We start from the raw sequence: 62555 nt of genomic DNA on the forward strand, positions 1-62555 counted from the left end.
CGCCCACCTCTAGTGTCTTTATTGTATAATCATTTGAAGATAATGAGCTTCCCAGTTTCACAAGCTTTTGGTGTTTCAATGAATTTAAAAGCAATTGTAATTTCCAGATGTTGCTGCATCATCAACAATGTGGTAATTAGTGTAAAGAATTCACATTCAAGCTCAAAGCCATTATATATTTTTTTATGAATCCTTACATGACATTATTCTTCTGTTGTAGTCCTCAGGGTTGCTAGTTTCTTTTTCCATCCTCATTGTGTTTTTATCAGCCAGCACGGTTCATTCCTCCATATATCTATCTATCTTGTTATGATTCTGCTTTAGTCCCGCTGAAGGCCGATGGTCCTGTGAGTCAGAGCAGATGTTACAAGAAACTCGCCATCTTTCAGTGCAAACAGTTTTGCAGTCACCTCTCTGATCTTATCCCTGCTGGTCATGTTCAAGACCCCCATCACCTCTCATCTCAGCATACCAATGCTATCCCTTCCGTTGTCTTCCTTGAAGTCTTTGTGTTTGAACCGTTCTTACAATTTGGTTTCAGACTGTGGAGTCCGGCCATACAAGCACAACCGTATTGTGGGTGGGCAGAACGCAGATGTGGGTGAATGGCCATGGCAGGTCAGTCTACATTTTAAGACCAGCGGAAACGTTTGCGGCGCCTCAATCATCTCCAACAAATGGCTGCTGTCCGCTGCCCACTGCTTCATCCAGCCTGATTCAGAGTGAGTCCGTTTATTGCATCTCTGTACGGCTGTTAGTGTTAGTGCTGTATTTTATTTTTCTCTGCTTAATTTAGCTGTAGTTAATGGTAATTTATCACAGACATAAATTAGACATTTACTAAGTATCTTTCTCCATTCGCTTTGTGCTCAAACACCATCCAACATCTGCGCTCTGTGTTGTATCAAAGCCTGGGCTTGTGTTTATTTTCATTGGCCAGCAGGTGGAGCACAAGACATGCAATACTTGGCCTTGATGAATTATTCTAACATGTTTCTGAGACTGAAATGCTAAAGCTGAATTGAAAAATAATCTGCTCTCCTGTGCTATGGTTTCAGCATGAAATCAAAATTGACCCCATTTGCTTTCTTAATAAACATTTCTGGTATCATTGTGATATGAGTGATACATCAGTGCACACATGTTTTGTGTTTTTAATCTTTGTAATTCGTCTGAAATCGCCAAGCCCTCTTATTTTTCAGTCCCTCTTCATATAGATGTCCTATACACACAGCGTTTTACAATCCTGCCCATACTTTTTATCATTGAATCTTCTGATTTCTTGTCAAATTACAGCGTTCAAAACAACTAAACTCCAAAACAGCTTCCATTGTCTCTTCCAACAGCTTCAAATTATGCATTATATAAGCAAATGCAATCATCAGATTATTGGTATAACCTTTTCGTCACAACGGCATTTGAAGATAATAAGTTTCCCGGTGTGTTTTTACAAGCTTTTTGGTGTTTTCGGTTAACAATTGTAACATCCAGACGTTGCTGCATCATCGGCAGTGTGTTGATTAGTGTAAAAGTTTGCATTTCCTCAAATTTACTGTCAAATTACAGATTTAAAATGTATTTGAATGCCATTTCATATTGACCTTTCAAAACAACATTGTGTAGATTGTCTCTTCCAACATCCTCAAATTAGATATTATATAAGCAAATACAATTATCAGATTATTGGTTTAACATTTTAGTTGTAACATCCACCTAGTGTCTTTATTGTAAAATCATTTGAAGATAATAAGCTTTCCAGTGTGTTTCCACAAGCTTTTGGTGTTTCAGTGAATTTAAAAACAATTGTAAAGTGTGGTTATTCACATTTCCTCAGATTTTCTGTCAAATTACAGATTTATAATGATTTTAAACACCATTTCATGTTGACTTTTCAAAACATCTGATTTAAACAACTAACCTCCACAACACTGTGTCCATTGTCAACAGCTACAAAATAACATCCAACTGGCTGACGTACAGTGGTCTGCGGGAGCAGAACATCCAGGACAGCTCTGTTCAGAAGCGCACTTTGAAAAGCATTATCACCCACCCAAACTACGACTCAATGACCTACGATTATGACATCTCACTGCTGGAACTGAGCAATCCATTGAACTTCACCAACACTGTGCATCCCATCTGCCTTCCGGCGTCGACCCACGTCTTCTCGGCTGGCAGTTCCTGCTTTGTTACAGGCTGGGGCACACTCCGAGAGGGAGGTGAGACAGCTTGTGTGCCTGAGGGCTGCCCTTTGCATTTAGAGTTCCTTTTTCTATGAGAAACCTTTGGAATTTTGCCTCACAAGTTTGACATTTATCAATTCCATGTCTCAATGTCACTTTTAACACAACTTTTGTTCTACGATTTTGTGGAAGTAAGTAGAGATACTCTCATAGAATTAATGTTTTATTTATGTGTTGTAGGAATCGTTGCACAAATCCTGCAGAAAGCAGAAGTAAAGGTGATTAATGATACAGTATGCAACATGGTGACCGAAGGTCAGGTGACCTCTAGAATGCTGTGTAGCGGCTACCTCACCGGAGGTGTGGACGCTTGTCAGGTAAAACTATTCCTATCTTTTTTTTTGTTTTTTTTTAAACGAAAACACACGGAATCTGATATTTTCACTTTGTTCTGGACCACTTGCAATATATGTAGGAATAAATAAGATATGTTTCTAATTTATTTATTTATTTATTTTTTGCGCAGTGACTTGAGTTTGGACTGTCAGGTCAATTCTTAGTATTTTATTAAAATATTGTGAATAATTATAATAATAATCATCAAAATAATAATAAAAGTCATCTCTTTTGCACATACAAAACACTGCACATTGACCAAATTGCATATAAGAATAATATTGTGTGTTTACATTAGTGAAATTCTGGCGAAATTTAAAGGGGTCATATGATGTTGCTAAAAAGAACATTATTTTGTGTATTTGGTTTAAGGTTTAACACATTATTTTTCACATACTGTACATTATTGTTTCTCCTCTATGCCTCGCCTTTCTGAAACACGTCGATTTTTACAAAGCTCATCGTTCTGAAAAGCGCGGTGTGCTCTGATTGGCCAGCTATCCAGTGCATTGTGATTGGCTGAATACCTCATGCATTTGACGGAAATGTTATGCCCCTTACCATACTGTAATGCCGTCTCCCGGCCGGAGCGACGAGACAAAAACATTAAAACACATTATAAACAAAGCATTTGTTGCATCCAGTGGGGACATAATTACGGATTATAATGACTAGGGATGTAACGATTAACCGCGAGCCGGTTGAAAATCGATTAAAATATGTGACGATTCAAATCAGTTGAGATGCTAAACAAATCGCGATTTGAGTTTATATGAATGTATGTCTGAGGGGAACTTACTGTCTTTAGAAAAGTTTAGATAGTATTTTTTTCTTTTCATCTTTCAATGGTATAATGCATATTAAAGTTCATAAATGCAGCGCTCAGTCAGTTCAGTTTTCGTTTAAAATTTTCGAAATTATACAATCTAGTTTAGATTAAAAACTGCTCATGTTGCATCTATGCAGCATCTTTGTTTGGATCATGATTAAAATGCAGTGGTTGCCTCTCATTTTAAATGGAAAGAGCACAGACAAAGCCGTATTTTGTTTGTATGAAGAGATTTATTTTATTTATGTTTATTTTATTTGGGGCTTGTTTTAAAATAAATTTAATTTCGTTTTGTTATTTATATTTACAATGTATTTACATTTTGTTAGAACGAGCCGTTTTAGGTAGGCATGGTTGACTCTTAACTTTTATAAAGAATATCTCTTTGGATTTGAGACTTTAGTCGTTGCAACTTTACAGATCTTCTTTATGCACCAACAGCTTGTAACACTCCAAAGAGAAAGGAAAAATTGAAATCGCATCATATAACCCCTTTAATGTAAAAAAAAAAAAATCGTCAATCGTGTAACAATGTATGAAATTTTTACATGGAATTTTGCAGTGCTCACATAGACATTTTCAAACCAAGTAGCTTTCTGTTTGTTGGTCAACATGGACCAACTTGAACTTGATGCGAAATCTGCGTAGGGAAATCTTTCGCTCTCAGGCGAAATTGTAGATTGTGCAGATTCCTATTAAAATTAGTCTTTCAACCGCATTTCAACAATGAAAATTTGCCAAACAACTGTACATGTTGGGCTGTTATACTACTATTTTTTTTAAATGGGCATTTACATACTCAAAATCATAATGCCTACACCCCAGTTGTAAATTGAAAATCTGAAATCTACAACACATGCAAAATTACACATTTATTGAATGTTAATTAATTCAAGGTGGTTTAATAGCCATTTAGATGCATTGTCAAGCCCAGCAGGGATAAGTATATTTTTTGTCCTGTTCTATTCATTCAGAAACACCTACAGTACAGATATGACATGAGCATAATGCCGTCAAAGTGTTCAGCTAATGTTGTTGTCTTCCAGCAGTGTGTGTGTACAGCCTCGTAGTGGAGAAGATTAATTATTCTACCTTGTTCCCTGATATTTAAATGAGCTGATTTCCATAATTTCTACTTCTATTTCACTTGTTATTCATCTTGCTTTCCTCTTCTGAACGCTCTGTGCGTCTCTCTTATTCTGGGAGTAATCTTCTTCGTGCGCTATTCTCTCGCACAGGTTCCGGTCCTGGTCTTGTGACTCCTTTCTATATTCCTCTCCTGCTGTAGGAGCTCATAGATTTTCTATAAGTCTTTGTACTTTGCTCCATCTTTCTCACCCTCTGTAATATTCTTTCATTCGCTTAGCTGTTTTGTCTTCTTCTCTCTCTCCTCTCACCTCCCAATTCAAATATGCTTTATTGCCACGTCTGTTTACATTGCAATATTGGCAAAGTAATTAAGAGCCGAATTGTATTACACACAAAACAAATCATTCAGGAATAATAGTAATGGAATGAAATGACACAGTAAATAAGCAGCTTAAATTAGAGGTACAAAATAATAAATAAGTGGTTACAATAATAATTAAAACGTTTGCAATTGCTTCACACACACCTTTTTTCCTTTCTATTTTTCACTGAGTTTTTCATATACATAATCATCACTTCATCTCCTCTTTCAATTTTAAGCACTTTATTGGCATGATTGTTTTATATACAATATTGCCAAAGCATCAATACACACAATAAAAAAAACCCGGGAAAAATAAATACAAAATAATTCCACATTAACGCTAAAATAAATAATCACAATATACAATAAAAATCAAATAAACATTCAGTGAGGCATTAAAAAACATTCTCTAGAATAGATCAACAGGCAACTTTTAAATACGGTGATCAAATATGTGTAGTGTCCATGCATTTCATCGAGTTTTGGAAAATGTGGAATGACGTTTAAAAGTTTCTTTCTTTTGGCTTCCACAGGGAGACTCCGGTGGTCCTCTTGTGTGTCGTTCCGATGTAGGCAAATGGTTCCAGGCTGGCATAGTGAGCTGGGGAGAAGGCTGCGCTCAGCGGAACAAGCCTGGCGTCTACACGCGTGTCACCAAACTGCGGGAATGGATCCGTGAAATCACAAACATATAGTGAAGCCTGGACCTGCAATCATACGACAACCAAAGCAGAAGAACACACATGCTGAGTGCCATGAATATTTAGTACAGTATGTGAGCTGCACTCACAAAAGCAAAAGTGATTACAACTTTGGTCGACGTCCTTTGTGAGAAAAAAATTCATTCAGATTGAACTTGCATACGTTTCAGACCTCCTGGTCATTTTCATAATAGCATTTTCATTCAGTATGACTATTTGATTGTTATGGCTTATGAATGATGTTTTTCATAGCTGTATCAATCAAAAGTTGACTTCAGCTTTAGTCAACCAAATAAAATGGTTCATAAAATACATGCAGACATCACTATAATGAGAATATATATAACTTCATAAATGGCACTTGGATATCAAACTGTCCTATAATGAGAGTGCCAACACTTATGACCTGGTGGTAGTCATGTTGTTATCTTTGAATTATATTCGGTTTAAAAGGTATTTTTCTTATGCTCAAAGCGTGCCTTCGTTCCAAAGACGGGACCCTGCCTCTTCTCAGAAACAATGACTCTTTGGCTTTGGAGGTAGCATCAATCCCTACATTTTTAATTTTTTTTCCTTTTAAGCAAAGGTCAAAAGCTTCTTTGCAATCTAGAAATTTCTGTAAGCATCTCACTCAGGCTGACCTTCTTTCCTCACATCTTTGTGATATCAGAACCTCAGTGCCAAAGCTCTGAAATGGAGGATTAGGTAAAACTAGGATATTTCAGTCATCCATTTGCCAATACAACCAAGGCCAACATAGGTCACACACTTCTGCTGCATGTTAAAGTTCCAGCCAATCAATGTCAAAGCAGGATGGTCTCTCCTTTAAAGAGGCCCGAATGTATCAAGGAATCTATACTGCTGCTTCCTTATAGACTTGCCAAGTTTCTTTCCCATGGAAAGTCCACTTGCTTAGTAAGATTTTCAGGCTTTGTGGTGTAGTGACTTAATTTCCCAGGAGGTACAAGAGACGTTCGCTGTATTTTGAGAGATGTCAAGCAATAGATGCTGTATTTATGTACTACAGAAGTTTCATATAGCATCATGATGTGCAATTTGACCTATTGAGGGCTTGTTAGGATTTCATTTTTAAATTGTGTAAATTTCAAACAACTTTAAATTGTTTTTAAAGCTGCAATGCTTATCTGTGGCCTTAAGTTTCTGGGTGACTAAAAGCTTTTCGCTTTGTTCATGTAACTGGTAACTTGTTGGTCTTTTCTGTTTTGTTGTGTTTTATATTTTATCATTATGCAAATGTTTTAATGTATGCAACTTTTCCTGGAGTTGTTACCAATTAATTTTCAGGGGAAGTTGCTAAAGGAAGGTCGATTTGTTGCTGAAAGTTGCTAAATGACGTAATCACGTCGCAAAATTGTCACTACATCAAATCTCCGTGCCAAATATACAAAATACAACAAAATATATTTGTATATGTTAATTTAGATTTGTTCGTAAAATAATATAAATGCATAATATAATGGTAAAATATAAATATTTTTATATACAACATTTAATTATTTTACACTTGCACATGTTTGAACGATTACAAGTTTTTTATTAGCTAGTAAACTAGTAAAACTACACATTCTGAACAATTATAGTTTGATCAACAATCACAGGTACAACAAGGTGTATCATAAATGAACAATTATTAGATTATTATCAAATTGAACAATTGCAAATAGCAATAACTTAATTCATGTGATGTGTGTACTGCTAGGCATCTTTGGTTTCCTCTTTTTGGGAAATTTAGATGGAAAATGTGTGCCTTTTTATTGTTTGAATCACTTAGCAAAAGTTGCTAAAAGTAGCCAAATAAAATAAAAAAATAGCTAAATTTGTTGCTAGGTGCTTTTGGAAGAAAAAGTAGCAAGGGTAGTCTGAAAAGTTGCTAAATTTTGCAACAAAATTGCTAAGTTGGCAACACTGCTCACACGGCACATGGTATGACTCATCAAATATAACTATAACATGTAAACAACAATAAAATGGTAATTGTGCATTAACAGCTGTCAACAATATCAGTACGCAAACGCGCACTCTGAACTAATTTACACAGTGCATTTCTTATTTTAGTCGTGCATGCGGACCACTTATGTGCATCCCTGAATATAGGGACTTTTTCAGTAAGTACTACTAACCTAACTCGTTAAAAAATTTTATTCTTGCAAACCAAGTGATTAGTTCTTTCTGTTATTATATCACCACGGAAGATAAAAACTTGCCATTTTTGTTCACAAGATACTCACTGAGTGTCGCTGTCTTCTCACTGTCTTAAAGGGGTCGTATGATGTTGCTAAAAAGAACATTATTTTATGTATTTGGTGTAATGAAATGTGTTTATGCGGTTTAAGGTTAAAAAAATGCATTATTTTCCACATACTGTACATTATTGTTTCTCCTCTGTGCCCCGCCTTTCTGAAACGCGTCGATTTTTACAAAGCTCATTGGTCTGAAGAGCAAGGTGTGTTGTGATTGGCCGAATACCACAAGCGTGTGAAGGAAATGTTATGCCCCTGCCATATTGTGATGATGCCCTGTCAGGCCGGAGCGATGATTCAAAAACATGAAAACCCATTATAAACGAGGCATTCGTTGCATCCATTGGGGACATAATTATAGATTATAATGACTTATACTGTCTTTTTACGTGTTGCGTTGCATCGCGCCGCGTAAACATAAAACCATGTCTGCATTTGTGATCGGAGAAATTACAAACAACAAGCCCTACGCTACACTGCCCAAAAAACTCGCTTTAAATATAAAAAAGTGAGCAGAGGCGGCGGGCTTGAGAACGGCGCGGCCGGCGGATTCGACGAAGGAGGCTTGCGGCAACCACATGTGACGACCTCGGATTGGACTCCGCTTCGGCGAAAGGCGATCCACAGCGCAAAGTTGTTGTATTTCCTCAGCAACCAGCACGGATCAGCTCCAGGCATGACGAAGCAGATATTGTCCTCTTTTGGAAGGCCAAACAAAGTAGTTCCGCTTTCACAACGAAACACACAGTGCCTTCACGACATGGCGGCGGCAACAACAATACTACAGCGAGAATAAAAGTTACGCCTTCTTTCTTTGCGTGAACATTTGGGTGGCGTTATGCAAATCTTCCCAGATAGTGAGGTAGACATGTGGGGGCGTGTTAGAACGAGCCGTTTTAGGTAGGTGTGGCTGACTCTTAAATAAAGAATAAAAAGAATATCTGTTTGGATTTGAGACTTTAGTCTTTGCAACTTTACAGATCTTCTTTATGCACCAGGAGCTTGTAACACTCCAAAGAGAAAGGAAAAATTTTAATTGCATCATATGACCCCTTTAAAGATAACAGAGTTTGCATTGTATGTTACCAGGTTTGCACATTATATTCATTCTTGTTTGGTTATTTTCGGCAGTGTTCATTGTATGCAAGGGATGATGACAGCTGATGGAAACATGACCCTCAATTTACCAGAGTAGCCGTCAGTTCATTTGTTTAATGCTGAGTACATGTTTATGTCTTCAACACTCCCTGCGGTGAAGCTCGGCGTGACATGATGAAATCTGAGAGTTTGGGTGACACGACAAGATAATGTTGTCACAAGACACCCGCTCCGTCAGCGCAATATTTGGTTGCGTTGAGGGAGACGGCCTGTGGCTGCTATGTTTGATACGCAGACAGCGGGAGGCTTGGGAATCTCATCCGTCTTTATTAAAAACCCTGCTGTCGCTGCGGGAATAAGAGAATCAACATAGGCATCACTGCTAATTTATGTATTCATCAACTCGGCAGCCCCGGTATTGTTTGTCCTCATTTCCTCATGACATTTGAGGAGACCCAGCGATGTGTGTCAAATTCACTTCAGTCAGAGCAGATATTATTTGAAATGGTTTTATTTAAATATAAATATGTGTACAAAGTTACAAGCAACAATAGCTCATTTTTAGCAAATAAAATTAATTGAACATTATTAAAAAAGAAACGGAAGGAAAAAGTCAATTAGTTGTGTAACACCTTTCACCTCTTCAAAACTGATAAGTAACATGGGGTAAAAACCGTTGTGAGCCAAATAAAGTCAACTCAAAGATATAGATATATGCATTTTATAATATAAAGGTATTTTACAATAGAGCAGCTTACACTCTGTACATTAAGGCTTATATAAAATATAAAAATAAAGACAAGCAATGTTCATTTTGACTTTTTTTATCTTTCCAAATGGAGCCGACCATTCAGGCTCAAAGGAAAATGGCAGTATGGAAACTTCCAAATGTAGGTATCCAAGATCGAATTGACGTAGGGTGCAGTAAGCCGTTTCTCACACAAGGAACAAACAGATGAGAAGAAATGCTGAATACGTTCACATACACACATCATCTGCATGCAACAGACAGGAATGAATTTCCCAGCAATTTGTACAGTCATTGAAGTGGCTCTAAGTGGATATGGACGGTACTGCATTTCACTTGCTATATCTTTTTTTTTTTTTTTTCTTCTTCTGTGTAAACATGTTGGTGCTACCTGACAGTGTCAGCCATGTCAGCATGACATAACAGTCACCTTGGCACACTCTGTATTTAATAACATACAGTGGTCACATAAGGAACATTTCAAGATTATTACTGCACGCTGCAAGGCTGTGCTGTAATTTAGGTTTGCCGTATGGCTTGACTTAAGAAACTGTGGTCCCGAAATGGGCTCTACTCTGAACTCTGCAACAAGTCCTTGAGAGTATAGTTTAAAAAGACCGCACCTCTAAATTTGCTTCTTTGGGGATTGGCCAATCTTGTTTCTATCAAACAGACAGAAATATATTTTATGGATTTTTATATATATATATATTTTTTTTTTTTTACCAAAGCATTCGTTTCCTGCACTGGTCCATTGAGGGTTTACATAAATACTCTCTTGCAACCCCAACAGCAGTGCAGACTGCACATAGAGCTTCTGAAGAAATATGCGCTCTGCGTTCTTCTGCTCCCCTGCTTTGTGGATTTAATTTTGAGCCACTTTGTGTAGGCAAGACCTGTTGTCATTGATACACAAATGTGCTTACAATTCCATCATCATGCCAACAAACACTTTATTTTTTTTATTATTTTTTTTTAAGTTCATGTCATTTTGATTGTTTCAGCATAGTGTCATAAGCATGTCCCCATTTGCAAGGGTTAGTTCATGAGGACACTTCCCTTCTCCACAGCACTGCGTTCCTTCTCCAAGATCTAGAAGGATCAGTGCTGGAACCTTTTTTAATAAAAATACAGTGCCATAGAGAAGGATTGATGGACGGTGTTTATTTCCCTTAAAAGTTCAACGTTTGGACAAAGAAAATTAGTAGCTTGATGGTGACTTCCAAGCTTGAGTGGCACGTTGTAGTTCTTTCGAAAGAAGTTTCCCATTGATCCAACATTCACTTCAATACAGCAATAAAGCTTTTCCACCTCTTGAATCTCAGTTTAAAGTTTGCTTTTAAATCCCTCCTGAACTCATTCAGAAGAAAGTCCTTGTTGATCATGACATTGATCATGCCAGACCCTCAGTGGGTCTTCGAGGGAGCCATCACACATGAGTCTGCATGCGTTGCTGAGAGGGCCGTCCATAGTCAGACTGCTGCGACGACACCTGCGAGGATGCGTATGAGAATCGAGAGGAGCTGGACACCTTGCTGGCCTGGTCTAAATGCTCATACCCATCAACCTTCTCACAGGATGTGGGTTTGACGTAGCTTGTGAAGGCGCGGCCATAGGTGGCGGGCAGGTAGGCAGAGCCCACATAGACTGGCTCCTGAGGGTAGATGGTGGGAGTTTGCTGTTGTTGCTGTGGTTGTTGTGACTGCTGTTGCTCATAGGTGGTGCGTGTGGCAGGGGTTGTGGCATAACGCTGGGAGAAGTCATAAATCCGAGGCTGAGTGGAGTGCTGGCCGTATAAGGGGCTCGGCGAGGGAAGCTGAGAGGGAGTGTAGACTGGGCAAGCATTAGGGACATATTCGGAGAAGCCAGTTCTTGTAATGTGGCGGTCCTCGTGAGCCCGCACATTGTAGTAGCCATTGGTGGGGTCCTAGGAAGAACAAAAGAAAACATTGTCAGATAAATAACAAAATCTTGTACAGAATGAAATACATACCAATTATTTTAGTAAGGTGCTAGCTACAAGTTAGAAATTGACCAAGAATTGTAGGCTTTCTTGAACATGATCCAAGCTTGTGGTGTAATACAAATATTATCTCCGCAAGATTGTGTTAAGTACAATAGTTTCCTCAAACCTTTGAAAACAACCTTTTGCTTTTATCAGATTAACCATCCAAGTCATGCTTTGTGAAATGTAATACCTTGATATCTGATCGCTCATCATCCTCCTCTTCCAGCAGGTCGCTGTGCTCTGTGCGAGATGTTCCTGGAGACTCACTGCTGTTGGGAGCCTGAGAAGAGTACAGAGATTTGGGTTACAAACTGCTTGGTGTCTATGGTATGTTAAATGTCATGCAATCATAATTAATATTGTCCCTAACTCCTGGTCTTCTTGTGATATATGTGTTTTTTTTTACCGTCTTTAAGCAAAATATAATAAATTACTTTACTTTTTGGCTAATGTCACTAAGTCCTACATATTTTTGGTCCTGATGGATAAAAGGAAGTATAGGTTTAACATTTTTTCTTATTGAGTATCCCATTTCACTCAGAAATCAGGGAATATATTTTAAAATTAAAATGAGTTGTATTGCTGTTGATGTTTTCATGTTTTTCCTGCAGCATAGCAGGAAAAAAAAATATGGGGGAAAAATGGTATAAAAGATATTTCTATCTATTAGGCCATTCTAAGTATTTCTTTTTTGTTTTGAGAGTGACTTACCATAGGCTCCTTCACATCCTCTTCATCGTCGTTTCCTCTTGCTGCGTTGTGGTCGCTGTGCACGATTTGTACGCGGATGTCGCTCTTAGACAGGCGTGTGCCCTTTTTGCCTGGGTAAGGAAATAGCGCAGTGTATAGAGATTAATGAGGTGAACGGTGGGAAGATTTCCAGAGAGGTGAAAAGGTCAACACTGCTCCAGGCAAAGAGGTGGCCCCATAATTAACCTCTGTCTAGTTAGTTCGTTTGATTTCTACTGTATCATGTTTTTGAGGAGAGAATAAGAACTCTCAGATAACATCTGACCTTTGACCTCACCTTTAGCAGTGTGGCGGCAGCAGATGGAAACCAGGGTAATGACACAAACGATGAAGACACAGCCTCCGCCCACCGATGCGCCAATGATGATTAGCAAGGGGAGGGCCTCTGCAAGGGAAACAGGGAATGTGACTGAGCTGAATTACATCTACATTTTCAGTTGCAGGGTATGCAGATGATCCAAATTCAGGCTTTAATTTCATTACAAGTGGATTTTATGTTTCTATTATAACGTCCATAATGCTTCATTTGTCCTTTTACACTTTGTGACCTGCTATAAACTTATTTAAAGATAATTCTAAAAAACAAGAATGTATGAAGAAAGTAGTCTATTTTTTATTTATTTTTTGGCACATTTGCAAAGAACATTTGTAGATTAAATTTAGTACAACAAATGCTACCATATAATTTCAATTAACATTTACAAGTGAACTGGGTAATTGTGTAATTTTCATAAAAATGTCACAATATATTTTAATGACCCTAAATAGGGTTAATTTTCCTTGTGCAAAATATATTTTTTTTTTCTTTAAAGTTTGGGGCTAAATTATGACCCAGACATGTTCTTGACATTTTCTTTGTGAGATTCTTTAATTTTCATATTATCAAAAGGTATTTTGGATCTCCAGCTGATTGAAGAAAAGCTCTCTGCTTGTCAAACGCGTTCTACAAAGAAGCTTTTTTTCCAAGCCACGTCCAAACTCAAATGCAACATATAGAAATTCATCTAGTGTGATCCACAGTGGCATCACAGGAACAGGCTATTGTCTCTAATCTCTGGTGGAAGAGGGGTAACCAGGCCTGACATGCAGTGAGGCAGCCGACAGTAATCTAATTAGAGATTCCAGGAGATAGCACTGTCTGCCTCTCCAGAGACTTGGCTCTGCTGCCTTGATGCAAATTGCTGGCGAAGACCTTATTTTTGGTGTCTCCCAGTACAAAGGCTCAAGTCATCTACCACGCTCTTAGTCTTATTTAAGCAAATTTAAGCCAGTGCACTGTGCATACAAAATGAAACGGTCAGTGAAGCGTTACATACCCATGCCGTACATTAGGTCTTGATTTAATTCATTCAGGCTCAAAATCTATATATTTGTTATGGAACGAATGTATTCATTAAGTGAAACATCTCCTGATTAAATTATATTGATTTGGTGGTGTATAATTAAGATAAGCACAGGATTGCAGGGTGTTTTGAGACTTGATTCCTGCATAGAACTGACTCAAACTGGATTACAGCTGGTCATGTCTAATCTTAGATAAATGGCACCAACTCTAAGGTGGACAAACCCTACAACTTACTGTCAGTGTTTTCAAATCAACCTTTCTTCAATAATTAAAGGGATGGTGCCAAAAGAGCTTGGCTCATCCACAAATCTAAAACTCGTGCCACGTTTCTCACTTTACTTTCAGTTGCTTGATTCTCATCCCTCCAATTTTTGACTCTCCAGACCCAACATTTCCCCAAACACTCACTGATCTACACTACCAGTCAAAAGTATGGACACACTTGAATGAAATTGTTTCTCAGTCTTGAGAAGCTTTTGATCTAAAGGTTTAAGGTTAACTTTTTTTTTTTTATTGATGAGTGGTGGGAGGGGGACAAGTGCGAAGCATACATGTAAACTCAATACTGATTTTAATTAAATACTGTTTAAAAGCATCTCAAGTCAGAGATGTAATCTAGGGCTATCTACTTCAAAGAACCTAAAATGTAAAATAATTTTTTTATTTAACATGTTTGATCACTACTTAATATTCATACTTCATTTTATGTCATTTCATAACTTAATGACTACCACCATTATAGAAGCTGGAACAATAAGGAATTAGGTGTGTCCAAACATTCGACCAGTACTATATTGCTTTTGAATAAAAGGATGTTTTACACAGGATAATCTGGCATGAGGACCCCATACCTTGCTCTTCAAGAGTGACCAGTGTCGTGCCTGTACCGAAGCGGTTCCAAGCAGTGCAGTTGTATCGAAGCTGGAAATCTTGTGCCAGAGTCTCTGAGAGGATTAGCGAGGAGAGGACCCCTCGGTCACTGTGTACTGTCTGCACGGAAAAACGACCAGAAGAGCCAGATGACAAGATCATGTCCCCAAATGTCCATACCTGAGGAGGAAGAGATGGCAAGGTGTAAGGTGCAGCAACAGTCTTTATACTTACATTTTATTTAAGCTTAAAATGACAATTACATTTTTGTTGATTTTGTCATGAAAAGGCAAGAGGGATTCTTGATGTCAAACGGAAAGTTTGGAATTGCAAAGACAACATGTATATTTATTCATAACATGCACCATTGCATTGTTCACAATGTGACCAGGAACATGTATGAAGTAAATGGGGTCGATTTTGATTCCAGGTTGACTTAAAATCTCATTGAATATTCAAGCCTAGTCCAGCCAACACAACAGAACAACTAAAGTGGCATTTTTAATATAGCAGAATTTAGGACATGCGTGTAAACATTTATCACTCTAGAAGTAAACGTTCAGTGTCATAAACTCTGTCAGAGATTGGAATTTTTCTTGTGCTCTTTTATGCTGTCATTTCGAGCTGGTTTACCAACAGTATTGTGTCTCGGCTTGTGAAAAAGAGCTTAGTGAAAAAACATGCGGAGAAGACAACCAGCTCCTGTCTAGCAGCAGATCAGTCTGAGATCTCAAAGCTACTCAGGGAGAGAGAACAAGCCATGGTTTCTTTCCTTCACCTTTCTGGCAAAGAGGTGAAACAGCATGTCTGAGAATTCCTCCCTTGACTGGCCTCAGGTAAAGAAATAACAGCCATTAACACCCCGAATCCCCACCTGTCACTGTTTCCAGGATCAGGAGGGTTTTTTTTCTTTGTCTCTGATTCCTTCTTTGCATCACTGCTTTCAGTTACCCTTGCTTAACTTCCATCTGTCTCGGTCCATCTCTATGCTTTACCCTTCTTCTTGATGTCTCTCCAACTTAGACCCTAATTATCCACTGAAAGGCCTTCCCACGTACGATGGGGTCGATGGGAGGTCAGTGGTGCTATGCGCTAATTGCTCGCCGTTGGAAAGGAGCCTATGGGGCCTGAGGTCTTCTCTGCAGACCCTGGCATTAGTGCAGTTCGCCTCTGCACACTTGAGGGTGGAAAAGGTGAGATACAGGATCAGCCCTCTCATCGCGCACTCTCTAATAGGGGAATTGGACTGTGCATGTGTGTATTTGTGTGGGTGTCAGATATGGAAAGAGAGAGTCAGGAGCAAGGAAAGAGGAGACTCGCATGAGATCTTGTTGGAGGGAGAGGGGAAGGGAGCTTCAGCATGTGATGTGCACACACCGAAGGCACCTGCTCAAGGGAAAGCCTCACAAGCAAGCTTGTCAGGAATAAGGCTACACTAAGCGTCAGAAACCTAGCAACCACATACATAGAGAAATAGGAGAATGTATACTTACAATCTTGTCAGGGGGAGGGCTGCTGCCCACTAGACACTCCATCTTGCCCTTGGAATGCTTGACGGCCTGTTGCGTGGCCTCAGCCGTGATGATGGGAGGGCCTGAAGTGTTTGTGTGAAAGAGAGAAATGAAGAGAAATTGACTGAATAAGGGTGCTAATGAAAGCAAAGAAAACACAGAGCTGATGTTCCTTGTGTACTCAAGACCAAGTGCATGGGTCATGCACATAGAAGCTCATCAATTAGGGAAGCAATTCACTGATCAGATAATTCACTTAACAGAAAAAAAATACAGCTGTTTGTTCCAAACCCTAGTAAGCTGACCAAAAACTGTGAACTCGTGTGGCTTTGCAACAGAATTTATCACGAACAAAATTGGGAAAGAACGAGGGGAGAATAAAACAAATGAGATAAAAAGACATCATTTAGTTACCATTGACAGTTAGAGTTACATCTCTCTCTGCCACACCAATCCGAGGCACGATGGCTTTGCAGGTGTATGTCCCAGAATCCTCTTGTGTAACTGCCTTCAGCTGAAGCGTGTTACTATTGCTGAGCACCTGCTAAATATAATGAAGAAGAATAATCTGGTCAGATCTGCTGCTATACCAAGACATTTCTCCACAGAAGTGACCACAGATATAGGCATCAGGTAAGAGTTTGCCACAAACCACATGCCAATAATTTATTCCAACAGATTAGCACACACCAAATATAAGTATATACTTTATATCAAATGTCTGTATGACATTGCCTGTCTATAGACGTGTTTGTAATATTGATGGTTTTCACTTCCTGTTAAAGTTGTATCTTTCTAGCCAGTTCTGGAATGAAAATCATTACAACATATCAATATTTCCACAGGATTAAGATGGGAAGATTGTGTAGAGAGGCAGTGAGTTTTTGTTCCAGACAGATCAAGCCGTGGCCCTCAGAGATGGCTATTACCATTAGCACCAGTCATCCATTTCATTGCTCGTGGCTCACACAAGAGAAAGACCAATGTCACCAATACCAAGGGGAAAGCATTGACTCCGCCTGTAATTTTGTCTGCAGCAATCTTAATTACTGTCTAAAGCGCTCCAGCCTGGGTCCTCTGAGTCAACCCACTGCTCTAATTAAACCTATGACAATGGCAGTGTGGAATGTTCCAGAGTGTGAGCAGATACTTGTGCTCCTTCGCCTCTAGTGCACTGGTACACACACCACGGTCACTTGTTAGAAGCCATTGATCATTAGAGCACCCTCTTCCCCTTCTCCTACTTCCCCTTCTTGACGCCACCAAACTGTGATTAATCCGTTTAGCACTCGCCTCGCACTTTTTATTCGCCAGCACTCATCGAATTAGCCAATTAATCCATATCTTGTGGCGATGAAGTAAACACTCTACTTGTGGATCAGATCGGCCCATACTCAGGAAGGGTAGGGTGGGATGTAATCATGGCAAAATGAACTGATTATCTCATCAGAACCTTCTGGCTTTTCAGCCTTAGCCTCCCACTCCCTCTCTCTATTTTTCCTTCCTCTCTCGCTTTTTGTTTGCTTTCTCAGGCTCTTTATGGAATCTGATTAAGCAGCAGCAGAGAAACACTTACAGCAGAATAGGCTGATGCATTTCACACATCTACTGGAGCTAAACTTTCATTTTAGGCTAGCGATCACTTTATCCATTTACCAAACTCCTGTAAATGCGCCGTAAACAGAAAAGTCATCCATTAACCATCCAGCTCTGAGCAGAAAATCATTTTGTCTTTCCTGTACAGACGGGTTAAATTGGGATTTTGGAGATGGGTGATTCTGGTGCCAGAGATGAGATATGACATGGACTTGTTTAATGTAATGAACCTTTTTTAAGTGAATAAACTTAATGGAGATGGAATGTGTGTATTGGATCAAATAAAAACTGGACTGGGGTAACAAAATATTGTCAAAAAAACACAAGTTGTTCTGAATCACTCCAACCTAATCCTTTTATACCCTAATAAAAAAAGTAATATACATCTAGAACTCATAGAATGAATTCAAATAGGATTGCTGTGACAGTTGTAGATGGTGTGCCATTTTTAGAAAAAAGAGAAGAGGTCACCATACCACACTGGAGCCTTGTTTAGTCCAGGCCAGAGTGAGGGGAGGGTTGCCTGTCCATGAGCAAGTGAAAGCAGCATCCATCCCTATGTCCACTGTCTGGGGTTTCGGTTCTGTCATCAACCTGGGACCAACTAAAAATAAAAGACATGAATTCCCATTGTGTTTTAGTACATTTCAATGGAGTATGTTTTTGCAAGCACAAAACAAAAATGAAGCCCATTACAATGTTCTCATCCCCTATTAAGAATACAAGTAGGAAATGACGGTAATTCTAAGGAATGAATGTGAGAGGTACGTATGGCTCTATATTTTTGAAGGAAAAGATGTGACCGTGTATTGTTTACTTCTTACTTGTATATGAAAATTTTTCATGCAGTGCCACGTTTACATTATTTAAGAGACTGATTATACCTAAACACCGCTGTTAGACTACTGAATGAAAATGTATCTTATTTAACAGACACTCCACATCTAAATCTGAATGGAGACCAAAATACATGGCCACAACTAAAAAATGGTGAGTTACAAACTGATGTCATTTATCAAGCACTTTCTATTCAATGTTACTTATAGTACAACAAACATCTCTAAAGGATATCCTCTTGATTTTAAGGACTTTTTTAATTTCCTTCCTTGAAATTTAGGATAAAGGAGAGACATACAGATTGAACATCTCCAATTTTGCTTTAACCAATTTTATATGTTATTACGGAGGTGGATGACAGAAAAGTACTTACATTGTACATCCACCAAGGTGCTGACATTAGTACTTCCTACTGAGTTGGACACCTCACAGGACACTGGGTCTGTGAAGTAAGAGTGGTCTACGGTCACCTCCAGGCTGTCACCATTGGCCTCCGAGATAGGAACCCCACCCTTGGACCATCTGTTTGCAACATGAACATGAAAATGCATTCATTTATTTGATTCACTGGTACATTCTTTGTGATGTTTCACCCTTTACAATAACAACTATTATTAAAACCAAACACTGAAGCAACTGTGCACAAAGCATTTGATCTGTAATTTATATCCAATTTGGGATTTACTCTCAAATCTAAATCTGATGGAGTGGATAATCTGGGATTATGCATTGGGTCTGTTGTGATATTAGATGTGCTTACCTGTAACCTGTGATCTCAGGGTTGGCAGAGGCAGAGCAAATGAACAACACTTTTGCTCCCTCCATCACCGTCTGAGGCTGAACAGAGAGAGTCACAGACGGAGGATCTGGAAGGAAACATGCAGTATTAGATTCACTGCAGCAATAGAGGCTTTACAAATCCTTCTCAATGACTTCACTGCCAAGCTCCAGGTGTGTAAACGTAAGTCCAAATCCTTTTTGAAAATCCATTCCCCTGTCCAATTACACGTCTTTTTTACCATAAAAACCTTGTATATAAATAGACAATTGTACAGTGCCATGCAAATATATTTAAACCAAATCTCACATTTACTGAATTACTAATCTTACACTGAAAAAACGCTCTCTGTGGTATTTTTAATGTGACAAAATGAATGTTTTTTTTTCTTCTAATGAGCCATACTTTTTATTTTAGGAAATCAAATTTTTAATACATTAAAATACAAAGCACTTGTCATTTTCAAGTATTTGGAATACAGAAAAAAAAAGAAATTGGCCTTTACCTGCATAAATGAAATAAGCACCGCAAAATCTGCATCACGGAGAAAAATAAATACATAAAAACTACTCACGCTGAACACTGATGGTAACCGAAGTTTGGTGACCTGCAGGGGCGGCTGGGTTTAGGACCCTGCAGGTGTAGGTACGTCCAGAATCGCTGTCCTCAGGCACCATGGGTAGCATGCTAACCGCTGTTTCTCTCTTTCCATCCGCCATCAAAGTCTGAAAAGACAGTGATACGGTGTGAAACTAGTTAAAAAACTGAGACCGTATCAGTGCTGGTAGAACAAATTGCTGTAGTTCTCTGAAAATAGAATGCCTCAATGAAATGTTCTGAAAATAATGTCAAAGGTGGCTCTTAACAAAACTATCCATAATTGTTACATGTGACACCCTTTGGATTCAAATAAGACGAGACATTTGACAGACAGAATGGCTAGTGAAATGTTATTTCGCCCTAATGGTCTGTGTACTTCAGATACAAGACACACAGCTATTTCTCTCATCTTGTTATCACTGTTAAAATCACACAGACATGATAATCCTAATCTAATTGTCCTATATTTTCTGATGCAAGTCCTAATTTAATAAGGAATTCCCATATGCCCATAATCCCATTTGAGCTCAACTCTGTGCCAGCACCATAGGCTGGGCATTGCAGAGAATTAAAGCCGCCATCAGTTTAGTGAGGCAGGTGAGCATCTGTGTTTTGAGATGCTGCCGGGACCATTCTGCCATTAGCACCTTTTCCCGAAGATCTGTCTATCAGCTCTTCCAGCTGCATGTCATCCTCGAAATCTATTTATTGTGCGTGAGAAATCAATACGCCTATGTGGGGAGAGGTGAATTGCTGCCCGCTGAATCTACAAGACAGCCTTAATGGAGGATCAGGCACAGTTTTAGGTTTGAGACGATTGGAGGGGGGAAAGGCACACAGTGCTGTACTGGGGCAGGAGCATTATGGAAGTTCCCTGGAGAGCCTGGGGGTGAATCAATGGCAGGTCACACGCCTAGCCTCTGACACGGTGAAAGCATTTTTATGCTAGATCGAGTGTTGATGCTGCCTGTCATCAGTCTTCCACTCACTGTCCTTTTCTTATTGCTCATCTGCTCTCTCCCACCAACTTGCCCCCCCTCTCTGTCTACCTTTTTCACATTCCTTCACTTTGTTCTTTGTGTCTTCTTGAGGCTTTCCATCTATTTTTTTTTCTCCATCTCAAATCAAAATGGCTTTGAGTTTTCCACCTCGCTCTTAAACAATCTTCTCCTGTGTCTATTTTTCCCTCATCTGCTTTCCGGGTTCCATCTGTCTTTCTTTCTCTTTCACTTTCCTCGATTCACTGCTGGCTCTTGCTCCCTTAAACGTGTCGTTTAGCGTGGTCAGAGAGCATGACAAATGTGACACTTTCGCAGTTGCAGCCGGTTCACGCTCCACTGCACTTCCCATTGTGTTTCAGCATTGTTGTAGCTGATTTCCCCTCTCCCTTTCTCTCTCTCTTTTTCCTCTCTCACTCCCTCTCTCCCCCCTTTGCTCTTTCTCTCTCAGCGGAAACTGTATCAAATGCTTATGCCTGTCTGAGCTTTGACATGCTCCAGTTATGCTCGAGTATTAGAGCAACAGCCAGAGTGAAAGAAAATAGAGGCACATAAGGAGGCAGCTTGCGGTAGGTTGATGAGGATGAGATGTACAGAGATTGAATTCAAGAGAGTTTTCGCAACTTTGAGTGTGCACTGTGATGGAACTAATGTGAAGGACAGGTAAGGGGCAAGACAGAGATCCTAAGTTGTAATCGGCCATAGTGACTCTCATGCCTGCCATAAAGCCTGATGTGTCTACATTCTTACCTTTGTGTAGATGGCATCGTGCATTATCTCTCCATCTCGGTACCAGGTAATCTCTGCGGCAGGTTTGGCCCCAGATGCCCGGCATGTCAGGTTATGAGGAGTATGAGCTTTCAGGCGGACCACTGGTCCTCCCTCCACTACGGGATCTGAAGGTGGCACTGAAAAAATAAATTGTTTTTTTTTTTTACTAAAAAAAACAAGTGTCCTAATGACCAATAGACTTGAGTATTGTGACAACTTATATGAGAGTATATTTGCCTAGTCCTGGCATAAATTACATGTAACTCATACATAAAGCCATACCCTAACCCCTTCCTGACTGCAGTGTGGAATCATTTAATTCAGCCAGTTTTACCTATACCAAACAAGCTGGTAAATGGACAGAGAGATTGTCTCACTCTAAAAAAGAGGTTACGATAGTACTTATGCCCTTTTCACATGGCTGAGATTTGCCATTATGAGTCTATTTACAGGCACGCCGCCGCAGGCCCGTTTCATCTGAATTACTGATTTGTCCATTTGTTTGCATGCCTGTGTGCAAGCCTTGGGCAAATAGTGTCTACCACTTTTGATGAAGGTGTCCATCTCGCAGTACGCATAGAAACGTGCAAAAAAAAAACTGTGGTACACTCTCTTCCATCTGTCCTGTTCCTTTTCTCCGAACCAATTTCTGTTTTTGTATCAGAATTGTCAGAGGTCTTTTCTCTGGTATTGCCCAGGCGCTAATGGAATCCGTGTGCGAGGTGATTCTAATTTCCATGTGGATTCCCTCGACTGCACTCCTGCCGTTGACTTCTTTGACTCTGTTGGATTGCTTTGGTCTCATCCGGCTGCATTGATTTCCCCACATGCCCCTACGTGCACGTACACACATGAATGCTCACATATACGTGCGCGCACACATCTCATTCCCTTCACACAGGAGCTGGCATATTCGTGATGCTCTAGTCTGGGAATTCGAACAGTGCGCCAGACATCGGCAGTGTGTACAGAGGCTATTGTTGTAGCCCTACTTTTCTTTGAGTCTGTGTGGCTGTGCCAATTTTGTTCAATTAGAAGCAGAATTTTTTTTATTGTGCAGTAACAAACTTGGCCTTTCTCGCTCTCATAGATCGCTCTCTAAATCTTTAACGTCTCATATTTTTAGCCCTTGATATGCTTACTCCGCAGGGGAAATCTATGTTTTTCAGCTGATATAAAGCACGGCTGTGTCCAAGTTGGGCCACCAGGTGTCAGCAATGTAGCACTGAGCTGAAATCCCTACCGATCATTCCCCCCTCCTCGGTTCCCCTACCCCCACCCCCTGTCGCTAAATGGCGGAGAATATGTAGATCAATCACTTTGCGTTAATGTAAAAGCAGCCTTGCGGTTGATGAATTCCGTGAGTCACTGTAGAATGTGCTAACTGTGCAGACTTTGACTTTTAACCATTCACGCAAGTCATTTGTGACTGCTGCAATCACATTTCCTTGGCCCTTCACCGTGTTAAGTGTCAGTAGGCTATAGAGAGGGAGAGGGAAAGAAACAGTGAGGTGGGGGTTGGATATTTTCCTCAGTGTTTCTGTCGACTCGGTTTTGCTCGGTTTGAAAAAATGAGTTCTGTTGGGGCGTGATTTAAAATTGCGAATAAATAATGACGACTTGACTTATGATTGCATGGGGGTGGGATCTCCGAAGTGTTTTATGTGGAGCAGAGAAATTTGCAGTGTTACACATTTGAGGCACTAGTTTAAATACTGTTAATGGAATTGGGGACTATGAGGAATGCTCTATTCCCTCCACTTTTAATCAGTTGCAGGAGAGTTATATCGCAGTGGTTTCTTCTCGCTTTCAATCGCACTCACTCACTTATATCACTCACACACACACACACACATAGTTCTTACCCAGCACCGTCAGTTTGGCTCTGTGTGATCGCAACCCAGCCTGTGTGGCTTGACACTCGTAGACTGCATCATCGCCTAGCTCAGCTGAATCGATCACCAAGCTGTGCTCTCCTGATAGCAGGTCTCCCATCAGTGAGTAACGTACCCAACCTGATCCACACAAAATTCACTGTTAAGAGATATACACATACATATTGCCATCACAGATAGGGCTAGTTTTGAGACCCTATTCTATGCACATTAAAATCTTTGTGTCACTTGGTCAGCGGCAACATGTGAGGTGCCTTGCTCATGCAGCCAGCCAAAAGAGACTATCTTAACTGTCCAGGTTGTTGCCTTCAAAGCTGCTGGGGAAATCATTTTAAATGTCAATGCGTGACATGAGCGGTGATTGATTCTCCACCTCAACCTGGCCAGACGGCTGAGATGATTAGACAAATGAAATGCTAGTTTGCATTAGCTGCGGTGTTTGTTTGTTTGCCTTCCCTTTTCTTCACTCAATAGAGCCGAAGAAGTGAAGCAGTGACATTACTCAAACACACATCCGCTGCAGAGAAGGGATGCTGCCCTTTACCTGCCAATCTATGATTGGTTTTATCTCCCAGCTGTTAATTGGAAAGAAAAAGATGAAGATAAGAGAAGACTAAGCCTTGGTAAATGGACTTCAATAAGCATTGTGTATCTCCTGGGGGAACAGCATCATTTCTGCCTTGCTACTTGCTCTAAATTGGGTTGACATATAGGAAAGTGGGTTTCTAGCTAATTACAAACCAGCGCACCATTTAGAAGCACCTTGAAAATGAATTACGTTGACTTCATTTTTTCCCCTTTCTACTTAATTTTTGAAAATGACTCAATGTTAAAAAGCACTGTTGAATGTAATGACTTGACAATTTTCTCAGATACTTTTCCTTGTTTGTTTGGCTTTTGTACAATTCTTACCTGGTAGGTCTCGTTCACCGCCTAGTGCCAAGCCATCTTTGGTCCACTGCACCATACCCCGGTATCCCACAATCGCACAGGGTAAGGTTACTGATTGGCCAGCAACCACTACTTGGTCCTGGGGCTGCTGAGAAAAGTAGGCTGCTTGAGACACTGTAGGGGGAAAACACACACACACACACAAAAAAAAACATTAATACTTTGGTTGTTGTTTGATATTGTGATGCAAATGTGTAATAAGCACCGTGGATCTATCTAGTGGATCACAGACTGTGCACATACAGACCACACACGCACACACATAGGTCTGTATGTGCATGGTCTGTGTGGACACCACCGATGAAATTTACATCAAACACTGTAAAACTGAAGCATCCTTAAGTTCTTAAGACTTCATAACATTGTTCAAATGCAGTGATGGGCTTCAGTCTACCATGTCCTGCTTTCAAGAAATTGGTTAAAAAAGGCATGCCCATTGCATTTATTCTGTTTGTGTTTGTGTTTATTCCACCTTTCTTTGTATCAGTCTGGCTGTCTGAAATGGACCAGTACCTAGTTGGATCACCATGGTAAACTGCAGCAAGACTCTTCCTCCTAATGCTGAAGCCTATCTGTGATTTTGCTCTAACCAGTCCAGCTTTCGGGTCAGTGATTTTGTACAGGGAGTGAGATGGGAAAGCACAGAACACATTAGTGTGATAGTATATTAGTGCTGAATCAGCAAGAGCCATTCCAGCTCACATTCACCATCTCTCTGCAGCTGGTAATACTCTTCCAGATACACACCGAAGAAGTGAAGCAGTGACATTACTCAAACACACATCCGCTGCAGAGAAGGGATGCTGCCCTTTACCTGCCAATCTATGATTGGTTTTATCTCCCAGCTGTTAATTGGAAAGAAAAAGATGAAGATAAGAGAAGACTAAGCCTTGGTAAATGGACTTCAATAAGCATTGTGTATCTCCTGGGGGAACAGCATCATTTCTGCCTTGCTACTTGCTCTAAATTGGGTTGACATATAGGAAAGTGGGTTTCTAGCTAATTACAAACCAGCGCACCATTTAGAAGCACCTTGAAAATGAATTACGTTGACTTCATTTTTTCCCCTTTCTACTTAATTTTTGAAAATGACTCAATGTTAAAAAGCACTGTTGAATGTAATGACTTGACAATTTTCTCAGATACTTTTCCTTGTTTGTTTGGCTTTTGTACAATTCTTACCTGGTAGGTCTCGTTCACCGCCTAGTGCCAAGCCATCTTTGGTCCACTGCACCATACCCCGGTATCCCACAATCGCACAGGGTAAGGTTACTGATTGGCCAGCAACCACTACTTGGTCCTGGGGCTGCTGAGAAAAGTAGGCTGCTTGAGACACTGTAGGGGGAAAACACACACACACACACAAAAAAAAACATTAATACTTTGGTTGTTGTTTGATATTGTGATGCAAATGTGTAATAAGCACCGTGGATCTATCTAGTGGATCACAGACTGTGCACATACAGACCACACACGCACACACATAGGTCTGTATGTGCATGGTCTGTGTGGACACCACCGATGAAATTTACATCAAACACTGTAAAACTGAAGCATCCTTAAGTTCTTAAGACTTCATAACATTGTTCAAATGCAGTGATGGGCTTCAGTCTACCATGTCCTGCTTTCAAGAAATTGGTTAAAAAAGGCATGCCCATTGCATTTATTCTGTTTGTGTTTGTGTTTATTCCACCTTTCTTTGTATCAGTCTGGCTGTCTGAAATGGACCAGTACCTAGTTGGATCACCATGGTAAACTGCAGCAAGACTCTTCCTCCTAATGCTGAAGCCTATCTGTGATTTTGCTCTAACCAGTCCAGCTTTCAGGTCAGTGATTTTGTACAGGGAGTGAGATGGGAAAGCACAGAACACATTAGTGCGATAGTATATTAGTGCTGAATCAGCAAGAGCCATTCCAGCTCACATTCACCATCTCTCTGCAGCTGGTAATACTCTTCCAGATACACAATGAAACACAATTTTCCTTGCAATACCCATGCACTGGGCTCTAGGAACATATTACCCTTTTACAATGATCTAAAATCACTTTTGCCTACCCAACACACTCTTAAGTGAACTTTCACAACTGGCCACATGTTGTGCTAGGATTTTTTTTTTGTTTGTTTTTTAGCCAAGAACTGCAAGTGTTATTTTGCTAACTGATAGATTCAGAAAAGGCTTGTTGCATCATCTTCTGGTTGGCAGGAAAAAAAGCACAGTCCATAACACGTTTTACAACAGTTTGGTTTTCTGCACTTGGCAAGGGGTCTAGGCGTCAGCTGGTCATGACTTATTTAACTCTTTCCTATGCCCATATGGCAACCTGCATAGAATGACATGGAAAGCAATGTCCCGTTGAGCCAGAGAATCTGTTACCACTTCCCAGGGTGGGGGAAGAGGTATTTTTCAGTGAAATTACATGTTAAACAATCAAAGGAGCTTTCAGCGTCCCATGAGAGCCATCCGTTGCGGGCTGATAAAGGCACCTGCTGCCTTACTGCCTTCCCTCTATTTTGGCTTTGCTGCCATCTTTCTTTCTCCTTTTTAAACACTTTCTGCTCTTTCTTTTCTGTGTTATTTGCATAGAGGCTCTCTGTTTTACTGGAAAATCGCAATAAATGCACCCAGATTAAACAACAAACAGCCTTCTCTCTCACTATCCCAATCACTTTTATGCACACACATTGCCTTCTTACACACATTTCTGTGTTTCTCAAATTGCAAGAGCCTTATGATTGGATCTGGTGCATCATGAGCCCTCTTGAAAGTAGAAAGATGGCAACCATCCAAAAGTAACTAATCCATTCACATGAGATTTCAGAGAAAGTGAGGGGGAAAAGAAAGGTTTTAGAAGGGGAGGACTGTTACTGGTTCTTCAAAAAGAAATGGACCGTCCCCCCATTTTTTTTCTGCCTTTCCTCCTCTTTCTTTGCCCTTTTATTTCTATGTGGTTAAATAGGAGAATAGGGTGCCAGTGGTGGATAAGGAGGGATCTATTCAGCTGGTGCTAAACCCCTCTGAAACTTCTCTCTTTGGGCCAGGGGTGTTTAAACAGACAGGGTAGGGGCCCCTGGAGCAGCAAGACGGTGAAAGGAGGGCAACATACGGTGCCCAGAAACACACTATTGTCCTCTTGTCCCTTGGTTTTAATAGGCCTCTTCATTTCCAATCAATCCTGCTAAATGCAAGTTTAATAGCTTTTCAATAGCGGCTTCCCCCCCCTGAGGGAGCCTAGGATTTTCTTTCTCTTCCATCCTCTCTCACTCTCTGTTGTTCTCACTCTCTCTCTCTCCGTCATTCTCACTGCATTTCTTTGAGCTGAAAAAGGGCTTCCGAGCTTGGCTGACAGAGTTTGGTCGAGACTCAATTATCCACTCCATCAAGGGGTGCAGCAAAGACCATCCACCCCCCTAACCTCCTACACAACCCCACAACGGTGTTCTCTCTCATAAACATAAGCTCTTTCCCTCTGAGGCAAAGGCCAATGAAGATTTCAGGTCTTTTCAGACTTGCTCTTTTCTCACACTTATGCTGACAGTCCTCTTTTCTTCTATAGAGGAAGACACTGCAATAAAATGGAAGTACCAACTTTCTAATGGGCAGGCAACCTGGTATGTTAAAACACAACTGACAAATAGCCATTTTAAAATGTAAATGAAAATAGGAGCAAAACACAAATCATGACTAATTTTGACACCTACTATTTACTATCACCCTCAGATCACCCTGCATGAGAAGGATACCAATGCTCAGAAATAGTTGTCTCTCTTCCAAAGAGTTACCTAGTTTACTTTTTTCCCTACTTCATTATTCAAATGTTACTTTAGTATTAAACATTTTTCTTTGTTTCTTTGTATTATTTTCATGCTATCATATGTATTGTCTGTTATTGTGAAAAAAGAAAAAAGTAGACAAATTCAAAATGATCAGAATCAAAGTAGCAATTACCTGTTTATTTTTGGAAAGACTTATCGAAGCCCTCCATGACTATGTTTTTCCTTTTCAAAAAAGGACATAAGATCAAAAATAGCTAAATATGACTCTTCTGTCAAAAACAAAACTCTTTTTAACAATATTATTAGCGGCGGTATTTCTACGTCAAACCTTTAACTGTATGTTTATATAGAATCATTCTTTTTTTTGTATAGTCCTGCCATCCCTGGAGCTGCACTTTTATGAGATATTGAGTCTCTTTATATATACTGTAATTGGGTTGTGCTTGTGGGATTCTCCATTTTTGCATCAGGTACTGGATGAACATCGATTGCAATTAAAGAATCTTGCCCCAGCATCTAAATGTTTACGAGCTGTGATAATTCATCAGGATGAGCCGATATTTAAGGGCTTTTGTACATTCAATAGTTCCTCTTTAGACCCCTCACTGAGTTGTGCCTCTGTGCATGTCTTTAATCACTCTCTCTCACACACACACACACAAGACATTCACAGTTTGCATTCGGGCCCATTTATAAGTTATGCACCCGTATCAATGCACGCACCAGGCCGTATGAGCAAAACCAAAAGCATCTTTATTAACCTTGCAATGCATGTAGACATTCACAAACACAAGTCCACATATACAGCGAAACGAGTTCACACCACGGGAGTGATTCAACTCTCTCCAAATCTTGCTCCAAGAGAAGCTCAACAAAATATAACGTCTGGTTAATGAGTCATTTCAAATTGGAATAATTCCTCCTTGCTGAATTAGCCAATTCTTTAACGGCATGTTAGCTGCTTAATTACATGAGTTCGTTCCTGACAGAGAAGAGAGGGATGAAAGAAGAAAAAATGAGACGAATTAAAAAGGAGGAGGTGTTGAGACAAAGAGGAGCAATGGTGGAAGAGAATTTGATTAGATTTTTAAGGTAGACCCTTTTGAGGTTTTCTAAGCTTACTTCCTGCTTAGAGTGCCCTCAAGGAAAGAGCAAATACTGATTTAACATTAACACAAGTTAAACGGTAAAATAAAATGAATACAAAATATAAAAAAGGATAATAAATATTGTACTTACATAATGAGCAGGTCAGACAAAAGGCTTGGTATTAACATGGCTGTCTGGCTCATGCAATGTCATTACAAGGTACCACAACAAATAAAGAGGTGCGTGGGATAAGACGGAGAAAGCCGTCTCTAAAACCTACGTCGTGATTTGCTCCACAGTGTGTGGCATCTGCGTGTGCCTGTGTGTTTATGCGTTCCCCCTTCCCCTAGTAACAAGGTCACAACACACTTGGCCTGATACACTTTAATCCGGATTTTTTCAAATGGAATATCATTTCACGGCACTGGATGGAAGCAGAGAGGAGTGTGTGTTCATGTGGTGGCGTAAATAGGGCAGGCGTGCTCTGGGGATTGCGGCTCACATTTAGTTGTTACTTTGACACAGTGACTTTGTCTTTTTTTGTCACACGTTAAGGGCAGCTGCAGCTGGGCCTGACATGAGCATGACATATTAAAGAGCTTTGCTTTTTTCTCTCACTCTCCCCTACTTTCTCCAGACTGTTTTTAGAGCCTAGGATGCATCTGAGGAGAGAGCCATGCACTCTGCCTCACTGGGACAAACAGATGTTAGCAATGATCCCTCTCTGGTCTACCCTCACTAGAGACAGCAGGGAGTCTTGATGGTATTAGTAAATGTGTATGTTTGTGTGTGTGGCACTTGGTTTCGCGCCTGGCACATTTGCAGATAAATAAGAATATTTATCCCATGTCAAGCCATATTTAGCCCTCCTTCAACCTCTTCACTGTTTGTTCTGACAACTCTGATTATAAACAGTGAAGATGTTGCAGGAGGGTAATACAGCTCACATGGGTTCATGATAATGCTAAAATCTATGTAGAGCGATAGATAGACACTGCTTTGCATAGACCAAGTCAACACATTTTGCAGTTTTGTTCATCATTTCATTGTTTGATCGGTTCAGCAAAAGCAGGCGTCTCGCATTTGAATGCAGATAAAGTTATATCTCAATCAAATTCATTCCACCATTGCCTGTCCTGTAAATAATAGAAAAGCCAAAATCACCGAATTGTTCAATTTCACCCTGAGCATTGTGCTCAAGACTCGACTAGAGAAGAGATAGCCATACAAGAAAAAGAGGAGTAAAGGGGTGGATGAGTGCAGTGGAAAAAAAGAGAAAACTAGTGTGAAAAGTAACTTGCTGGAAATAAACAGGGCTGGCTAAAAGCAGAAGCGATCCAAAAGCGATCCATTGTGCCTGCTTCAGATAAGGCCACTAAACCCGAGCTGGAAAGAGCTGAGCTCCATTCTGCGCCATGGAATTATCCTTTTGTTTGGTGTGGGTAGACTCTATTGTTTCATTCTCATTGTGGTGTGTGTGTGTGTGCGTGTGTGTGTGTGTGTGAAATAGTTTAAGCACATGTGAATATGTGTTATACCAAAGTCCTTGTAACATTCTCTAGGTTGCATCTGAAAAGCCTCCCTTGTGAACATAGCCATCTCCTCTACCTATGTCCAAACAAACTGAACTGAGGGCCACTTGTATTTGCTTCTGCAGTTTCAGAACCTGCCACATTTCATTCCTTTCTTCTCTTCCTCGTTCTTGCATTTCCCGTTCGCCTGGTCTCATCTTTTGCACCTTATCGCCTGCCTCACATTCCAGTCGCATCTTTCTCCCCCTTTCTTTCTCACTTTCAGTGTTGTTTTGTGTCTAAATTGCAGCCTAACAGCTTTTTAAGAGCTGTTTGCAGGGGTTTAATCCTCCTAGCCTCTTATTCAGTCTGCAGTCTATTGTAAGCATCCTGGCACCGTGCAAGACCCTTTTCAAAACGACCATACAGCTCATCCATCCATCACACCTTCTCCTGTCCTTCCCTCTCTTCTTCTAGCCCCTCCAAACCCTTTAGTATACCCCCACTTTTTATTTTCCCTCCATACCTCTCTCTTTTCTCCTGTCAACCAAGCCTGATCCCCGGCATCAATGCTGAGCAGGGCCCTTTTCACAGTTACATAAGGTGTGACAAATTGTTGATTTGCCGCCTTCATGCCTGTTTCTTCTCCTCTCTCCGCATTCCAGGCACCCTGTCCCTCTCACGCACCCTCCCTATCCCTGTCCTTTCTCTATTTATCAGCATGAAAATTGCAGGGGTTCAAGTCAGCCTGTCGACAGAAAGAGTGAAATGGGGATGATGGGGGGTCCGCAGCGGTAAGAAAAAACAGAGAATAGGACATAAGAGATTCCAACAGGGGTGGAGAAGGGAAGAACAGGCTTCTGACAGACAGGGCTCAAAAATGCCTATGCTTTTGAGAGGAAATGAAGGAAATCTATAATCAAGCATCTAACCCTGCAGCTATTTATCACTGTCTTATTCTCTTGTTAGTGGTGTTTGCTAAGGCAAGCATTGCTATTATAGTTTCTCATAGTTAGGGTTAGAGGTTTGAATAAACCACTAACATTAAGTATTAAGCTGATGATGGACATAATGATTTCTATTCACATTTGTTCATTTTGCAGATGGTTTTATTCAAAGCAATGTGCAACTCTCAAATCTTGTGCCTTGTTGAAGAGTGTTGTGCTATTGCTTTTCTAAGTGATCACACTTGACAAATGATAAGCCATCTAGATACCTGGGTCAAAATAAGTAATCACCTAGAAGCCATCCAGACCAACCACCCAAAATACCCTAGCAACCACCAAGAACACATTAGCAACCATGTAACTTCCTAGCATTATGGCAGCAAGATTTGCAAAGGAAAGCATTTTTAATCTTGGCCTGACAACAGAGGGTAGCAATGACCACATCATCAGATCGCGTCAACCCCGCCAGGTCAGATAAGAAGGGCGACCGATAAATCCTGAAATGAGAATGGTACTGAAATATGCATCTATGTATGTGTGTGTGACACTTAGGTCCTCTGCTTGCAGCAGAGGCTGTGTCTATCACGCACTCCTCTCTGCTGTGCCGTGTCTCTGGTGAGCGTCAGAACTTTTCCAAGTGTCATTTTTCCAGCGTTCCCATTCTCACTCTCCCACTTCAGAGTCTAAGAACTCCTCTACTCGCAGACGGAAAGCTCTCCGCTAGGAACACAAAGAGGCTGGGTAGAAAAAAAAACTACAGAGGGAAGGAAGAGGGGGAGGAAGAGATTGTCTCTACACCATCAGCCAGCTGTCTTGACAAGATGTTGATTGAGCCAGTCTTGTCATTTCATTCCTGCAGGTCTCCTGGTATTTTCTGGAGATGGTTATTGCTGCTGCTCTCCCTTCTCTCACTCTACTTTATCTACTGTCTGTGCCGCTGTTCTCTAATTCTCTCTTTCCTACAGCATGCACCAATCTGTCTTTATCTCTCTCTTGCTTGCTCTCTGTTGCTTAGTGTACAGTATGATCTAAGATCTAGTATGCTTTTAAATCATTAGCATTGTGCGCTCTTTCCATAAATATGTGGGTTGCTGTATGCACCAACACCTTCACAATTATGGAAACATCTACAATCGGTCCGACTCTGATGGGCCTCATTCACTGAGAGGAAAAATAAATAAAGACAAATTAATAAATAAATAAACAACGCTTTTATATGCACTCTCGTTTCAATCCTTTGGCTGTGAAGTCAGGGTAAACAACACAGAAAAAGCAACACTGTAAATATGGCAAGATTATTAAAAATCCATAGTCAATGAAAAGATCACATTTAAATATCTCCCTGCCCTGCACTCACTATCAAAAAGCAAATGAAATGAAGACAAAGAAAGCTAGCATTTATACTGAGCTATTGAGATACTAGGCTCAATGCCCTGGGGTGTCAATTAATTTAGTCTGGGGATTTGTGGCCTACACTTCCTAATTGAGCCCAGTGGAGGTCCCTGTGGCTCTCTGTGATAGGAGGAAGTGCGTTTCATAATTAATACGGTTTTTATTATACCGTATATATTGTATTTATTATTGTCTTTATTATTTTTTTTTTTAATGAGGAAAATTTAAATGTATGCATCTCATTAGAGCAAAGAGGGCCATGCACTTTATTGGTCTAAATGCAGAGAAGAAAGGGAAAATAGGTGTAGTTAATACCTCAGTTGTTAGTGGCATATTGAAGTCTGTGCGCACATGGTAGTATGTGTGTTGGAAAATAAAGAGAGATGGGTTCCATGAATACCTTTTTAGGATTGTTCAATGTGTGTGCTTTTTTTTACTGCTTGGAGGTTAATGTGGCGCTGGCAATTCTATTGAAGCTTTCTCTAATTTTGTTTTTTTTCCCTTTCTCCTCGAAAGAGAGACTGACCATGGTTGAGTGTTGTTTTTAAAGGCCACCAGTTTGTTTGATGTACAAGAGATTTAATTTCTGTTCTATTACAATTTCCCTTTAGCTTCATTCTGCCTGTTTTGCTTTCTTTCTTTCGACACCTATATGGTGGTGACTTCTATCCGCATCACGTAACGGTATACAATTAAACAAACAGCTCCTTCATCTCTCTAGAGAGGGTGGCATCGGCTGAAACAATGAGCCGCCTCTTTGCTGGTGAAAGGGCTGACCCACGCTCACGGATGGCCTTCAAAACCACCGTGATTAATCGATGTCTGGGGTTTTCTCAGTCACCACAGTTTGCATTTCCTTTCTCTATCAAGTTAAGGTGGTAGGGGGTTGGGTAGTTTAATTAAATACCGAACTTTCTTGTTCATCAGATTAGCCTGGACTCAAAGTATTCTTTTAACATGACTGATGACTAAAACCCTCCAGAACCCAAAAAAACGGGTGTTGAAAGAAGAAAAAAAGGATTTAAAAAAATCTTACCTGCCGACCTCAATATATCTTGGCGTGCTTAGCACAAACGAAAAGAGGGAGGGAGGAAGAGGAGAAAAAAAGTAATTTCCTGAAACTCCATTTATTTGGTGGTGATTAGCAAAGAAGCGTAATTAGGCTGAAATGTGAAGTCAGGATTTTTTATTTTTTTTGTCTTTAAGGATTGAACCACTTCCGCTGGAAAAATCTGGCCCTGATTAATGAATGAATGATTAATGAGAGAACTAATAAATCAATTAATTATTAAGCAAACACTCTGAACAAGAGAAAAGGGAGGAAGAGGAGATACGGATGAGGGAGAGATTGTGAACGAAGTGTTGTTATGGAAGCGACGCACAAATTGTCTGAAAAACCTTTAGCTGAGTATAACTGTGTAATCCAGACAACAAGTGTTAGTTTTAGCCAAAAATGTGACATACATTCATTTTCACTGTTTGGTGCTAACGTGTTACAGCAAGTCGTAACCCTGAAGCGCAGAGGTGGCAAATCTTCCTTCCCCACTTCATCCCTCCTTCCAACTTCCTACACCCTCCCCACTTAACTAGGACAATCTATCAATCTTTGATAATACTTGGCGTGGGCTGTGGCTGCGAGACCAGCAACGGGAGAGTAGAGGCAGCACAGCATGGCGTGATGTATGAAATGTGGGCCGTGCCAGTAACAATGATATACCGTAGCGTTTTCCAGTCAAGTTTGACCTTTTTCCTCCGCTGATATTAATCGCTGCAGCGCCAGAATACATGCCTGATCTATTTCTCCCCCAGGAACCCTGTGCACTTTACAGTGCCGTTCTGGCCTCTCCATGTCTTTGCTAAGCTTTCTTTATCTCTCTCCCTTCTTTCTTTCACTAAGACTACTTCCCCATCGGAGTGCACCTTCACACAGGATGTGCCACCTGACTGTTATTTTATGATTGGATAGGTCTGTTGTGGCCTTTAAAAAAATGCCACGTGCCCCTGTAAACCTTCAACTCCCCAGTGCACAAGACCCAGCTTAAACATAAGAGAACTTGCTTTGTGATAGCCACAGATATAGATCTCTATGCTTTGGCTGTGGCATTATTAGCTGAGCATCTGAGCAAGAGGAATGGACACAGAGCTTTTGAGGAGAGTCTCCTGGGGGCTTTGGAACCGGGCAACCTACAGAAGAAGTCAGGAAAAAAGAGAAGGAGCCTCAAGCCTGTTTGGCAGGATTGTTCCTAGTTAATGTGATAGAAAATGCCAAGTCCCTCTAATGCTCTCTTGTTCTCCCTCTTTCCCTGTCCTCCTCCTTTTCACTATCTTCTTGTTGACTGGTGCTATGCTGCCAGTGTGGAATTGCAGATTTCCCTGGCCTCAATTGAGTGAAAAGGGCTTTGTCCTTCCATTTGGGGAGGATCATTGACTAGAGTTTGGGACATATGGTCCCTGTGTGCTGGTCCCTGCCTAACGCTGCTGAAGAATGTAGTGGGAGGGACAGTTGACCTCCCCGCTCTTCTTTAACACCTAGTGTGCCTAATGCTGAGTTCACACTGCACGATATTAGCCCGATTTTTCACTCGCCGAAATCACAGACAAATTCCCGACATTGGAGGCAAATCGGTGCTCGTTCACGCGAGTGACAATCACGCAGTGTGAATTATCAAAGACGCGATCTGAGAGAATCACCGACAAGTCGCCGTCGCCCACAAAATATTTGGCATGCTAAATATCTGGAGCTGTCGGCGATTCACAATCACACTGTGTGAAATGAGTTCTGACTGAAAAACACATCGGCGATGACCTACAGCCAATGATCGACCAAGATACAGGGCAGAGGGAAGTTCGGGGCGGAGTTATAGACCAGAATATCAGTATTTTAATAGATAAATGAACAATTATATCATACAGAAACAAGCACAAACATTTGCTTGACCAGCCACAACATCAGCATAACAGTTACTGCAAAATTATTTACCTCCAACTCTCTTTGCAGAACAGCCAATCCCTGTTCCCTGCATCTCCCTCCTGCATAATCGTTTTTTCTTTTTCTCCTTGTAGCCAGAAATCAGCTCACAGACAATTTACGGGTTATATATTTTGTTTTTAAATAATTACAGTCTCGCTGGAGAACTTCGGTCTGACGCACGCGGGTTCTTGCGTTATTTCCTTATCATTTCTCGCGTGTGTTTTGTTGTTAAATGTAGTTTGCGGATTAGATAGAGCTGTCGGCGATTCTTCCTATTGTGAAGCCATGCAGTGTGAAACCCCGTCGCGGATCCATCGTGCAATGTGAACACAGCAGCAACTGAATGCTATCCCAGATAGTCACGCAGTGTGAAAACAACGGCGATCCGACGAGTTTGAAAATCGTGCAGTGTAAACTCGGCATTACTCCGCTAGTGGTGTGATGAACTTAAACACTTCGTTGTGTGTCTTCCTTTCGTTAGGGATTTTTTCCCCTCCTGTCATCAGCTCTAAAAGTTAACTGACCATGGGAGGAGTGCTGATAGCGGTGGGTCGGGAGGAATTCACGGAAGGACAGATGTGGATTTTTTCACAAACTCTCCTGCTAATAACAGACCCACATGTGTTGCATCAGCATGGTTGAAGGTAGGTTGACAAAACTACTTCTTCCTAGCCTTAAGCCCTGTTTACACCTGGTATTAAGATATGTCGATAGGCAATCTGATCACAAGTGGTCAGCTGAGACACATTGCTGTTTACACCTGGTAATAACTTGCATCAAAAATTCAAAGAAAGAAATAAAAAAAAATGTGGATAGATCATCAGTCAGTTATATTCTTTAAAAGGCAAACCTCTAAATGTTTCTGGATCCTATGTACACTTGTATTTAGCAATTTCCTGTTTCAAATGAATCTCCAAAAATAGATGTTAATACCAGGTAAACTAGGCCTTACATTTTCTCACCCTTCGGCATTCACTCTCTATCAATCCTAAAACAACTTGCACAATTTCTTATTTTGCATGCAAACTCCTTATTGCTTTATGCTTTAACACATACACACACACACACACTCTCTGTTTGGCTGGACATTTAAGCAGACAAAAGTAATAGATGGACGCTGTCTGGTCATGGCAGTATCTCTGATGCCCAGGCCCATATTGGAATGTCTCGGCGTGTTTTCCTGTGATAAGGCTTTTAATTAAGTGTCTAACAAGGACGTCTGGGGGTGTCCATCGAAGGGACATGGCCACCTGTGTACAAGCCCATTATCCAGAGAGACAGAGGGAGAGAAAGAGAAGAAAAAGTGTGTGAGAGAGAACGAAAGATAGGCAAGAGCAGAGAACGGCAGAAAGAGATGAACAAAGCCACACACACACACACACATGAATACAGACGTTCCACTCTGTAGGAATCTAATTCCCTGTACGGTCACGACCAGGACACCAACAGTTTCAAATCATGATTTAAGCACCAGACGCCACAGCCGTTTTAAAGATTACATAAACAAAGCTTTATTAGCAGGTATGGCTCAGTTTCTGGGCTACTTCAGAGGCTGGTAAGCAAGCAAGGTATGTGCTCTTAATTCATTACTCCTGTTCAACTGACATTGTGTTGACGCCGGAGCCCAACCTGGAACTATTCTGCTAGTCTCTACCATAGGAAAAAATGGTGCTAAAATCATGCATTTTTAATATCGTTGGGCTGTACAGCTACTCTAATCACTTTATTTTGTGGATAAAATGTATAAATTAAAAATATAAATTATATATTTTTTTATTTACAAATATTATGTATTCATTGATTAATATGCTTTTTATTAATTAAGTTAAATTATGTCTAATTGTTACATTCAAATTAATAAAATATAAAATAATAATCTCATTTAATTAATGCTAAATGTTAAATCCATTCTCAATTAATTTCTGAAACATTTCTGAGAGTTTCACAGTTTCCCCAAGCCCTGGCTCCAGCCTCAGCACCATTTCAGTGGAAAAGTGTACATAAGGTGTCGCTATCGATCATTACAACATCTAGATAATCTGGAGATTGCTTGCCTGCAGCTCGGCAATGTTCCAATGACGTCTTTACAGGATATGGGTTTGGATCTTAGGAAGTCCAAATCAATCTTTATAGATTCTGTTTTTTGGAGTGGAAAAAATGGACTGTACCATTAAGTTTTTCCACCCCATCAGATCTCAGGGAGTGAATAAATGGAGAAAGACAGGAGTATCTCCCCAACAGAGATGAAGGCAAATAAATAGGGGGGGAAATCTGATCTGAAAGTGTGATTGAATGCATCCTCCATATAACCTATTATAATTCAAAAGACATAACATTATATTTTCATGAAATATATTTCTCTCTCTGGCTTTCCTGATGAATAACTTCCCTCTGTTTTTTTTTTTCTTTTGCTGGGCAATCTGTTCCACCTCCTTTTGTCCACTCTCATCCCTCCATCCGGAGAAACCACTCAATCTTCTTTCTTGAGGGAGGCTTCCTTTAAATCTTAATTAAAACCAACTCCAAAAGCCCATCTCCTCCCAGGGGCAAGCTTGAAATCAGCTTAGAACAATCAAGCTTACGGATTAGGTTCCAGGGGAAATTAGGAAAAGGAAAGAGAGAGACACATCACAAAGAACAGAAAGATGAGGGAAAAAGAGTTCCCCCACCCTCTCTTGCTCAGGGTGGCGACTAGAGTCCGGTCTTGACCTATCGACCCCACTTTCTTGCAAGATTAAGCCGCTAGCGATGCTCCTAGAGAATATAAACAAAGGTTGGGAGCAATGGCCACCAGGAGAGAACCTTATTGGATTTTAATTAAGTGCCAGGAGAGAGTGTTAAAAAGGACTATGGGACGCAGAGGGGCTCCATTGTTAACAATCCCGTTCAGCACGTTTCTCATGCTTCACATTTTACACTTTTTCTTTTTGTGTGACCTTGCTCTTACTATTCACCTTTTTTTTCAGACAAAAAAAGCTCCTTAGCCAGTTTGCCCACTCGTTCACATTGTGAGAACAACAAACAGTCTTCACTTCCCGCTCCTTAGAGAACTATTCGTCACCCGCCTCGTTTCACCGTTATCGCTCTTGGACTCCCTTTCTCTCTCTTAACAAGGTGAAACAAGAGTCGGTCCCCTGAGGAGGCAGCGCCAGTGATAAGGTTAAAATGGGCCGAAAAAATGGAGGTGATTATTTGATATTGGACAGATTGAATTATCTAGATTGAGAGTACAAGAGAGGAGGGGATACTAGTTTGGCTCCGAAAGCCAAAAAGATATTGTGAGGGATAGAGGGAAAGAAAGGAAGAGGGCTGGACAGAATCATTTTTCTCCAGCATTGCTATTTGTGCCAATGAGGACCAGCCTGATATTAATGACCACTCAACTCCCGGCCAATGGAGGAGTTTTTACCTCTTAAGGGGCAGATTGTGAACAGCACTAAGTTGGCCGTTAATTTGACAGAGAGCAAGTCAGCCAATGGTAGATTTGTGACGACTGAGAGAACTCTATACAAAAACTGAGAGATTACTATACGTTCATTGGACCTTTTGGCTTCCTCTCTATCAGACCAACAAGGTTCTACAACTACTAATTATACTGCTAATGTACATAGAAAGGTTGAGCTTTCTCTCAGTGCCGCTAAAATTTTTTCCAAATACACACAAACACCATGCGCCTGGCCAGAGACAGGCCATCATCACCTCAGCAGGCACCAAAAGAGAGCTGTTAATTGGTGTGAAAACACACACACTGACTTGTGTTATGGTTATTCGATGAAGCTGACAGGATACACTGAATCACAGGGATAGAGGGAGACAAAAGGGAGAGTTGGAGAGGTTTTTCTAAGAAGAGAGTCCCCACCTTCTACTAATATTTGTAAATTCTTTGCTTGGCTCTAAGGAACATGACTAATGAGTTCGTCCCACTTTAAATTCTGGTGTTTTATAAAAATCGGTGATAGCAACAGATTCAGACTCACAGGAAGCTCCCACCGACACATAAGTACACTTCACACCTTCACACTGACATGCCCAATGTACAAACACATGTGTGCAATATAAATTGAATATAAAATGAAAAACCACCCTTTCTTTTTTCCCTACCGAGTTGAATCTGCTTTGCTTTTACACCTAAGTGAGCCCATTAATAACATTAGCAAAACAAAAAAGGTTTTTGCACCAAGCTACCGCGTCACACTGGGACAAAAGGCTCAGCTTTAACAGAGCCTTTTAAGGTTCTGCCTGACAATTTAAGACTCTTTCATGGCGAGTTTGGACCATCGATTTCTCAGATGCCTGGTAAATGAGTGAAAGCTTGCAGCATAAGGACTGTTACAAGGCTAATCACTAGCCCGGATGATCGCTGAACCTCCGTGCGGCTCTGTTGAAAGGGCGTTTGGGTTGGCCTCTCTGCTCTCTTACTGATCAGCGTGCTTAAGTAGCTTGTGATTGAGGGGGTCCATTAAAAGCCTATCCATCACCTCCTCTCAACAAGCTGAGTAAAAAAGTGAAGACATCAGACACACCCCTGCACCAGTTTCTATGCTTACACATGTCCACATTCATCAGAATAGTGTCAAGACTTGTTAACCTTAAAAAAAAAAATGAATAGTTAAAACTCCACAATCACACTGACCCTTCATTAAACTCTGCCCATCTTGGTTACTGCTGCTAACTTGCACAGACTTTATAGAACATACCATAAGAATAAACATTTTGTGGATTTGCAGTAAGATGGGCTCATAAAGTGGTAAAAAATGTACTTAATTGACAGAATTTAGGAACTATGACATTGCAAAATATTTTTCTTTCTGCCATTTTTCTTTAAAGAAGCTTAAATTACAAAAACCCCTGACAATCAGAATTGAGATAAATACTTCTCACAGTCAGCTTAAAAGAAAACCCAAATTTGATCATGATTACAACTGTTAACATCAGTGTAAGTGAACAGCACACATTTACTGCTGTACTGTAAACTCTTAAGTTACTATTGTATCACAGTGACCTGAATCAATGTGTAAAATTGTGTTTAAAGAAAGACTGTAAATTAGCAACATTAATTGACCTCGAAACAAATAGATGTGTTCTTATTGATGATCTGCATGGTTAAATGGTATATAGACATAATCTACAGTACAGCATGTACTTCTCCAGATTCATAAAAAATTGGAAACAGATCCTTCCTTCCTTGTTATCTTGTGTATCTATAAGTGACCAATTAAGAACACTTCATGATTTTCTGTAATATTGCGTTTAAAATTATCCAAAACATGCATATTATATGTAAACTTACATTAGAAAAAAGCAAAAGCTTTTAAGACAAAAAGGTGTATGGCAACTTAGGTAGGATTGGTCGGTATGTTTTCAAGGCTGGACTTAGCGAAGGGTCAATTAGATTAACTACATTGCATGTTCTGTATTAATGCAGCCATAAACAACAGACAGTTAAGGGCTAATGAACCATATTATTTGAAAAAGTAAAAAGTTTATTCTGATTAATGTAGCTACTAAATTTAACTACTTATTGACCCGTGATGTCTTCATCATTTTGCTGTTTCCATTCTTTTTAAAAACAATAAGCACACTTTATTTGGCCATTCTAGTAGTACAAAGCTCAAAGAAACTGAAAAAATGCTCCTCAGAAAAGCTCCCAAAAATTCCTCTGCCTGTGAAATCCCTTCATATCCAAACAAGCTTTCTCAAAGCTGCAGCTCCACCAAAACTCAATAAAACATTGACTTTGGAAGCGAGATATCAGTATCATATGACAACCCTTTCACATGTGTGCCCTGTTTTCTAGGGGGATTCATAAATCATCACTAAATCTCCTTGCAGTGGGACGCAGCTCATAGAGAAAGCTGAACCCGTATCTTCAAGCAGGAGAATATCTTGCTTCGCCTGCTGCTGTAAGTGAGAAGAACCTAGAGAAGTGCAGTTCCAAGCAGGAACACGCTCCTCATTTTCTCACCTGCTCTGAGGTGGCCCTGTTTGGGAATGCTTGAAACCAAGCAGCCTGATGCGTACAAAGCCAGCCTGGAGCCCAGAGCTGGAAGACCTGCTGTGTTCTCCAATACCAATGCATCTTTTTCTCAGGAAACTGGTGAGGCTGTTTTTGTCTCACCCCGGTAACATACACAATCAAGAAAGCAAAAACAAGTGGCTTGAGGTAAAGTACCAAGCAGTTTGCATTAGCGTCAGACCTTTATTCCTGTTTTCTCATTCTATCCTCCACACATGAACCAGCCCACACTTCCTTTCTTCTTGATGGCTTTTCTTATTTATGTATTTGTCCTATTATGCTTTTTCATTTATACAAGTAACACAAAATAAGGATGGCAAGGAAATCTGTTCTTCTCTGAAAAAAAAAATAACACGAGGTACAAATAATGTTCTAGATCACACTGCATAATGGATACCTCGCTAGAAAAGCTGCTTAGCATGATATATTTGAGATAATGTTGGTCTATCAGCACCACTAGCCAAGTGTTGATGGTGAACAGCATGGCTATATATATCACCATCACAGAAACTCATGCTAGCCTAAGCAGATCTTTTCAGCCGAGTAGAGTGAAGTATTGTGGGATTGTAGAGCCTATTCCCTTCTAATCTGCATAATAGGCATATTTATGCATGCAACCGCATAAAAAGTGTCACTTACTGAGGCAGCTTGGTAAAGTTCTAAAAAGCTCAGCTAATGTAAGCATTGGATCACTTTTTTAGACTTCATCTGTCCATACAGACTCATTATTCACTCCAAGAGACATTATGTTTAGCAAGCAACTTCTCGTTCCTTTTGTCTCTCTTTGTTTCTTGTTCTCTTTGTCTTCGATCTCACTCCCTCCCTCTTCTATTTATCTCTGTCCTTATTTGTGACTGACAAGCACCCCACACCAGTGTTTACAGCAAGCCAGAACCAGGGAGAGAATTTCAAAAGTAAACAGACACTATCCTGTGCAGCAACGCTGAGGAAGCTTTTTTTCAGTGTGTATCATGTACCTGTCCCTGTGTGTGTGTGTGTGATGAACTTCCTCCTCAACTCCACAGAGAACTGCAGGCTTTGGACGCCTCGCCCAGACAATAGTCACAGACCATTAGAGGTTTCTCTGTCTTCTCTGTGCAGGGTTTGGCGCTATAATCCATTACAGCCCTCCCACAGCAGTAGAGTGGCTGGAATGCATCAATCAGGAAGGTCCAGGGGCACTGCCTGACATTACCTCATCGTCTGAAAGAGGCTGTGTATCAAATTCAACCCATCAACACTACCCCTTTTGATCCACCCAGCTCTAGCCAACCTGTGCATTCAAAGCTTGTCTGCTTTGTTACGGCTTCATCATTGCCCCCAGGTGTCTCCAAATGCCCTATCCAGTCTCCTGTGTCAGACAGTCACTTTTCATCTGGTATGTCTTTGTTACTCTGTTTCCTACTTTTAAACTGGGAGAACAGATGAAGGGGTTCCTTAACACCAGTACAAAGGTATCCATTACCTTCAGTGCTAAGATACTGGTTAATCTGTTTGACCCCCCTCTTTTCCTCTCTTCTCTTCTGCCTTGGCACACCACTTTGTCAAGCTGAATGTACTCCTAAGCCTTCCGCACCTTGGCTAAAAGGTTCTCTCGCTTTCTTTACCACCATCCTTTCTACCTTCCAAGTCATTTGATGGCCCCTTCTATTTTCCAAAGGCATTGGCTTGTTTCAGATTACTTTGGATCACTCGATAAAATTGCCAAATTGATCTTGTTTGACATGCCTTGACTGACAACCCTTACTTGATAGCAAATTAGCCAGCTTCTCCCTCAACCTCCCACTGTGGCGTTCAAAGCCATGCCGTAATATCCCAGCACTAGTTTGGCTCCGAAAGCCAAAAAGATATTGTGAGGGATAGAGGGAAAGAAAGGAAGAGGGCTGGACAGAATCATTTTTCTCCAGCATTGCTATTTGTGCCAATGAGGACCAGCCTGATATTAATGACCACTCAACTCCCGGCCAATGGAGGAGTTTTTACCTCTTAAGGGGCAGATTGTGAACAGCACTAAGTTGGCCGTTAATTTGACAGAGAGCAAGTCAGCCAATGGTAGATTTGCGAAGACTGAGAGAACACTACACGAAAACTGAGAGACGTTCATTGGACCTGTTGGCTCCCTCTCTATCAGACCGACAAGGTTCTACAACTACTAATTATACTGCTTACTAATGAACATAGAAAAAGCTTTCTCTCAATGCCTCTAAAATAAAAAATCCAAATACACACAAACACCATGCGCCTGGCCAGAGACAGGCCATCATCACCTCAGCAGGCACCAAAAGAGAGCTGTTAATTGGTGTGAAAACACACACACTGACTTGTGTTATGGTTATTCGATGAAGCTGACAGGATACACTGAATCACAGGGATAGAGGGAGACAAAAGGGAGAGTTGGAGAGGTTTTTCTAAGAAGAGAGTCCCCACCTTCTACTAATATTTGTAAATTCTTTGCTTGGCTCTAAGGAACATGACTAATGAGTTCGTCCCACTTTAAATTCTGGTGTTTTATAAAAATCGGTGATAGCAACAGATTCAGACTCACAGGAAGCTCCCACCGACACATAAGTACACTTCACACCTTCACACTGACATGCCCAATGTACAAACACATGTGTGCAATATAAATTGAATATAAAATGAAAAACCACCCTTTCTTTTTTCCCTACCGAGTTGAATCTGCTTTGCTTTTACACCTAAGTGAGCCCATTAATAACATTAGCAAAACAAAAAAGGTTTTTGCACCAAGCTACCGCGTCACACTGGGACAAAAGGCTCAGCTTTAACAGAGCCTTTTAAGGTTCTGCCTGACAATTTAAGACTCTTTCATGGCGAGTTTGGACCATCGATTTCTCAGATGCCTGGTAAATGAGTGAAAGCTTGCAGCATAAGGACTGTTACAAGGCTAATCACTAGCCCGGATGATCGCTGAACCTCCGTGCGGCTCTGTTGAAAGGGCGTTTGGGTTGGCCTCTCTGCTCTCTTACTGATCAGCGTGCTTAAGTAGCTTGTGATTGAGGGGGTCCATTAAAAGCCTATCCATCACCTCCTCTCAACAAGCTGAGTAAAAAAGTGAAGACATCAGACACACCCCTGCACCAGTTTCTATGCTTACACATGTCCACATTCATCAGAATAGTGTCAAGACTTGTTAACCTTAAAAAAAAAAAAAATGAATAGTTAAAACTCCACAATCACACTGACCCTTCATTAAACTCTGCCCATCTTGGTTACTGCTGCTAACTTGCACAGACTTTATAGAACATACCATAAGAATAAACATTTTGTGGATTTGCAGTAAGATGGGCTCATAAAGTGGTAAAAAATTTACTTAATTGACAGAATTTAGGAACTATGACATTGCAAAATATTTTTCTTTCTGCCATTTTTCTTTAAAGAAGCTTAAATTACAAAAACCCCTGACAATCAGAATTGAGATAAATACTTCTCACAGTCAGCTTAAAAGAAAACCCAAATTTGATCATGATTACAACTGTTAACATCAGTGTAAGTGAACAGCACACATTTACTGCTGTACTGTAAACTCTTAAGTTACTATTGTATCACAGTGACCTGAATCAATGTGTAAAATTGTGTTTAAAGAAAGACTGTAAATTAGCAACATTAATTGACCTCGAAACAAATAGATGTGTTCTTATTGATGATCTGCATGGTTAAATGGTATATAGACATAATCTACAGTACAGCATGTACTTCTCCAGATTCATAAAAAATTGGAAACAGATCCTTCCTTCCTTGTTATCTTGTGTATCTATAAGTGACCAATCAAGAACACTTCATGATTTTCTGTAATATTGCGTTTAAAATTATCCAAAACATGCATATTATATGTAAACTTACATTAGAAAAAAGCAAAAGCTTTTAAGACAAAAAGGTGTATGGCAACTTAGGTAGGATTGGTCGGTATGTTTTCAAGGCTGGACTTAGCGAAGGGTCAATTAGATTAACTACATTGCATGTTCTGTATTAATGCAGCCATAAACAACAGACAGTTAAGGGCTAATGAACCATATTATTTGAAAAAGTAAAAAGTTTATTCTGATTAATGTAGCTACTAAATTTAACTACTTATTGACCCGTGATGTCTTCATCATTTTGCTGTTTCCATTCTTTTTAAAAACAATAAGCACACTTTATTTGGCCATTCTAGTAGTACAAAGCTCAAAGAAACTGAAAAAATGCTCCTCAGAAAAGCTCCCAAAAATTCCTCTGCTTGTGAAATCCCTTCATATCCAAACAAGCTTTCTCAAAGCTGCAGCTCCACCAAAACTCAATAAAACATTGACTTTGGAAGCGAGATATCAGTATCATATGACAACCCTTTCACATGTGTGCCCTGTTTTCTAGGGGGATTCATAAATCATCACTAAATCTCCTTGCAGTGGGACGCAGCTCATAGAGAAAGCTGAACCCGTATCTTCAGGCAGGAGAGTATCTCGCTTCGCCTGCTGCTGTAAGTGAGAAGAACCTAGAGAAGTGCAGTTCCAAGCAGGAACACGCTCCTCATTTTCTCACCTGCTCTGAGGTGGCCCTGTTTGGGAATGCTTGAAACCAAGCAGCCTGATGCGTACAAAGCCAGCCTGGAGCCCAGAGCTGGAAGACCTGCTGTGTTCTCCAATACCAATGCATCTTTTTCTCAGGAAACTGGTGAGGCTGTTTTTGTCTCACCCCGGTAACATACACAATCAAGAAAGCAAAAACAAGTGGCTTGAGGTAAAGTACCAAGCAGTTTGCATTAGCGTCAGACCTTTATTCCTGTTTTCTCATTCTATCCTCCACACATGAACCAGCCCACACTTCCTTTCTTCTTGATGGCTTTTCTTATTTATGTATTTGTCCTATTATGCTTTTTCATTTATACAAGTAACACATAAGGATGAAAAAAAGGATGACAACACAGGGTACAGATATTGCTCTAGATCACACTGCATAATGGATAGCTCGCTAGCAAAGCTGCGTAGCATGATATATTTTAGATCATGTTTGTACCACTAGCCAAATGTTGCTGGTGAACAGCATGGCTATATATACCACCATCACAGAAACTCATGCTAGCCTAAGCAGATCTTTTCAGCCGAGTAGAGTGAAGTATTGTGGGATTGTAGAGCCTATTCCCTTCTAATCTGCATAATAGGCATATTTATGCATGCAACCGCATAAAAAGTGTCACTTACTGAGGCAGCTTGGTAAAGTTCTAAAAAGCTCAGCTAATGTAAGCATTGGATCACTTTTTTAGACTTCATCTGTCCATACAGACTCATTATTCACTCCAAGAGACATTATGTTTAGCAAGCAACTTCTCGTTCCTTTTGTCTCTCTTTGTTTCTTGTTCTCTTTGTCTTCGATCTCACTCCCTCCCTCTTCTATTTATCTCTGTCCTTATTTGTGACTGACAAGCACCCCACACCAGTGTTTACAGCAAGCCAGAACCAGGGAGAGAATTTCAAAAGTAAACAGACAATATCCTGTGCAGCAACGCTGAGGAAGCTTTTTTTCAGTGTGTATCATGTACCTGTCCCTGTGTGTGTGTGTGTGTGATGAACTTCCTCCTCAACTCCACAGAGAACTGCAGGCTTTGGACGCCTCGCCCAGACAATAGTCACAGACCATTAGAGGTTTCTCTGTCTTCTCTGTGCAGGGTTTGGCGCTATAATCCATTACAGCCCTCCCACAGCAGTAGAGTGGCTGGAATGCATCAATCAGGAAGGTCCAGGGGCACTGCCTGACATTACCTCATCGTCTGAAAGAGGCTGTGTATCAAATTCAACCCATCAACACTACCCCTTTTGATCCACCCAGCTCTAGCCAACCTGTGCATTCAAAGCTTGTCTGCTTTGTTACGGCTTCATCATTGCCCCCAGGTGTCTCCAAATGCCCTATCCAGTCTCCTGTGTCAGACAGTCACTTTTCATCTGGTATGTCTTTGTTACTCTGTTTCCTACTTTTAAACTGGGAGAACAGATGAAGGGGTTCCTTAACACCAGTACAAAGGTATCCATTACCTTCAGTGCTAAGATACTGGTTAATCTGTTTGACCCCCCTCTTTTCCTCTCTTCTCTTCTGCCTTGGCACACCACTTTGTCAAGCTGAATGTACTCCTAAGCCTTCCGCACCTTGGCTAAAAGGTTCTCTCGCTTTCTTTACCACCATCCTTTCTACCTTCCAAGTCATTTGATGGCCCCTTCTATTTTCCAAAGGCATTGGCTTGTTTCAGATTACTTTGGATCACTCGATAAAATTGCCAAATTGATCTTGTTTGACATGCCTTGACTGACAACCCTTACTTGATAGCAAATTAGCCAGCTTCTCCCTCAACCTCCCACTGTGGCGTTCAAAGCCATGCCGTAATATCCCAGCAATCAAGAAAAAGAAAGACGATGAGGAGAGTGAAGGAAAGACATATATGTTTTTCTCAATTTCTTGCCCAGCTGTCTGAGAACTAAACAGAGATGCCTTTCATTCTGATGTGTTTGGGGGGAGGTTGAGTGAGGTCTTCTCTCCGGTGTGGAGTATTATGGTTAACGGTCGAGCTCACAATCACAATATTTGCGCGCACATTCCACTGGGGTTTCTAGAGAAGAAGAACTGTTTGGTTTAGGGATGTGAGTGTATGTGCGACAGAGAATGAGAAAGAGAGAGACAGACAGACAGAGAGAGAATGAGCTCACAAATAGCTGATAATGAGGGTCTTCCTGTCTGCATGACAGTCTTTATGCCAAAGGCTCAAGTAGGGCTGTGCTGAGCTTAGATCTGTTATTTAACATGATGCTATCTCATAATAGAAGCAGGTATAAGATCCTATGCTGATACAGAATCTAGACAGCATTAGCAGAACTGAAATAAGTGTCCTATTTGTGCATAGGTGTCAAAGACAATATCACTATAATTACTAGCCTATATTAGTATGAAATATGCCATAATATTCTGTTTGTAGCTACAACAGGAGAGATAAACTAACAAAAAAAGCTTTAATTTGTTGTGGTGCATAATATTGCACACATCTGAAAAAAACTTTTTTTTTTACAGAATTTATGAGCTCAAAAATGTTTAACAAATAAAAAGTGGCCTGTACAATGTGACACTGTGTCAAAACCTAAAACGACTTTGACACCATTGTATTAGATTGTATGAAACACTTTAAACTGAATATCGGGCAAAGTTTGATCCTAAAGCATCACACATAATATTACAATCAGACTGTGGCTTTCCTGAGAGCTTTTCTATCTCTCTCAGGCACACAATGTCTTCTGTGATGGAGTAATCGTTAATTAAGCAGTCAGGCTTTGACTAATCACCCTACAAAGGGCATGCAGCTTTAACCACAAGACACTCATCTCAGCTGCCCCCCTGGCACACCCTTCAACTGTTTGTGTGTGCGCGAGAGAAACAATCAATTACTTCTAGCTGTCAGTCCATCGGAACATCTATGACTCATCAATGAATGAATGCATGAACCAATAACTACAGCAAACCGCACAACAGATAAGTAATAAAGGAACATAATGTTGAATCTCCCTCAATGATTTGCAGTACAGCATTTTTCCCCAAACGTAAACATAAAAATCTAATATTCATTAAATAAACAGATAGCTAAAATTAATGAACAGTTTTCATAGCAGAATTTGATTTTTTCCACCGCAGAAAGCATCCTCTCATATCTGGGCCATCTTTAAGACCGGGCTTAGGGATCTTGGCCCGAGAGGATAATATGAGCCCAGATATTGCAGCAGCATGGAAGATAAATTTCAATTTACTGTTGCTTTCTGTATCACAGCAGGAGATATGAAATTTTGTCTTGGAGGACTGGAGGTGATAGTAAAATAGAAGCCGATGTGCGCTCTACCAAATCCCAGCTCATTCTACACACGCCTGTGTCAGAACACTTCCTTGCTCCTGTTCGTACCAAATTGTGATACATTTCCCCCAGTAACGAGTGACACTTTTCGCATTTTGGGAGAAAAAATACAAGTAAAGTGTTTTAAAAATAGGAAATGAGTGTTTGAAATTGTCTCTTTCCTTAGGCATTGTTTTAATGATTTTCTCCAAATTAACTCAGGCTGCTGAGCTTCACCCCTTTGTGATCTAGGAGTAACGTCAGCAGTAAACACCCTCTTTTTTCCCACTGTATGCAAATATCCGTGATTATCTGACCTTATATCCTACTGTATCTAATCATCAGAATAAACAAACTCCTCTAAAAAAAACATTGTTGACAGGAATCCTAATGGATGTGGATACAGAAGATAAAATTCCACTCTAGGAGTCACTCTTGGCCTTGAAAAAAATAAAATAAACTGTCTGTTTTAATGTAACTGAAGACCTCCTATGACATCATTGCCCTCTTTTTCATTTTCTCCTCTAGAGGAAGAAGTCAGCACAATTCCTCTTTGTCCACTCGCTCGTCTTTCCGCCCAAGGAAAATGAGGTGAGGATGTGGGTGGACGGAGACAAGGCGAGAGGAAGAGAGGGGCTGAAAAAACAATGGAGATGGAGGAGATGGCCTTGTCCCAGAGTGAGGAACAACTGGCCACCTCTCCTCGGGGCTCTGCCATTAGGCATGCGAGCTGGAGACACTGACAGCTGATAACAAAAGCCCCCCTGAATGCAATGCCAAGTTCTTTATATGTGTGCTCTTGCATGGGCAAGCTGATTACAGCCTTTCCCTCCGAAACTTTCTTATTTGCTTTCTCTATTCCACTAATTCTCCTCAATATTTTCCTGTGTGTGTGCGTCTGTTTGGGGGGGTGGAAAGCTGCGGAAAAACGTGGGTGAGACCCCAGGGTCACTGTCTTATGTCTGTGGAAGATAATTAGACAATACGGCTGTGTGTAGCATGTCTCGGGCAGAAAACAGAGAGAGCCATTGTTTCAAGACCCCCCTAACTCAACAGTTGTATGTGTCATCAGGAGCACGGTTTGAGCGTTATGATGGGCAAATGAGGGCACGGGAAAAATTGAAAACAAGGAGTTGTGGCCTTTTCTTCACAGGAGGTATTATAAAAGTTAACTTACAGATTTTTGATTACTTGCAATAAGGGTTTCCTTTTTTAACTGTACAGAGAAGGTATAGCATTATCCCGATCCCCTTAGTCCTATTCAAAAGCCTGAATGTCACTCTCAGCATCAGTCCCAACAACACATATAAAATTTGTACGCTAGAATGTTGTCTGGGGAGAAAATCTTGCGATTTGCTCTCTGCTGTAAACAAAACTGACCTTTACATTGAATTTGTCTCTGAGCGCCAACCTCTCCCTGTAATAGAGCTCAGAGCACTCAACCGCTCGCAGCCAGTCCATCTCGCTCTGGTCTGCAGAGTGCAAGTGAATCAAAGCAGGCCAAAACTCATCCATATCTATGCCATACGAGCATCTCCTAAATAATGCAGCAGTCTTCCTGCACCAGACAGATTCTGCTGCATCAGCGCTATTGTGAATCGTGTGTGTCACACACTTACTCTCTCCAACTCAAATGCACACACTCATCACTGAACTTGCTGGAAAAACAGAGGTGATGTATGGAAGCCTCAGAGTTGAAAGAAAATCGACTCGCAATGGGATTTTACATTTGCAACTATATATCTATCAACTGCCAAATTATTTCTCATAATTGTGGCTTTGTATGTCACAAAGTGATTATTTATTATTTTAAACTTTCTTACATTTACTTTGTTTTTGTTTTTTTACTCTGAAACAGAAACAGGCTTCCACAGAAAAGAGTAAGCAAGAGGAAAAGAGAAAGATTGACACTAATTCTCTGTATTATGCTTACATTTGATGTTCTTCTTTTCCGATCATTACACTGGAAACATAACCTTATATTGCACACCTTTACATTCAATACAAGCATTAAACCTCTTAACAATACACACACATACATAAAACATTTTCAGTCCCCATATGGTCTCCTAAGACATTCAGCTCATGCATAATACAGAAAGCTCCTAAAACAAACCCAGAGAGCTACACATCCAGAAATACCACCATACAACCCCACTCAATATCAGTGCCCAGCAGTCCCCACCACTAATGGGAGGCCCTGTGTGTGGTCAAACTATCTGTCCCTCTAATGGAGCCAGTGAAGACATCAAGACTGCAGACCCACAAAGCTGTTTGTTGGAGTGTTTACATGTGTGTGGCTGAGTCTGAAACCGAAGCCAGCAGCCTTTCTGCCCAGTCAGTCAATTACTTAACAGACAGCAGTTGAAGGCACCAACTCAAGAAGCTGGTTTCAGACAGGCTCCCAACCCACTATTATGATGCCTAAAGATCTAGAACAAATTTGAGTGAACCTTAGATAACTAAGAAAGTAATTAGTGATAGTGAATGGATATTTATGAATAGATTTTTTTAAACCCCATACAAGATTGTGGGATATCACAGAGCAAAAAATACATAATCTGTGCTGCCTTTTGACAAAATCACATGTATTAGATGCATACTAGGTCAACCAGCAAAATATTCCATCGTCTACCTTGCTAAAGAGCGGGAAAGAAAGTATGTTAATGAAAGTCTGTTAGGGTACAAAATGGTAAAATTATAATGCACAAAGTGATAGTCAATTATGTATTTCTTTTCTCTTTACAAGGCAAAAGGACTAGAGCGGAACGAAGCAGTTGGCGAAAGTCTTATGATCTTAACACGCTTCCTTTGAACGCTGCCTTATGGGAATAGCCAACCCCATGCCAAAGGTTTCAAAAAAAGCACAGTGCCGGAGATTACTTGGAATACCGATGGCACAGTGCAACAGAATTGCACTGGGAGACTGAGGGACATTCCGAGAAAGCAAATTACGACTGCGAGAAAGAAGCAGCGGAGCTTTGGTAAGGGCATGCACATGAATATCTGGCACTAAGGGCTGGTCTCTTCAAGACTGTCATGTTCTCTGCTTCAAACCCTGCTCTTTGCTACTAGTTCTGAGACTTCTTGTCAGAGACTCTGAAATCGTGTGTGTGTGTGAGTAAGAGAGAGAGAAAGACAGAGAAGACAAACAAGAGGGAGACCAAGATATAAAGGAGATGTGTGTTTGCACCTACATTCAGGTGTGTATATGTCTGGGTGAATGTGTAAGGAGGCATGTGTGTTTATGGGAACCAGGACGATATTTCTCTCTCTCTGCGCTATCTATCTATGAGCCATTATTCAGAGAGGGAGCTGTTGAGTCAGATGTGAGCTGCTGGTGGTTTTTCAGAATGTGGCGTGCTGCTTGTATAGATGTCAGGTGAGATGAGTGGTTCAGGCCATACGGGAGCCTCTCTGCTCCTCCCAAAGCAGCTGCCACCAGTCTGTCAAAGAATTGCTCTGCTACATCCTATCCCCTTCTGTCTTACTTACACACCCACTTAATGATGAGAAAAACATCTAGAGTGCAGCCAGGGTCATATTTTCCCCCTGAATGAGTTAGAAAGTCCACATGAAAGCCAATAGTCTACAAATTGCTGTTATAAAGGAAAATGTATAACATATCTTCAGATAAACCTCTGTTATTGTGCTTAACTGAAGCATACTCTATGCTATGATTATTACAAATTTAAAACTATTTGCAAACCAGGCAGGCATTTTATTAACATTTCCACCTATATTTTCCCTCTAAATTTGTGATGGTGGTAGGCATTTAGATTCAACATTTAAATTTAATTACCGCCTCCATCCGTGTCAATGCGGCGGCCTCATTTATCAAAGAGACAGACATAAAGCGCAGCTTAACCACCAATAAACATTTGTTTTAATTTGTTTACTGGAGCACCGACCGAAAGCGCTTTGCCTCGCTTTCACTTACGCTGTTAATTGGGAGAAGAAACACTTTGGGATCTGAGGGGGCCAAGGGATTTTGAAGCCTTTATCTAGAGCTGAATCAAAGCCAGTGTTAATAATACACCCAATGAAAAAAATATTTGTTAAAAGGTGTGGAAACAACAGACACACGGTAAAAATAGGCCAGGCTCAAATATGCTGTACTACTCCGCAAATGAATCAACCTCTCTCATAGCACATATAATATGCAAAATATAGTGCCGCCTTTGGTGTGAAATAAATAGTGCAAATTTGAATATGGTGCCCGAAAACTACTTAGGAGCGTATGAGTACTTAGGAGTGTATGAGTACTAAGCTTTTAAATGCAACGTTGTAGAAAACAAACCTGATAGATTGTGCAAAGACAGACATGTTTTCTTGTACCAGTTTGCAAATAATTTAAACTGCATGTCGTTGTGCAATAACAAGTTTAAGCACAATGTCACTCTGCAGTAGTGATGAAAACTTTTAACAACTACAGTTAACAAATACTTTTCAGGAAATAAATATTTGGAGGGAAATGTGATTCTTGTTGCACTGTCAAATAATGAGATTATTCCAAATTTTAACAGAATTAATTTAAAGGGGTCATATGATGCGATTTCAAGTTTTCCTTTCTCTTTGGAGTGTTACAAGCTGATTGTGCATAGATAAGATCCTACACAAAATAATGATCTTTAAAAAACATCATATGACCCCTTTAACAACTCATAAAAATAAAAATAATAATAAAAATAAATGCATTTCAATGACTTGTCAGTCATTAAATTCATTTTCAATAACTGACAGACGTCATCTAACCTAAAATCTTTACAGATTTACAACTTACACTGATTTGCAGAACAAGTTTGAAACAAAACACAATAACAGCTGCTTCACTTCGAGTAGGACAAGTAGCCTAATGACAATAACAGTTTAGCCAAATTGATTCAGTATCCGCTAGCACTGATTTTGATTCACAACAAAGAACCGGCTCATAAGAGTCAATTGTTCTGAAATCGAACAACAATGGTCACGCTGAATTTTTGTCATTCACAAAAAAGAACCGACTCATAAGAGTCGTTCGTTCAAACACATTTATTCCACCCTTAACACATGGAGGCTACACAACATGAACGTTCAGTTTTTCCATGTCCCAGGGTTTTCCTTCATAGCCACACAAAAGTGATTTATAACTAAAGTTATAGCCTATGCAACAAATAAAAAAAAACTACGGCACTATCATGTTTCGGACATGTCCCATTATTAAGTAGCCTACCTTGCAGATACATTTCAGTATGATGGTATTATATTATGTACCATATGATACCATCACTGTACCACGGCACTCCCACAGTAGCCTACTTCTATATAAGGGTACGATGAGCAGTATATCACCATCAGCTGCATTACGCTGCATGGAGTAGCCTACACGCCTGTATCGGACAAGCTTAATTTCCAAATTAGCCTTGTTTGCATTTGGCGCAGTGCCACTCGCCCAATATACCGGGAGGATTTCCCTAGGACCTCATATGTCACAAAATACATTTATGACACACCTAAAACCACTGCGTTCACTTCAAAACGGGGCGCGCTGAACGATCGGTAATCGCGTTATGATTAGGTTGACGCAGCGCTAAGTAGTAGGCTAGACAAACATCCGATTTTATCATTAGAATAGTTACTGAACTCAAACAAAACGTCTTACCTGTTCCTAAAAGGCATAATGCGATGTAAAACGTCAACATCTTTCCGGAGTCTTCAACACTTGTCCTGCAGTCCAGACTGAAAGTGTGCGCACGAAAGCTCCGGCTGGACTGAATGTGGAAGCTGGTCCTCGCCCACCTCTTGAATTAGGTAAAAAATAATAATAATTAAAAAACACAGCAGATTATGTTAACCTCAGCTGTGAGAGCTGAAAGTCTCTACTGCCATCTGAGCACAGTCTAAGCATCAACGCTGGTTGTCTCTAAAGTTTAGAACTTTCTTTCGAACGTTCACGTAATATTTCCCAACACAATTTTGTTCAAATCAAGTTGCCTTAATGCGCAGGTCTTGCATCAAACCAAGTAGGCTGCTCCGGAGTAAATCCTCCGTATAGGGGTGATAGAAAAACTCAGTTTCTCCTGATCAGCGGGGCTCCGCTCGCCTGCGCAACTGAGCGCGTTTCAGCACCACAAGCTCTATAGCGCACATAAACGCCTCCTCTTGCGCACAGTTCCCTCCGTGCTGCTCTGTTCGCTCCTCACTCTCTTGTAATGCAGCGGCAAGGCGAGGATACGATCCGCACAGATTGTCGTTCTATTGACTGGATGTTGGCTCGAAGAATAAAACAGGCGCTTGTTTCACTGGGGAACATATAGAGTTTGAGAATGAAGTCATTCTCAGTCTACAGGGACAGCCGTTGGCCCACGCCCCCGGGCCCTGCGATTGGTTAAGGGTTTTAACTATAGGGGGTGTCTAGCAGTTGGGGGTGTTTGGTCCTTAAACAACAGGGGATGCTTGGTTATGCGCGCCTGTGAATGAATAAACTGGGGAAAGTAAACAGGTGTGTCCCGGAGCAAACAGAATCCGCCGAACAGATGATCTTAATGGGGTTTCTTTAAATAATGATTCAATATACATGCGATGTGATTACATTCAAAGTCATTCTCAGTCTACAGGGACAGCCGTTGGCCCACGCCCCCGGGCCCTGCGATTGGTTAAGGGTTTTAACTATAGGGGGTTGTTATCTAGCAGTTGGGGGTGTTTGGTCCTTAAACAACAGGGGATGCTTGGTTATGCGCGCCTGTGAATGAATAAACTGCTGGGGAAAGTAAACAGGTGTGTCCCGGAGCAAACAGAATCCGCCGAACAGATGATCTTAATGGGGTTTCTTTAAATAATGATTCAATATACATGCGATGTGATTACATTCATATCAATTAATGTTGTTTATCACTTGATGGTCGGATACCCCTCATAAGTCGATATGCACAGCATGATGATTTTCAAGATTCAAGACAACTAAATTATTTTTATGAATTATAAACAAATATATAAAAAATATCAAATATATTACAAAATAAGGTTATTATTATTTTCCAAGGTAAACTATATGTAACCATGCCTTTAAGCTCCGGTTGAATGGTCTCAAAACGAAAATATGTATGTGCTGTTTGTTACAGTGGTTGGTTAAACACATGAATCATGTGCAAATACCCAAATAAACTGAGAACCACGGGGGCTTTTTCTTGACTTGTCGATCAAATATGCATTTTGTTTGGCTTTGTATCTTTATACAAAGAAAAGACGTTAAAAATACTTAAGCCAAAATGCAGCGCTAAATGTCTAATTTTAATTATATCTCAAAGTATTTGTGCTAGGCTATTGCAGTCTTTTGAGTACATTAAATAATGAATTATTTATAAGGACTATATTATAAAGTATATCTATCAAATATAGGCCTATTGCAATAAATAAATAACACGTAGATATACTGCGACAGCTCCAGAGCGCTCTCCAGCGCAGGTATTTATCTGCGTCGGATTCGTTCACTCGTTTTCGTTCACTCCATGTGTGTCCTTCACTGTAGTGAACACATTCATTTAATATATTTAACGGTCTATTTTAATATATTGTTTATATATTTTATTACATTTAAATGTTTACATTCGTGCTTTTGAAATTTTGTTGGCTGACTCTAATAGTGAATGAGTGATTCGGACACAGCGAATCGTTCAGAACTCTTGTTTGAACCGATTCATTGACAAGACTCAAACGATTCATTCCTGCATCAGGGGCATGTTCAAGCTCAAACCGGTGTGCACCGTTTTGCTACGGTTTCCGGTTTGAATGACATGGTTCCTGGAAACGGTGTGAAACGGGGTTTGAGATACTTTTCTCTTGTTTGGTGGGTGTGTCAAACATGTCAGCCCAATCAGCAGCAACATGTATATAAACCACAAAGTATTAAAGAGACAGCTTGATATATATATTTACTACTTTCACGCTACATTGTTAATTATCACCAGCCAACAGATTGCACGCTGACTTGTTGATACACAGTTTTAAAAATATCTCTTAAGATTTCACCTTGTAATTTCTCTCGAAAAAACACACTGGAACCTTTTAGATATGGTCAAAGAGAGGAGAACTGTAAAACCATGCGGATGGTTTTGGTCTCCACCCAGTTAAGATTTATTGTAGGTGAGGGGATCAAATGCGAGACTGCCGCTCACAAAGACATGCTGATGAGAGAAACAGCTTGCTGGAGGCGCAGATGATGATGATGGGAATCCTGTGAGTTGAAAGAAACAAGATTGAGTAAAGGGGCAATAGATGATCTCTAAACAACAGGGGCTCACACCTGCTGGGAGAGCAGAGTAAACATCAACAACTACTGCGTGAAGTTTACCAAGTCTTGACAGGGTGTGAGCCAGACGTGTGAATTAACAGCTACTTTCATTGGTTGAATGCAGTCGAGGGTGATGTGTTTTAGCAGACCTGTAACTGGAACATACAGTCATTTATTTTGTAACCTCACATTGAGGGTGCTGTAACCCACCCTAGGCCCGTGAATACTTAAATAATTCATGTACATATAAGAGTTTTTTTTAAACTGTAGATTTATTAATATTGAATGCAGGTTGATATTTACTAAACTGTTCTGTGTTGGGGGGGAAGGAGACCGTTAAGATGTCGTTTGCATGGTAATTGTAAAGAAAGTCATAAATAAAGCATGAGGTGAAGTTATATGGAAATGGGACTCTCCAGGAAATGAGAATATTTTAACAAAATATTATCTCAGGCTCATTTGACCTGGTGTCAATTAGAAAAGAAACGTCAGCGTCGACGAGGACGCGTGGCTGAAATTACCATTGCAGCTTTTCCACTCTTGTCTAATTTGCAAGGCTGATGCAAAGTTGAGCTGAAACATGTATACTGTCATGAGATTGCGGTTTAATTTGACGTGCTAAAAAGTCGATTCCGATCTCGCTCTGACAGACAACAAACACAGCTTTCTGGGTATTTGTCTTGAAGACAAACTAAAATGACATTCCCTCCATGGAGAACATTTTCTTGCTGACGTGGACAAACTGTTATTGTGCTGTCGCACAAAGGTTAAAATTTATTTTTGTCACTCTTAACATGGTCTCCTCTACATCCCTTAAGTAAATATTGTATCACTGAAAGGTCAGCGTTCCTTATAAATGTATAAATCAGAGCTGGTTTATGTCTATTTCATCCAAATGTCACAGGATATATGCTATTAATAGTCTCAGGTATATAATAATGTCAGTCTTGAGTTTCAAATGTCTCGTTTTATCAACCAGTATGACTCTGCAGTGTAAATTAAGTGAAGACATGTAGAATTCTATTGTCAGCATGACATGAAAATTTAGTCTTTCTTTCATCAAAATGTAAATAGTTTGCTCCGTCTCTGAAATAACTTTCCATTTTTTTGTGACAACCATTATTTTTCCATAACCGCTTCCCTCCAACCTGTTAGTATCATTGATATGCTCTTATACGTTTTTTTAAATAATATTTTAAATGGGGTTTTATATTTATATTTTCTGTTTTCATTTTAGTTTTAGTAATTTTGTTTAGATGCATTTTGTCATTTTTATTAGTGTTTTTTAAAAATGTTTATAACACTATATGTATAGTCTTCATGAAGTTTTAATTTGTACTTTTTAGTTGATTTAGTTTTAGTTATTTTAGTACTTCAACATAAACTTGGTGAAAATTAAAAATGTTGCCTTGGCCACTAGTTAAAACAAAATAAGTTTATATATTTTTTATTTTATTTTTTTGTTTCATTTAATTTAATGTTTATTTTATTTCAAGTAGTGAAGTTTTTCAATGGTCGCTGGATGTCCTGTTTTACTTAGAAACGTCACATTCAAGAAGCAAATACCATTTTGTGTTGACTTTAAACTCTTATTCCAGTTTGAAAAATTTTTTCTCCACGTTTAACGTAGTGCACGGTAGGGTTGTCAAAAGTACCGACTTCGGTACACGTCTATCAGCGGATCCGTCTATAAGCAGATATATTAGGGATCCGCTAATAGACACGGCTTTCAAACACTCCTGTGTGTATCTGTGTAAGCGCTCGCCGAAAAGCATGAAGCGATGATCATTGTAGCCAATCACAGACATATCTGTTGAGTGCGTGATCAGAGGTGTTTAAGAATCTGCTCAAAATGCTAGCAGGAAATGCTGGGATCGTCACATTTTTTAAATTTCAGTACCTACTAGTACCGAAGTCGGTACTTTTGACAACCCTAATGCACGGCAAACATATTTTCGCCTTTCATCATTAAAAACATAATGCATCAGTTCAGAGTTTAGTGCTGAGCGGTGCACAGTCTGCTATACTGTCAAAGTTCCCCTCTCTTTACATCGACCATATGGGGACATTACAGCAGCTCTTACTATAATTGTGTTATTGAGTACAGCCTTGATCTGTGTCAACCATAACTCTTGAGTACTGCTACATGGCAATAACTCTTTATGCCTTTACCTATGCCAGGCATCTCATGCATTCCACCTATTATTGTGAATATCATGCATTTGGTTGAGATGCATACAAGCACTGCTTTAAACTAGACTTCTCTGTTAAGCCATCTTTGTCTAGCTATAATTACAGATAGCATCATGAAAAGAACAATCAACAACATGTCCTTCATCTCGATATCAAAATACCAGGCTGGCCATTATTGAAAGCAGAGTTGGCTGAAATGAAAGTACCTCAGGGGAAGTTCAGGAGGTATATGGTTGCTGATGGGTCAAGGGTATGGCCTTTTGCTGGGCCACAGGCTGCTGAAGAAGGCTGTGTTACGGAAACAGGAGTGTGATAAACGCTGCTTCGTTACATGTGCCGTGCCCTTTATTGTGTGATATGGTATTCTTAGATGGGTACAGGTTTCTTTAGTTAGGTTTAAAGTTACAGAGAATATCAAGTGCCTGTGTAATATAGAGTCATTTGTGTATGAATCTGCTTTGGAGGCTTTTGCTGGATCAGAAAAATCTGATCTATAAAAGCACATTCTTATTCTCCGTGTCTGCTTGTGTGCTTCCAATTGATTAAAGCTTATTTGAGGATGTCTGCACAAAACTGGCGTTCACCTATGAATTGTTTAGATTTAAATTCTTAGCAAGAGTCTTATTTTATTGCAGCCCACAGTGCAAATGCACAAGAAAAAAAAAGGTAGCAGAGAGTACATAATACTAATCTAAGCAGAATGAGTTGGTAGTTACAGATCACTAGGCTAAAAGAGTATTTTGTCATCCATGACGATTTTGAATGAGGTCAGACTGGGTGAGGGTATCAGCCAGGCCTTGGGTTATATGAAGGTTGGATGAGGCCAAATTTCGGATGATGGCCACCATGTTTCAAAGTGGGTCATAAAGTGAGTGTGGATGGTGGAGGAGTTGGGAAAGGAAGCCAAAGGGATGTAGATAAAAATGATCCACCCACTATCACAGATGTTTACTGACAGACTGGAAAGAAATTGTCCTAAAATGTGTCACACCAATGCACTCCATTTGTTTTGTCTGTAAGAATACACACTGATGCATAATTTTTTGTTATGTTAACAGATACTATGCATATATTAATTTTTTTTGTTAAAAGACGAACCACATTCTTTGAAATAAATGTGATTTATTGGCTTCTACAGTTCCATGAAGAACCTTTAACATCCATGGACTCTCTCTTCATTGGGATTAACCCTCAGAGCTGCTCCTGTAATAAAAGTTCATCACCCCTCCGCCCTTATTCTTTAGAGATTACTTTTTTCCCTAAAGAAATTGACTGACTTACCGTATTGCCAAACAGTTGTATATCAGCTTCAGTATCTATTTGTTCATACACCATGTAAACGGATTGATAGATTGTCTGAGAAATGGAAGAGAGAAATATGACCCATACCAGTTGTTGGTCCAGGACTGGCATCATTGCTAGATCGAGACTCTGGATCTCCGCTCAGCTCTGACCTAATCCCTGGGCCAGCTCTCCTAGATGGGCCGACAGATTTAGATCAGCCACCCTGACATGCACTGACCGGTCTCGACAGCAGTCCCGCATCTTGGCTGTATCACTGAAGAGCCACAAAAATTGCTGCCAAATTCCTAAAAGTGATATATTGACCATGAATGATGATCACAGTTTTAGTTGGAAATTGCAGGCTCTAATGGTTTCCGAAACATCCATTCTGTGAGTCACTGTTGACTTTAATCAAATTAATTATGGGAAATGGTTCCTCTTAGAACATGTAAAAACTAGTCATCTTCTATCCTCTGGTTCTCTCCATTGCATTTCCTTATCAACTGATCCTTAAAGGTCCCATATTTTACACCTTTCTGGAGTTTTATTTTAGGTTTTGATGTCCTTAAGAATATATATTTGCGGTATAAGTACCAAAAACCATCTCAATATATTTTTACAGCTGCTTTCTCAGGAGCTCTGCTGAGAACAGGTCGATTTTGGCCTGTCTAATT

At 40.3% G+C, this 62555-nt stretch overlaps 2 protein-coding genes and 1 long non-coding RNA gene across 5 annotated transcripts in view; 2 read left to right on the top strand and 1 right to left on the bottom strand.

Moving 5' to 3' along the window:
* LOC107582215 (suppressor of tumorigenicity 14 protein homolog) overlaps positions 1 to 5872 on the top strand; it is a 36834-nt gene extending 30962 nt beyond the window's left edge. For both annotated transcript variants that reach the window (XM_016267961.1, XM_016267962.1), the window contains exons 16-19: positions 542 to 722; positions 1948 to 2219; positions 2424 to 2560; positions 5395 to 5872. In XM_016267961.1, coding sequence (XP_016123447.1) covers positions 542 to 722; positions 1948 to 2219; positions 2424 to 2560; positions 5395 to 5556 — 752 coding nt within the window. In that variant the 3' untranslated portion in view covers positions 5557 to 5872. The remainder of the gene's footprint in view (positions 1 to 541; positions 723 to 1947; positions 2220 to 2423; positions 2561 to 5394) is intronic.
* Positions 5873 to 10024: 4152 nt separating this feature from the next.
* On the bottom strand, positions 10025 to 56429 carry LOC107582216 (kin of IRRE-like protein 3). 2 transcript variants are annotated; one of them, XM_016267964.1, is made up of 15 exons: positions 55777 to 56429; positions 25762 to 25914; positions 23599 to 23748; positions 21713 to 21870; positions 19939 to 20089; positions 19347 to 19452; positions 18960 to 19108; positions 18226 to 18353; positions 16568 to 16694; positions 16136 to 16236; positions 14624 to 14822; positions 12705 to 12812; positions 12389 to 12498; positions 11868 to 11957; positions 10025 to 11596 (listed from the first exon to the last, which is right to left on the bottom strand). In XM_016267964.1, exons 1-15 carry the CDS (start codon positions 55814 to 55816, stop codon positions 11099 to 11101), a joined length of 2268 nt encoding a protein of 755 aa, XP_016123450.1. In that variant the 5' UTR covers positions 55817 to 56429; the 3' UTR covers positions 10025 to 11098. The 2 variants fall into 2 exon arrangements, with proteins under 2 accessions (XP_016123450.1, XP_016123449.1); XM_016267963.1 differs by lacking the exons at positions 25762 to 25914; positions 55777 to 56429 and adding an exon at positions 24541 to 24691 and having other exon boundaries at positions 16568 to 16697.
* LOC107582217 (uncharacterized) lies at positions 11926 to 14668 on the top strand. Its single transcript, XR_001608929.1, has 3 exons — positions 11926 to 12004; positions 12711 to 12871; positions 14598 to 14668. It is a non-coding gene; the product is annotated as an uncharacterized lncRNA (long non-coding RNA).
* Positions 56430 to 62555: the final 6126 nt, after the last annotated feature.

This window comes from Sinocyclocheilus grahami, unplaced genomic scaffold, assembly GCF_001515645.1.
Source record: "Sinocyclocheilus grahami isolate Dianchi unplaced genomic scaffold, SAMN03320097.WGS_v1.1 scaffold42.1, whole genome shotgun sequence".
Classification (NCBI taxonomy): Eukaryota; Metazoa; Chordata; class Actinopteri; order Cypriniformes; family Cyprinidae; genus Sinocyclocheilus; species Sinocyclocheilus grahami.

What these genes read in the sequence shown, in the direction of transcription:
- LOC107582216 (XM_016267964.1), bottom strand. Translation starts at nt 55,816, where the DNA reads ATGTTGACGTTTTACATCGCATTATGCCTTTTAGGAACAG. An exon ending in CCTGAGATCACAGGTTACAG is followed by an intron (nt 19,109 to 19,346) that starts GTAAGCACATCT and finishes TGTTGCAAACAG; the next exon opens with ATGGTCCAAGGGTGGGGTTC. An exon ending in TGTAACTCTAACTGTCAATG is followed by an intron (nt 16,237 to 16,567) that starts GTAACTAAATGA and finishes CAAACACTTCAG; the next exon opens with GCCCTCCCATCATCACGGCT.